Genomic DNA, 54,093 nt, shown 5'->3' with positions numbered 1-54,093 from the left:
CATGAATTATCCTTTTTTTTTTTATCTCTTCCCGACTTTATTTTGTTGACAGAACATTAGAGGTGGGTTGGAATGGGAAAATTCTTTATTTCTAACAATTTTCTTCTTTGAATTCTTTTTTAGCTGAACATTATCTTTTTCAATTTCAGTATATTATTCAAAATTTGTCTAGAATTTTCGGAAAAACCATCCAAGAATATTTTCTGACCATGAAATCCTCTGCAACTCACTCGTCAATTTCATCATTAGATACTCTTACACTTTTTCACCATTATTATCAGGTGAAAATCATCTAATAATAGCAAAATAATTGAATTGGGACTAAGTCTGACATCAAGTGTAAAAGAAACTGACATTATTCTGTGAAATCTAAGTTTCACCTAATAATATTGTAAAAGGATATTACTAATTTGCTGTCACTTTTTTCTTTTCCCATTACCTGGACCTCTTTGTATTAGCTGTTATCTGTTGTAGGTAAGTATAGTTACTTGTTTGGACCCAAAGTAGCTTTTGCAAGTTGCGACAAGTAATGTTACATTGTCTTACAATATTTTTCTATTATTCCTCACTATGCTTTATAAAAAGGTATTGGATGAAAATGTAAACGCATTTAAATTCTTGAAATAAATAGTGTTCAATAATTTTTCATAGATTTGCTACGTGTTTGGATCTTAAATAGTGATCAATGTTTACGTTTTCTTGTCAAAGTTTGCAAAGAGCAACTAATGGTTGCTTCTGCGATCCACGTCTGAGGTGTGTGGATGAGAATCTAAAACACGGCTGTTGATCTATCCTACATGTATAGTTGAAACCAGTAAATTATTGATAAGTTACTGAAAATGTTAAATAATTGATAAAATTATTCATAGCTATAGCCAAATTTCTAATACGTTCAATTTAAAATGATATTCCTTAGTCTTTTACTAGTTTTATCTTTTAATTTATATTTGGAAGTGGAAAAAAGAGATGAAGGGTTACTTTTGAGGAGAGTTCTCTATGTCACTGGAAGTTACATAGGAAGTCTCTTTTCTCTTCCTCTGGTTCCCTTTTTTCATCAATTCAAATGTATCTGAAATCAATAATTTCTAGTTTTTTTTTTCGTTGCTTCAAATATTGAACCCTCCCACGGCAAAAACGCTCACAGGAACCAGTTTTCCAATTTTGGTTCGCGTTTCCTGGTTGCTTAAGTATGTTGTGTGTAACTTCATCCTGGTGTAGTTAGGTGTTATCTTAAAGCACTAGTCACTTTCATTAGCCATAAGGAAGTTGAAAAGAATGGAAAAAGAAATAACTTTTACTTTAAAGCTTGAATTCAATTTCTTCTAAATATGGCAAAACAAACACGCAGGAAAAGAAAGGGTGCGGAAGGATTTCGGCAACCATGTACTAACATTGACAATTTGTTTTTTTCTTAGTAATATCTTAATTCCTACATTCATTTTGGTTGAACTGACTTTGGTTCCTTTCCTCATCCTTCCTTTTTTAATAAAATTTATTCATATTCTGCAACTTATGAGTAGTAGGTAGTTACGTTTCACCATGCTTTTAGTTATTTTCTTGTTCTGTGTAGTCTCATTTTGAATGAATGAGTTTGCTTGGGAAAATATTGATAATTTAGAGATGGTGGTGGAAGTAGTCAGTCGTAACTAAAATTTTTGCTATTCATTGATTAATCAAAAAAATCAAAGTTATGCGAGTTATAAACTTTGGCATGTTGGTTAATGACTCGTAGGTAGCCCATTTTTATAACGAGGGTCCAACTAGATTAGTTGTAAAGTATGAATAATTGTATTGCTATATGTTTTTTTGTAAACGTGTGTGTGTGTATATATATATATATATATATATGTATATATATGTATATGTATATATATATATATACATATATATACATGTGTATATATATATATATGTATATATATATACATGTATATATATGTATATATATATATATATACATGTATATATATGTATATATATATATATATAGAGAGAGAGAGAGAGAGATATTAAACATGAGTTGGTGTGAATAGAAGAGGTTTAGGTTCAGTAGGCATATGTACCAAAAAAAGGTTAAGTAAGCCTAAAGTTCATTTTTACAATTGAATGGTGATATGGTTGGTGTCTTTGGTGATTTATGATATTTTGAAATATCAAAATTAAGCAACTACAAAACTTCCCATTGTGCTTGTAATGAATACAATCACGCATATAGCTGGAAATCCCATTTATTTTACCAAGCATTGCTTAATTACAATTTTATATATTCACTATATTTGCTTGATTATATTTCTATTTATGAGAGTGAAATGAAATATTAAATTGAGTAGTTTCAAAGCTTTGCCACAGTAAAAAGTAAAATATAATCAAGCAAATATAGTTGGAAATGAGCATCACCAAAACAAGTATTGCTTAATTCTAATTTTGCATATTTGTTTCCTAATGCCTGGAAGTTTCTCTAGCACAAAATCGATAGGAATTTTTAATTATATAAATGTTAATTGCTTTAGTAAATATTTTTAGCAAATCAAAATAAAATTGAATACAGACATAAGAATATGATTTAAACTTAAAGGCAATTTATACCAATGATATTCGAAGGAAGATATCTTTTAGAACTTAAATATAATTAAAAGATAATAATAATAAATATAATTTTGTTTGAAATTAAAACTGATAGTAATTACTGTAATTTAAAACAACTTATTATTTTAATTTAAAATAATATGTTTATGATAATAATAATTTAAAATTTAAAACTGTTAAATGTTAATAAACTAATATTACTCGAGCTAATTATGTACCACAACAAATTAAATTTGAAAAAAAAAATATATAAAATGTTATGAAGATAGTTATACTCATAATTTGTGTATGAAGATTACTACATAAAAAAAAACATAAAAATAAGTTAATAGAGAGAAAATAAAGTAGATATCGTTTTAAAAACTGAATATTTTTTTAATGTCGGAGTAGATGATAAAAAATGTGTCTTTATAAAAAGTCTGGAAGTGTATCCACAGTATTTCATAATGCTCTTTACAAGCATTATATAAACCGATAACACTAGAGAAACAAATTGCGTAAATAAATGAAAGTGTGAACATTTATGTAAAATTTCCGATTTTGTGAAGCAAATTTCTTGGTCAAAGTAGGAAAGCCGAGTGGTGTTGTTGGATGTCAACTTGCTTTGATAATCAGATAGTGAAAAGCTGCGAAAAGTTGCTCTGTTTCCCAGTCAGGAACATGTGGGTTCCTTTGTTAATTATCACTCTCGTCGATGAATCACATTAGGTAAGCTTTTTGTTCCAGTAAATTATGAAGATTCTCTTTCACATTTCTCTTCACCATTTTAGTGATGAATGAAAGTGCAAAGTTCATTATCCTTTCCCACTTTTTTGGCGCAGACACAGTTACCCTAATCAGCCATCACAACTTCCGAAAATCTTCAAAGTGGTCACACGGGTACTGGACCAAAAATTAAAGTGCCTTGCTGAAAATTTGTTTTTCCCGTTTCTTTTTGCGTCTTTATCATTATTTCCAATTTGTTTACATTTCTCCTAAAATCAAGTTGGAATTTGTCAAATAACACATTCACTCGTTTTCCATTGTGAACGCAAGCAACGCTTTTCTGGTTGCAACGTTCAAGGTTTGTACTTGTAAATGTATTTGTTTTTCTTTTCTCCAAGGTGATTCAACATAGCCAACCATATGCAGATATTACACAACTTTCTGTTGATTTATTCTTTGTTTTTAATGATATTTGTTCATGGATATACTTTATTTTTGCGTACCATTCCTATCTCTTTTGAGAAATTTGAAATGTTAACTTAGCGTAAAAGTATAATCAGCTTGATATAACAAACAAGACACTGTATTTAATATAATATTAAATTTTTATTACTCCTTTACTTCTTGTATTATAATTGTCTTTATGTTTTAATATGTACACCTAAAAGTATTCATTTAAGTTTCTTTATATTTTCTAAAATTTGGAATTAAAACAGGTTTAAAAGCATGTATACAAAGGGAAAATTATACTAATACAAAATTAATTGGGTAATTAAAGTGTTCAATAGTTCAATTTTATTTTATTTTTTTGTTTTTGCTTTCATTACCTCCGAAGGTTATCCTTTAGTAAACAGACTCCGTAAAAGTTAAGGACGATATGATTAATCGCAATATTATTGTCAATAAATAGTTGTTAAAGGATTCATGATTTGCCGTTTTATTACTATCTTTATAGATTACCTTGTGGTGATTTTATTCAACGGTCTGAAATCTTTCATAATTACGAACCCCTGCTACAGAAGATTGAAAAAGACAAGAGCAACCAGATAATGTTACTTTTTTTTACTAATTTTTACATTTTATTAAGAGATTATTAAATAAATAAGCATGTTTCATATTTTAAAAATATAAAACTCTTGTAAAAGGAAAAAAGGGTTTGAAAAGAATTATAATTATTCTAGATGAAAACTGATTGAATAAAATTGAAAAGTATTAGTTAAGAAATTAATAAACAACTTTTTGTTTAGAATAATGTTGATGTGCGTCGAAAATTACAAATTTATTGGATGAATTGTTAGTATATACAGATTCTTAAGTTTTCAACCCAATAAAACTTATTACTTATGACTTTCGAAATAATTAATATTTTAGTTTGTGCAACTATTTATTTTATGTAGGAAAAAATTATAGCAAATAGAAAAATTACTTTATAAATTATACTATTTTAAAAATTAAAATAAATACATTTTTAAGGTATAAATTATATTATATTTAGAATTTGTAATAAGGGATGACAAGTCCAAGTCATCGTCCTCGTCTTTGACTTTTTCAACTGGGTATGAAGCATATATGTCCTGTCTTCGTCTCCATACCCACCAAAATACTTGTCTCCGTCATATTTTCGTCCCTATTTAAATTATTAAAATATTAAAATTAACTTATATATATATATATTAATACATATTTTTTATTTTTTATTTTTTTAATTATTTGGTCTATTATAAAATTCATTCATATTTCTAATATATTTTTCATATTTTATCAAAAAATTTCATAGTTTAACTAATTTTTATGTCTCACATTTGAATATTTTTATTTTTATTTTTATTTATTGTATATTTTTTTTCACATAAGAACATTTAACACTCTTAATTTAAGTGTTCAATATCATAAACATTTAATTTATTAGGTAATATAAAAAAAGTTATCTTCTTTACTCTATTATTATTAATTTTTTTCATTTAAAGAATTATTTTGTTTCGCTAAGACAATTTTTGTTATTTCTCAACCATTAATATTTGAAAAGTTTTCTTAGATCTCTAACATATTTTTTATTTTATCATATCCTTAATTATATATTTGTTTAACTTTGTGCGATTTAATTCAATGGTCTCTCCAATTGTTTCTAAGACATATATTTGATAATTTTTTAATATTTTTATTTGTTGTTTACTTTTATAATGTAAAAATACTATTGTGATATATTTTATATAATTATTTTTTTATTTTTTAACTCATTATCATACTGTAATTTTGTCATTATAATTATATAAATAAATTTTATTAACTATAATATAAATGTAATTACCATGAATTTTTTTTGTCAGCATCCAACATACATTAAAGTTTAAAAGTTATAATATCTATGTTAAAATTTTATTATTATTACTTTAATATTTATTTTGTGCATTATTTTGATGAAGTGATGTATTGTAACTTTTATTAATGTATAAAAGATAGATACATTCTAATTGTATAAATAAATTTTATTTACTATAATATAAAATTTTAATGTAATTGTCATAAATTTCCTTTTATCACCATCCAACATATATTGAAGTTTCAAAAGATATAGTATTTATGCTAAAATTTTATTATTATTACTTTAATATTTTTTCTTGCGTTATTTTGATCAAGTGATGTATTATAACTTTTATTAGTGTATAAAAAAGAAATTCATTACAATTTAAAAAATTGAAGTAAACATACATCTAAAATATATTTTAATTTAAATATTTTTTTCTTTCTATATATATATATATATATATTGTTATTTTATTTTTTAAATTAAATTTTATCAATTAGAATTCATTAATGTTTGCAAATTTAATAGATATTTTTTTGTTGTCATGAAATTTTATTTGGTATTTTAATTTAAAATGTATACAATTATAATATAATTTTTTTCTAAATATTTGATATCGAATAAACAACACTCATGTTAATCTTGAATATTTGATAACATTATGTTTTATTTGTCATAATATGACTATTTGAAGTTTTTACCCGTTAAATTTTGCCAACTTGAAATCTGAGAATAATATGTGAGATGTGAACACTCTACACTTGAATACACTGAGAGAAAATGCAACTTTTAGGCATTTAATAATGGCAGAAAACGGAGCCTTGGAACACACAACAATGACTATCACGCATACATGCTTATGTTCACTTAGAGTTGAGGGTTTCAATTTGTAGCGTAAAATGAATGAAAAAGGAGCGATCCAATTTTTTTTTTAATCAAAAATTTACATCATACGTAAAAATTAGTTTTTATCTTTGACCTTATTTTACATATGACTCATAAAGATTAGACGTAAATATTAACAATTTAATTATGAAAATGTTATTATGCATTTGTCATGTTTGATTTTTATGGATCAAATATATAAATAGAAAGACCTAATAAACCTATTTTTTTTTTTTTGTGTAAGTGAATTTAAGTACAAACCCAAGTTGCCACTTAAAACTAAAATTGGAATCTAAGAGAGTTTTTTTCCCTTGAATTATTCCTTGTGTATTAACACTAAAATTGTGAAATAATGATTGAAGCACAACATCCCAAAAAATTTCTTGTTTTCTAAAATTTAAATTTGTAACCATCAAATACCGTACATTTAAGCTAGAAACTCAATTTTTCCTAGAATCGCAAATCCTAAGTGATGCATGAGATATTTTAAGATAGAAGACGGAAATAGAAGAAAGGAAGAAGAAAAGATACTTCCTAACCCTATAGTTTGATTAAGGACAAAAACCACAAAAAACAAGCATCATCTGACAATTAACAAGTAATGCATGATTACGATGTCACTGAATCGAGATTAACAAATGAACAGAACCAAATTCATTTTCTAATCCTATAAATACATGTAGTAGAAAGACCTCAAGGTATGTTCTAAGAATTCATTGAATATATATATATATATATATATATATATATATATATATATATATATATATATATATATATATATATATATATATTATATTGACAGACACCAAGTTAAGTGTCATAATGTTCATTGTAAGTACTAACTGAAAGTCAAAAATCAAGAAATGAACAAAATGCTGAGAAAAAGTTTAGAAGTTATCTATGTAGTTTTCACTAAATTGACACGTGACATAATTATGTGTGGATAATTTTTTTTAAAATAAAAAATTTCAATTTTAAAAAGGAAAATAAAAAAATAAAAATAAAAAACAAGAAAGAAAATAAAAAGAAAATCAATAGTTTACACGGTTAAAAACGTTAATTATTTAGATATTATTGGTAAAAAGAACTAAATTAATCAAAATTTGATAAAAATATGAATCTAATTTAATACAAAACGAAAATAATAACTAAATTGAATAAAAATAATGAAAATAGAGACCAAATGTACGCTAAAAATATTATCAAACCAAAGTTATAAGTTAAATACTTTATTTGTTCACACTACAAATTTTATTCTCACCTCTCAAATAAAGCAATATCACATAAATATTTTAGCTTAATAGAAATTAAAGTATTACTCATATAAAACAAGTTCTTATATCTTAAAAGCACGAGAATTAGAGGAAAGATATATTTCTTATCTCTGTATTGTAGAAAAAAAATATAATGGTAATGCATACATAAGAGTAATTTGAAAAAGGTAAATAAATTTGTAAAACATAAATAATATTGATAGTTACACAATTAATACAGTAAAAAAATTTATTTATAAACATAAAAAATTGATATATCATGATTAAAAAAAAAGTGCAATCATTCCAATCATTCCAATCATTCCTGTCCCACCTTAAAATTTGTCTACTGTTGTGTTGTGCAAGTGAATTAAATTAACAAAAAATGGATTATTTGTTTTATCGGTGGAGAATGTAGTAGGGCATCTTGGTACCCAAAAAAGAAGCAAATACCTTCAAAGCCGAATAAAATGAAACAAAGGAAAATTACTTTTCGTACAATCTTCATTTTAGAAACTTTTTTGGCCATTCTCTTCAAATTTGGTCCATCCATGTATTTTAGATATATTTGTAGTTTTTCTTTCACCTAAACTTTTCCATTATCCAAACGAAGCTTCTCTTTCGACTTTGCCTTTTTTTGTTCTTTATTATCTTATGCAAAGTAAATTAATATAATTTAATCTATGGTAGGGTATCTTCCAAAAATTTAATCGTAATATAATATGAATATAAAGTTTTTTATTCTAGTATGATCCAATCATGACCTGACGTATAATTATAACATTTTTAACCACATTTACATTGTCTTTCAACTTTCATTTACTTATCACTTTTCTCATTTTTTTTAAGTTATTTACACTTTTTTGTATTTATCTTCAATGTCATCGCATTTATCATTTTTTATCCTTTCTTATATAATGTTATTTATACCAAGTATTCATCGTTAGAAGTAGGTTTTAAAAGCTTAACTCAACTTCACAAAAGTGATCTGTTAACAGTCCGATATCGAGTGGAACAAAATGTCCATGAAAACTTGTTAGGATAGATTCTAACCTGACTCTGATACCATGTTAGAAATGAGCTTTAAACCTAACTCAACCTCACAAAACCGGCTTGTAAGGTGAGGATTGCATCTACTTATATATTGTGAATTGACCTTATCTCCGGTTGATTTGAGACTTCCAACATTATTCATTTATATAATTGATGGTTAATCTTTGTTACTACACAAAATTTACCTTTATAAAAGTATTATAACATTTGTTTTTGTAAATTTTGCAACCTTATCTAATGGGTGCTATGTTTTACTGCGTTCCAAGGTTTCTTATATTTTTATAGTTTGAATAGTTTGATTAAAATATTATATATTGCGAATAGAGTTAAGTACTTGTTCAAGTTAACAAAGTGAAGGTTATAATTCAATTTCGTTATTATAAAGCAAACTCTATAATATATGCACTAATAAGAGCCTTGGTCATATATAAGTTGTCTTTAACTTTTCTTGAATGCCCAAATTGAAAATATAATGATGCTAAAAGAATGCATTACTCATTTCGATTATAAGTCTCATAAATAAAATATGTATTTGTTAGTTAAAGTTTTTATGGATAGTCAACAAAAAACAAAACCATAATTCTTGAAAAAAAAAATTCTACCATCAAATATAGGAAATAATAATAAATAAATGGATAAATATAGGAAATAACAATAAATAAATGGATAAGGACTCTAAGTTAGGGATCACAAATTAATTAGTTTACGTAGATATTATTTGAATTTATTTCAATTTTCATGCATAATCTTTGTTTTGTCTAATACGGATATGAGTATGACTAATATTTAATTTCTTAAAAGCTTAAAAATGAGTATAAAAATGAGATAAATATGTACATTTTTTTTTACCTCGTTATCATTGTGTACTCGTTTTACGATACTAAAATACTTTTGATTTATTAGGTAACATAGAAAAACTTATATTAATTTTGTAACTTATTTTTAGGACACAAATTAGATTATTTGTACTACTTTCTATAATTATTTGGCATTTATTTAATTGATATGTAACATTAAATTCTTTATAGATATTTAATATTGGAGAAAAAAATGGATATCTTTTTTACATTAAATCCTTAATATATAATATACTATGTTTCTTTTGTTATTATTTTTTATTTTCTTAAACTATTTAATCAATATTTAAAACAGTAAAAGAACATATATGGATATACTTAGTATAGAAGATATAAATATTAAAATGAAATTATTGAAAACTATACTAATTTATCCAAACAAAATATCCGAGAATTGTCTTATGATTAAGGATTTAATTGAGCTTTTAAAAAAATTAATATCTTACTACAAAATATAAATATAATATTTATAAAGTATGAATTCTAACTCCCTTAACTTTCAAGAATTGTTGATATTTTTTATGTCCAATATCATGGTTGGTCGATAACATTTTCAACTTCATTTATCTTTGATGTTTTTACACTATAAATTCGAAGTTGAAGTGCTGAAAAATCATAAATTAATCGATTAAAAAAGTTTAATTAATAAACAAAGTGATAAAAGTATACAGAGAATTGTAGAAGTTGTTGTTGTGAAATCTAAAACCCTAACCCTGAAAATCTGAAAAAGTGTCCCCAATAAATGTTTGAGAAAGGGCATGCATGGGACCCTCTGTTTGATTTTCTCCGTGAGCTTCACGAGAATTAGATTCTGCTGTTGACAAATTAATAAGGAACCAATTAAGTACTGTCTCAAACCCTAGAAAAATTCAATTCTATCTTCGAATCTTTTCCTTTCCATTTTTTATTTTCAAAAAGGAGACTGGACATTTTGAAATTTGAATTGTTGGAACTTGAACTTCGAGTTCATACGAAGGCCTCATTTTCTTGACCTAATTAACTACTCAATGTTTATGAATTTCATTTGCACCTTCTTTGGACTTTTCAAGGCTCTAAGATTCCTGGGAACACTCAAACCGTATTGGAACGATTTACGATATTTTATTTTATTTTACTTCTTTTTTATAATTTTGAAAATAAAGAAGTAAAAATTCCATTCCTTCTATGATGATTGTTAAAAAATAATCCGAATTTCTACTAAAAAAGAGCAAATTTTCTTTCCTAATTGTCTTCTAATTAATTATTATCTCTCTACCAATACAATATATATATATATTGATAGTGAAAAAATTTAAAAATTAATATATTTATTATTATTCTTAAGACTTAAATACTAATTTGATATCCATTTTCATCAAGTTTTTTGAATGTGGTCTTAGGTTTTGATTTTGTTAATCAAGTTTTAATTTGCGTTAGTTTTATTCAATTTAATTTTTTTCTAACACCACTTAGTTAGGTAAAGGCATGTGAAGGTGTTAGTTCATGTTTTTTTTTTTAAAATTTTAAAAAATAAAGTGTCAAGTCAGCATTGTGTTACGTGATAATAATAGTAACACGTGTCATATCAGTATCATGCCACATGGTAATATTAGTAACTATGTAATGTCAGTGTCACATGTCAAGATCAATATAGTGTTAGTGTCATATGTCAGTGTCTTATATTCATTTCAGTATCAATTTTCATTAATTTTGTTTCAAAATTTTGTTTAAATGAAACAATTTTATCTATATTCAAATTGAAGCTAAATTTAAATTTTATATAAATATTTTATACTAGTATTTTTATTAAATTCAAAATTTTATTAAATATTTCTATAATTATTTTTAAACTAATTCTAACTATATTATTATAAATATAATTGTTGGATTTATGTTTATTTTTGTTACAAGTAAAAAATAGGGCTAGCATTAGTTTAAAATAGGGTTAGACTTGGTTAAAAAAATAGGGTTAGAGTTAGTTTAAATAGATAAAGGATTATGTATAGATTAATAAATCCTAGAAATACTTAATATAAAATATTTTTTATGCTAATAATAAAATAAAATAAGATCATAATAACTATGTTAAATGTGCTTCGACCTGTATTTTTTTATGACGATCCTACATTTAAGTAAACAATCATTGTGAATACAGGTGTATACATATATATAAGCATTGAAAACAATATATAAATAAAATAAGTAGTTATCGACAGGGATACAACATTGAAATATATAGGAATTTTTGGGACACAAATAGACAAATGGATATAATAATCTTACATATACTCTGGTGGATCCCAAGTATCAATGTCAATGACGCCATGAAAGTGTTCCTATTTTTTATTACAATAACAGCTCAAACTTCACACGGATTATCCACATACACACTAAGAATAATAAAAGAAAAGGAGAAGAAGAAAATGTCAAAAATAATATATGATTCATTTTTAGGTGTAATTAGGTAAGCCAATAATTCGATAAGTTGGTATATATAATATTTAGGTATCATCCGCTCGTAGTATATAATAAACAATTTGTGTTTAATCTTTATAATACACAAAATAATTTAGTAAGAAAAAAAGTGATAATAAGATTGTAATTAATTGAGTTATTAAAAAAGTGCTTAAAAGTATAGAGTCCAGTGCATGACTTAGTTGTCTGGTTTTGTGATGCATGTGTTTGAGGTACAGTTAAACTAACCTAAAGAGACAAGTTTTGGTGAGAACATATTATGTTATTGCACAAATATTATTATAGGTCCTTTTTCCATCCATCCTCGTCAATAGTGACGTGCAGGTGGAGCTCATTTTATAGGGTATAACTTCCAACCAATAATAGTGTGTTTGTTGAAGATAATTAGTGAAGCAAATGAGCTTTCTATGTCAACTAATCAATGTTATAAATATCACATTAATTAAATACAGCAGCAATTTTTATTATCATAAGTCCACTTTATAATAAGAATTTAATATATAATTTTGTTAAATTATTTATATTAAATATATTTTTAGTCCTTAAACTTAGACACAAAATTGAATTTATCAATGTCTCAAACTTTGATGCATTTTTGTCTAAACTTTAGAAAATGAATGGATATAATTCGCCTAACCCAACATATTTTAGAATGACATTTGAGTTGTTCGCACAATTTTAATATTTTACAACTCAAATGTTTGTATGGAATACCATTTAATAAGTTCCAAAAAAATTAACTTCATTAAATTAAAACGATTATATCCGTTCATTTCTAAAATTTAAGATAAAAATATACCAAAATTTGATATATAAGTGAATTCTAATTTTGTATGAAAATTCAAAAACTAAAAATATATTTAACCCTATTATTTAATCATTATCGATCAATCGTATATATCTAATCTCACATATAAAATATCAATGTTTCAATAATATAAATACGTTGAATTAATAGTTAATATCAAAAGTTTCTACAAATTTGAAGAGGTCATTGTTATTATGTGACTACTTTGAATGCAAAGGTTTTATTTGAAATGAAAAAAGAAAAAATATTTGTTGGGTTAGTTATCGAGGATGCTATTTTCCTTCTTACCCTGCGAAACAACGACTTCGCATCTAATTTTTAACCTTGTGATTATCGAATTAAGCCACGAAATTTACCCTCTCCTCAAGTAGTTGTACAAACTTTAAACAGTAAGGTAATTATAAATATTAAATTGAAAGTAAAATTTTAGAAAAACTAGACAAGAGAGTTTTTATATTATGTATAAATTAATTTTAGTTTAAGAGTAATTAATTTTAACTTTTCTTTTATATGAATGTCAAAAATGTTAAGTTAATAATTTTGTTTAAAACTAAGAAGATAAATAGGAATGTATTTATAGGGATTCAATAGTTTATTATTAATGAACTTAATTACAACAATAACTGATGTAGGTGTATTATTAGTTATGGAGAATACTAACCAATGCTCTTAGGACACTTGTTAAGGAATAATAAATGTACTTTGTATCATCATTTTTACATTGAAAGCTGAAATAATTAAATACAGTAACTAAAATAGTATAAATGCACATAATAAGTTTTATAAAGACAAAAAAAAACCTTTTAAATTTTTAGACAATAATTTACTATTACAAAATAAGAACTTTCAAATTTTTAAGGTCTCTACTAAAAAAATTAATTAAGTCTCAAATTGACACTTTAATTGTATTTTTTTTGTAACAATTTTATATGTTTAACACTAATTTTTTGTTGTTTTTTCTATTAATTTATATTTTCTTATGTTTTTTTTTCAATTTTTAGATATTCAACACTATTTTTTGTTGTTTTTTCTGTTAATTTAAATTTTCTTATATTTAATTATATTTAATTTTTAGCAACATTAAAATATAGTTATTTTCTTATTTAATTAGTTTTTAACTTTTATTTGTGAATATTAAATAAAATATTAAATACACATGTGGGCATTTTTGTTCTTTAAAAAAAATAAAATTACATTAATGATTATTAGGTCTGATTTTAGCTTTGAGGAAAAATATTTTAAGTAAAGGAAGCTAGTACAAAATTAATTTTATTATTGATTCAAATTTGCGATGAGGATGATAAGATTATGATAAATGGAAGAAACATTTAATTTTGTTTCTAGAGTGAGTAATTAATTTATGATTGAATTGTTTGATAGAAATGGGATTAAGTAAATATTTTGATTCGAGTATCAAGTATCTAATTGGTCAATTGGTAATATATGATTGGATTTTGAATTGAATTAGACATATTTTGATACAAGAAGAAAAAGAAGAAGAGTGATTGGCCAATGGTGATCACAGAACAACGTCATTTGTGGTGGTGAGCTCGTTGATTTCCTGCTTAACCATGAATGATGGTCTGATGGTCTGAGTATGATGGTCTGAGTAGAATGAACCTAAGATCCTAGACTGAGACGATGTTCGAGAATAGAAGTATCAGATGGTTGGTTGATGTGATGCGGTACGAAAACCTAATTTTGACTCCGGGAGGATAGATAGATTTTTAATTAATATTTCTTATTTTTAACCGGTAGTAGATACCAGCGGGTAGGAATAATATACTATCCGACTCTAATTCTTAATAAATTGGTACTATTTTACTTGTTATTATTATCCATCCGTTTAAATTTTTTATTAAGTATCGATTGCAAATTTTATCTATGGATAGTCACAAATACAAGTATTTTTGTTATATCCTTATTATATGTGTTTTATTAAATTCAAACACCTTACCGAAAACACATACACAAATGTACTTCTTTAACATGGTATTATTATTATTATCATTTATGTTGTAGCTGGATGAGTTGATGTTGCCTGTATACAATCATTTATGGCAAATCTCTAGTTCAATGGGCTTGGAACATGTATGTAACAAAACCATCATCATTTCATGTTTGTTTCACCACTTGTTAAGATTTATATAAACTATGAAGGAAAAGTGCCTTATTTTATTATTTACTATTATCATCATTGTCATTAGTATGTTTATTATGTTCGTTTTCTTATCATCACAGTATTCTTTCATCTCAAGTGCTATCTTTCAATTCGAAACTATTATTGTATACAAATAATGTGTTATTTCTAAATCAAGTTTGATATGATGATTATGTCTAATTTTTTTTTAATATAAACAATGGAAAAATATACATAAGTATGTTTTTTCTTATGTTATTACAATAAAGGGTTTAACCTTAAATTTGAATTCAGATTTTTATTTCAAATTTTAATATGTTTTGATTTCAAAATTTAAAATTAAATGAATATAATTTTTTAATTCAATAATATTAACTGTTTATCTTATTAATTTGTTACTTAGTAAAATTTGAATATATCTATATATATATATATATATATATGTATATATATATATACATATATATATATATATATAAAAGAAAGTAAAATCAAAATAAAATTTATAGTGATTTTTCAATAAATTTAGATTAAAATAATCAAAACAAACCTCTGATTAAATATGAAAATTTTAGTTGTATTAAGGGTCATTCAAACCGTTAGGTTATGATATCACAATAAAATATTTCTTTCCCTTTTCTACTCGAATGTGAAAATTAAGAATGACAATAAGTAAAGTTTTACTAAGATAATATAATATTAATTATCTTTTTCATTGAACTTAATTAAGACAGAAGAAATCTTTTTCTATTCAGATCACAAACATTCATAATAAAACGGCATTTACTCTTTAACTAATCCTTTGACAAAAAAAAAATCTGAGACTTTCTTTTTCCATGCATAATTTAAAATTCAAAAATTAATCTAATTAGATTCATGAATTACACATCAAGAAGCTTCCTTTTTGTAATATTATGTCAAATAAAATATATAATCAAATCAATTTAACATAATAAGTTAATTAAAAAGTATAACACAGTATTGCATATCCAGTCCGGCAAGGAACAAAAATGCTTAAAATAAATTTAAATCCAGCAATTTTGACCAAATGTTTATTATTTTATAAAAGTGGGATTCTAATACATGTAAAAAAGTATAACTCAGTATTAGCATAAATTAACTATAATGATCACTTTGCCAAGTTAAAATAATGTAATCAATTGTAGTTATTTGTGTAACAAATAGTATTTTTGTTTTAAATTTATTAAACTAAATAAATAACTAGAGATCTATATAACAATTTAGAATATAATATCTATATATATTCTTCTAGAAATTTTACAGATAAAAATATATACTCATTTAGTGAATAATTTCTTTTAACTATGTTTCTATTTCCTATAAGAAATATTCAAATATTTTATCCCAAATAAAAGTATTACACTTCTTAGCCTTCAATGCTATGGAACTTCCAATCAATCAAAGTGGGAATGCTTTGAATTTTTGTGTGGAACCACTGATTAGGTCTTAACGTATAAGCCGTTATTAATTAAGTTATTGAAAACAAAAAATTACTTAATTTTAAAATTTGTAAAAAGTATAAAATTATGTTCTATTGTTATTTTTGTAAAATCACCATTAAATTATAATGTATAAATAATTAAATATTTTAAGAAAATACTATATTATCAAACTTACTACTTTTTACCTTTTACATATTAAGGATTAACTATTTTAAATATTAAGTACGAATTCGAATAAATGTTTTCATTAAATTTATAAGAATGGAAAAAATGAACTTTTCTTTACATTAAAATTAACTTACATATGAAGTAATTTTTAATTTTTTTAGACTTTAAAATATAATATTTTAATTTAGATATATAAGTTGATTTTAATTTGTTTTTGAAAAAATACGAATTTTATACTATATATATTATTATTTTTTTTAGCATAAGAACAAAAATTTGACTATGTAGTAATATAATTATGTTGTCATGTAATAAATATTAATAATTTATCAATTAACTATATGTTTTTCATACCATAAATATGGTTGATTTTTGTTTTGAATTAAATAGTAAGAAATTATGTCTTTCATTTAATAAGTATTTTTATTGAACATGGTAATATTATTAATTTATATAATAGTCATAATTATTTTTAAAATACATTTAAAGTTTTTTTAATTAACAATTATATTTTACCTTTTTAAAAGCAAGTTTTTGAAGTCAAAGGAGCTAACCTTATTTATCTGCAACATATTTTGATGTTTTTAAAGTAAATTACGTTAAAAGTTTGAACACAAATTGCACGGTGTATAAATAAAATATATCAATCTTCATCCAAACAGAAAATTAACTCTAAATAAGCTATAAAAAAAACCAATATATTTAATTAATTTTTTTACGAATCATATACAATTTAAAAATCTGATTCAGTGAACTCCAATTGTCAATTTATATTGTTTTAGTGAATTTTTTGAAAAATAAAAATAAAAATGCTTTTTATCTGTATTTCTGTTACAACATCTTTGTTTCTAAAGACAAAAGACACAAACCGATACATGTACTTTGCATGCATTGACAGAAAGGAAAAACATGTAAATTGTCAATCTAAAATAAATAAATTTAAAAAATAAAAAATAAGTTTGGTTGGACTTTCCTTACCTTACCAAAATAAAAGAATACAATTAAGTGTATAATCACGAGTAAAATTATAATTAGTTATATATGATAATATTTTGTTAATAAATATACTTAAATGAATTATTTAAATAGTAAATATAATGAAGTAATTTAATTTAAATTTTAAAATAATTCTTTTTAATATATTATTATTATTATTTTAAAATACAAATTTTGCTTATTAAATTTGAAAAAATAATAATTTAAAATTTACTTTACTTTAATTTATATGTTTCAAAATTATTATTTACATAAGTTGTTTTCAAACATTTGTTTTATACATTATTTTTTAATATATTAATATAAATCCTTTTATTTATTTTCTTTTTATTATTTTTTTCTTAATTTAAATAATCAATTTCTATTATCTTTATCAATCTTCCATGACTATTTTAATTTTTTTTTTCAAAATAACCCCACATTTTACCAAACTTTGTGCTCACGCGGCTGTTACAAAGTTAAGTAGTTTGTCGTTGTCTGAAAATCATTACAAGAGGATTATTAATAGAAATAAGATAGTTATTTAAATAAAAATCAATAACATTGTGTTGTAATTAAGTCAATTTAATCTCACTTTAATGAATATCACCCATGCCAGATCAAACAGTGAACTTGTTTATAAAAACAGATTGGATTTGATCCATAATATTTAATTAACAGGGGAAATATTTGTTATTTAAAGACATTTAATAGGTTTAAGGAGAAAACTTGAAATAATTACTTGTGAACCCAACTCCTAATAAAAATAAAAGTTTCAAATATTACAAAAAGAAAATATTTTAAAAGTAAATTTTTTTTACATAATTCATTGCATACCTATATTCAGAATGATATACAAATTTGAATCGCATGAATTTTTCTGCTAAATTAGATTATGATATATTAATTTTGAATTATAAAATAAAAAATTTATTTTAAAAAAATGCTATGAAAGATGTATATATTGAATAAATTGAATAACGCGGAAACATTGAAAGTGTAATCTGCAAGAAAGGGAGACCAGAGTATGACACGGAATATTGAGGTAGAATTGCATGGGTATTGAAGAAGTGTAATGTCACCAATGGTGAAAGCATCTAACAAATCCACATTAAATATTAAATTAAAATTAAGTATTAAATATGGAAATAAAGATAAATAAATATAAAGAAGCATGAGATGGTATTATGAAGAAAGGGGTCCTGTTGCCAATGGCGGGTCTCCTCTTTCTCCCTCTTCTTCTCTTCTCCCACTCTCTCAAACTTCCATAAATCTCATTCAATTTTTCTTTAAATTCAAACACAAACAACAAAAATCAGATCCCCACCATCACCAATCTCAATACAATTTCTTCTTATTATTTTATTGCATAACATCCTCCCCACCCTCTTTTCTTTTTCATGCTTCAAAATTAATAATTAAAAATCTCTCTGGAATCTTCATTCTCTGTTACTCTCCCTTCCATCAATCCCCTTGCATGCACACACACTCACTCACCCTTCACTCTTTCTCACGCGCTCACTTCTTCTTTAATGATATACACAAAGTGTATCAAGCAAACGCCATCACCATCTTCTTCGTTATGCGGCGCCGTCACCATGATGCAGTGCCGCGGTGAAGCATGTTCTCCGGCGTCGACATCGGCAACTCAGTCTACGATCTCCGGTCACTGACATGGGCTGCGGCGGCTCCAAGGTGGAGGACTTCCCCGCTGTGGCTCTGTGCAGAGAGCGGAAGAGATTTCTAAAAGCCGCATCGGAGCAACGCTATGCTCTTGCGGCGGCACACGTGGCGTATTTCCATTCGCTCAGGGAAATCGGCGATGCTCTTCGCCAATTCGCCGAACAAGACCTGACTACCACTGGTTCTTCCTCTCCGGTTCTTACATTACCATCCGAAACCAAAAGCGTCAACAATAACAAACTTTCATCCTCTTCTGCTTCAATCTCTCATGTGGATTCTCCTGAGGGTTCTCACTTGCCTCTTTCTTCTGGATCCGAATTGAGTTCTCCTTCTCCTACTCATTCTCATTTGCACTCTCATTCTTCTTCTTCCTCGCCTCACATTCATGGTTCCCCAGAACCAGACCCACCTCCTTACGGGTACTATCAAAATTTCCAATACGCCCATTACATGAAGAGGTCTGTCCCTAATGGGAAACCAATGGTATATGAAGAACCAGAGAGACACGTGGCAACAATTGGACAATGGCCTGATCCTTCTTACGGTTACGGTTTCTACGGGTATCCGGGTGGGGATTACCCTCACTACCCTCCCCCGGGACCGTCGTCATCTCCGCCGCCTCCCCCTCCCGCGCCGCCGTCTCCTCCCCGCGTCTCTACTTGGGATTTCCTCAATGTCTTCGATAGCTTCGAGAACGGGTATCCGATTTATCCCCCTCGGTTCGGGTCGAGCGCGAGCAGTCCCGATTCGAAGGAGGTGAGGGAGAGAGAGGGGATTCCCGAATTGGAAGATGAGACGGAGCACGAAGTCCAGAGAGCGGCTCCGGTGAAGGTGAAGGAGAAGGAGGGTAAAAAGGTGGCTGAGGAAAAGGGTTTCGCTGGAGCGAGGGATTTCGGGGAAGGGCCTTCGAACACTAAAACGGTGCCGTTGCAGCAGGTGAGTAGCAGCGAGGGGAGTTCCAAGACGGTGAGGTTCCATGACGGCAGCGATAACGGTTCCGTTGAGAAAGAGATAAGGAGCAGTCCCGACACTGTTGTTTCCGAAGAGCATGGTGCGAAGAAAGGGGTGAGCTTTGAGATTGATGAAGCGACGGTCGCGGCGGTGGAAGGTGACTCTTCCGTTCTGAGTAGTGTAACCACTTTGTCTGCGCACGGAACCAGGGATCTGCGTGAGGTTGTGGTGGAGATTCAGGATGAGTTTGTGACGGCATCGAATTTTGGAAAAGAGGTTGCATTGTTACTTGAGGTTTGCAAACCGCCTTATCGGTCTAGAGTTGCTGCACTTAGAGGTATAAAGCTCTTTATCCTTTTCTGCTAAATGTTAGACTTATGCCTTACCTTTATTTCATTCAGTTTTTGTTCGTGTGTGGAGCTTGTAGATGGTGATGTGTGAGTGTTACGTATTTTGCTTCTTTTTCTGAGCCTGTAGACGGTAGAGGAAGGAAAGATGACGTAGATTGGCTTATTTGCTCCTTTTGGGACTTTGGTTTTATAATTCGTTTTTGTTTTTATTTTTATTTAGGATTATCTCGTAATTAAGTTAGTGCTAGAGTAAGCTTGTTTTGTTTGTTTTATCCTTTACATTTTGTTAAATTTCATTAGATTTAGTTTCTTTTTTTTTATTACAGTTTGGCTTTGCATCCTCTTTAAAAACCTGGAGTCTGTTGTGGCTTTTGAGCAATAATTTCTATTAGAAAATAGCTAGGATGAATCCGACACCTAGGAGTGCTCCACACTCCACTGGAACACTGTTGTCTGCATGGTTGTTTTCTCATCCAAGGATGTGGGGAACGAGCGTCCGAAACTTCTCAGCCTGTATCCCAGTTGGGAGCATGTTTAGATTTCAGTCGAGAGAGTTCAAATTTACTATTATTCTCAAAACAACAAATTATTTCTTCTTCATTTTTGTGCTTCGGAATTTACAATTTTGTATTGAAGTTTGCAAAAGTATTTTCCCGAATTTAATCCAAAATTAGCTTGAGTTGTCTTCCCTTTTTTTGTTTTTTCTTTTGACTCTGGCAGCGTGCTTTGTTAGAATAAAACATGGGTTATGCAATTTGATGATCATTCCGTGTACACCGGTTTAATTATCATGATTTTTCTGTATTTATGCAGACAATATAATCTAAAACAAATTAGATAGCGTTGAGAGAGAAAAAGGCAAGAAGCTAAATACTTCATTAAATGGTATAGCACGTTTATTGTAAACCAGTTTCTGTACAACTTACTGCAACAGACTTGTGTTGATTTGGCAAGCATGAGCTCCAAGCAGAATACTTTTTATGCTGTATAATTACGTTACAAGACGTGTTTTGTTGTTTCTTTCGTTTAGTCATTTTCTTCCGTGCTATTTTCCTTGTCTCCTCTCCTAAAACAAATAATCAAGTCATGGACAGACTGCAGGCGCTACCAGATTGTGTGATCGACTGTGAACCAAGTTGAATTTATAAAGATTTTTCGTTATGAACCCTTTAGTTTTATATTTCCATACTCGAGCCTCCCAGGCTTGTGCCTCAAGAAAATGTAGATGCATTTTTATTTAAAGGTCCAAGTAAACTGAGTCATTCAGATGATTTTTCTACAGCAAGCATACATACATGTGAGCGTATTTGTGGGGCTTTATTATTAAACTGTGTTTTTTACTCTCCATACCCTCTTTGATGTTGAGTTTGAAACATCTGTCAACTAAATGTCTTCCTATGTTATGTGGTTTTATGCAGTTATCTTGTCCAGAATCTTGCAGATGGTAGCACCTTCCAGGTTACCCTCAGATCCTCCATCTATACAATTTTCTTCTAGGGAAATAAAGTTGGCACGAGCATACTGTGGGGAACCTGGGAAAGACTTCAAGACAAATCCAGAAAATCTTTCATCCACATTGGAGAAACTTTATGCGTGGGAGAAGAAATTGTATAAGGAAGTTAAGGTATGAGCATGATTATTTTCAAAATAATCCAAGTTTAATGAATCATGAAGTTAGAAATGTTTTGTGCCATTCATAGTTTGATATCCTTCATACTGATTTGCTATATGACCTACTTGTTGAGGGCAAAGGCTTCTAAATCGCTTATGATATAGTCCCTTTAATACTTTCATGTTCTTGGACAGGAGGGGATATAATTTGAAACTACAGTACTCAATAACATGTATTTTCAATGTCATGCATATTCAGCATCGTCTTCAATGATAAATTATTTGTATTAATCAATAAATTGTAGATTATACCACATACTTGTATTGATAAGTGGTTCTAGATAATATACTTTGTGTTAATTTGAAATTATGCTTATGTATTTATATTTTTGCCCTGTTCTCAGGATGAAGAGAGGTTACGGGCCATTTATGAGAAAAAGTTCAAGAGACTGAAAACATTGGATAATATAGGAGCTGAATCTAGTAAAATTGATGCTACTAGAGCATCAGTTAGGAAGTTGCAAACAAAAATCAATATTTGCATCAGAACCGCTGAAACTATAATGGGAAGAATACATAAATTGAGGGATAATGAATTGCAGCCTCAACTTGCGGCATTGATTAATGGGTATCAAATTGCTTCACTTATTCACTATGCAATTTTTATCTGTCATTTCTTGCTAATTTCTGGTCACAAACATTTAAATTTTTTACCAGAAAATACTGTCAAAAGGCTTTTTTTTGTTGTCATTTCAAGAGGCAATGTGTTTGGTCTCTCTTCTTCCCTATAAAGAGTAGGCGAAAATAAGTGAGATGAAGTATTAATGTTTTTAAACACATAAAAGCCACTTTGTGAAGTTTTACATGTTTTTTTGCCATGTTTTAATATCTCCGTGAATTATGACGATATTTAATGATCTAAGCCATATAATTGTTTCCACTTTTTTGTACAAATAAATTGAGTAGAAACCTTGCTCTCCTTAGATTCTTCAATTAACAGTTTTTGTTCACCACAGTTCAATTGGCTCAATACAACTCCCTCATTCACCTAAGGATGAGAGATCCCTTATGGAATGTTTGAGTTTGCAATTTAAAAATCTTGCTGTCATTATTAATGCCTCTGGATGCAAGAGAGGCCAATAATTGATGGTACAAGGTAATTTATGTGCCAAATCAGACATTCCATTGAGAATTGTCTCAGTCGGATAGAGATATGGCACTGAGTCAACGTATATGTTCAAGTTATTGATGAGAAATAGGCTTCTGTGATTATGTCGTCAGTGGTTAGTGGTTGAAGACATGTTTCCGTCATCATTATTAACATTATCATATTTAGTTTTGGAATGGATAGATCTTTTTTTTTGTACATGTTTGAATTGTTTTTCTTGAGTTAGAAGTTATGGAGCTATTGATTTGATGAATAGCCTATTTGTCAGCAGATTCACAAAAATGTGGAAATTCATGCTCAAATGCCACCAGAAACAGTTCCAAGCTATCATGGAGAGTAAAAGTCAGTCTCTTAAGATTAACGTTGGTCTGCCAGGAGATGAAGTTCTGAGGGCCATTGTAGAACTTGAAAAGGAGCTTTTGAATTGGTGCAGTCAGTTCAACATTTGGGTTAAGACTCAAAAAACTTATGTCAAGAATTTGAACGAGTGGCTCTTGAGATGCCTTCCTAATGAACCTGAAGAAACAGCTGACGGTATTGCCCCTTTCTCTCCAAGTCGGCTTGATGCTCCACCAGTTTTTATTATTTGTAATGATTGGCATCAAGCAATGACTAGAATTTCAGAAACGGAGGTGGCAGAGGCCATGCATGAATTTGCTCAAAAACTACATGAGTTATGGGAAAGGCAAGATGACGCTCAACGCCAGAGAATCAAAGCTGAGTATCTCAGAAAGGACTTTGAGAAACAACTTAGAACATTGCGCACAGAAATGGGAGGCATAGAACATGATAAAGTTTCAGGAAAGACTGCATTGTCGAAGCTCACTTCTGATAGCGGTGTTTCACCACTAGATGATCTAAAGGTGGATTTAGATTCTATGAAGAAGAAATTACATGAAGAGAGGGTCAGGCATAAAGAAGCCGTCAAACTTGTTCGTGATGCAGCTAATAATAGTTTACAGGCTGGTTTGATTCCCATTTTTAAGACATTAGAGAGTTTCACTTCAGAGGTGGTGAAAGCTCATGAACAAGTTAGGGTTCAAAATGCTACTGGGCATTCGTAGAGATTCCAACTATTTTGTTTCTTTTGACATCACATGATTCCGTTTACTAGAGTGAATTGATTGGGGGAGTTTGGGGGTTGTACTTGGAAGATTTAGAACTAACCCACCAGTTTTGCAGCTATAGTTAGTCTTATTATGTAGGAAAGCGTTTGCTTGGAACATGTTTCAGCACTGAAGAGTCACCCAATCTACAGTTAGAGGAAAATTGTATAGCAAAAAAATTCATTTATTGATTTATTGGTTGTAACTTGAAGGTGGACTGTATATGTTGCATATGCCTAGGAAGGAGTAGGATCTTTATGAGGAGGAAGCAGGGAAATTTTGTAGATGTTCAAGAATGATATGGTGAATTAAAACATAATCTCCTGCAGCTTTGATTCTTTCCTCTTTGATGAAAGAGTTGAATATGAAACCAATGTTCAGCAGCCCGATGGAGGAAACTAAATTTTTGTAATGATAGGAGGGAGGAGGGTTCACAGTGAAGAGAAGTGTTGTAAATAGTACCTAGTGTCATTTGCACCCAACACTGAATTGCCCTAATCCCTATATGGAAAGGGAAAAATAGAATGGGATGCAGATGAACTATGAGGCAATAAAAAGTTTAACTTACTTGGTTGTGAAAAAATCGGATAGGAAGGATATTTAAATTTTTGGACTTCATATTTAATTTTGTTACTTATTTCTCTTTTGTTTTTTTTTTATTGTTTTTATTTCCATTTTTTGTTGTCAAACTGACCGAGATTAGTTAATAGAAACAAATACCTAAATAAGCAGTTAGAATTATGCTTTTTTCAAAATAGTATAAAATGTCATAATTTATTTGTCTTGATCCTTGTACTATTATAGAGGTGCAAAGTATTTAAGTTAATATTGGAAAAAAAAAAGATTGACTAACTGTTCTGTAGTAAATTTTTCTTCTTCTTCTTCTTCTAATTATAGCAGTGTTTGAACAGGAAATTTAAGGAATTTGAACTCTGCTCCGTTTAAAAGAATGATTTGTTAATGTATTTTTCTTGATTTAAAAAAAAAAATACTAAACTTGCTGAATTTTTTGTAATAAAAGGTGGTTTGGTAAATGAACTTAACGATAATAATAAACTACAGATATATTTTTATTACGAAAATCAACGACATTAATTGTGAGTGAACTGCAACATCAAAAAGTCTGACTCTATTTTAATTAAATTATTGGTCAGTATATTGTTTGCATTTCGAAGGCTAAATCTGTATCGGTTGAGTAAAAAAATTCAAGTTAATGTGTCTTGACATTTTGCAGTTTTCTTTAATTTTAATTTGTTTTCTTATTTGATTTTAAGTTCTTCGTTTATATATTATCATTATCTCGTATAATAAAATCTCACTTTGTCTACAATAATTAGGTTTAATGAATAGAACTAGTTCACTGCGCGGCGAATCAAAATTAAATTTTCATTTTTATAAAAGATATTTAGTATCCGTCAAAATCTTAAAAAACATCTTATTAAATTTCACTATAAATAAAAAAAAAAAATCATAGCCATATTTAGCCACATTTATAGGCTTATTAAATTTGGTTATAAATTTGATCACTTTATATATTTATTAAAAGTAGGTTAGTCGTTTTTTAATGGTTTGATATGTTCAAATATCTATCTCACACTTCATTATATACACTTAAAGCTCTTTATTGTCCCTCGGTTTTTTTTTTTTTTATGAGTATATCTTCTGTTCATTTTTAGGAGCAATAAGTGTCAATGATTAAATGAATTTGTAATCATATGATTGTCCACAATATTAATAATAATATATCTACCATTCGATTTGTCATAGTCCAATTTAGTGTTTTAGGACCCATTGGTGAATATCTTGATTTCATTCTATCTTTTTCCACATTTGTTAGATATTTCTTTCATGGTAGGTGGTGCACAAATCCTTGCTTTGATTTTAGTTAGGTATTTATGACTCCATCTCAACTTTGAAAATAATTAGGTACTTTTTTTGTTTAAATTATTTAAAATATAAGTCATTTCAAATATCTTAATTTCTTTTTGCATCTTTAATTTATGGACAAAAGCTTAAGCACAACTTTTTACTTATTGTTTATAAGTTAAATTGAAGTTTCATTTCATTAATATATGTACTATATATCTCCATCAAATGCTAGCATAAAATTCGAGATGAAATATTATTTTGGATGGGAAAACGACACTAAAATCATCTAAAAAGAGCATTTGAGTTTTGTTCTAATTCATTGTAAAGTCTAGGAGATATTCACTTGTTTTCTACGTAAGTTAATGAATTCAAATTAGCCTATTAACAATGAGTAATATTGAAAAGAATAAAATATAAAATAAAATAGACCAAAATAATATATATATATATATATAATATAATATAATAACTTCTTTTATTAGATATTTTAATCCTTACTTTTTACACTTCCTTAGGGATGGCAAAATGGGCCGGGCCCGACGGGTCGGCCCGCTAGCCCGTCAGTAAATACATGGGCCGGGTCCAGAAATTCAGCCCGTCAACCCATGACAGCCCGACCCGTCAAGCCCGCTGGCCCGTCGGGCCAACCCGCGGATCAAAACGGGTCGGCCCGCGGGCTGTATCACTTAATAAAAAAAACAGCACGTGCACATTTTTTCAGTATCCCTCCCTCACACACACTCTGCGCCGAGACACCTCACACACTCTGTGATTGCGTCTCTTCTTCTCGACTCTTCTCTGCGCTCACTTCTCCTCCACCCACGACGTTCTGGTTCCATTTCAACTTCGTAGCGTTCTAGTTCCATTGCAGGGCTGTTTGTGTTGTGATAATTTTCTTGTTTAATAGATCATTGTTGTTGTATTCTTAATTGCAGGAGAATTTCTTTTGGTAATATAAAATTGGGACATTATTCAGTCAACTAAATTTGAAATAAAAAAAATTAAAATCTGATTGGGCCACAAATTATACAGATGAGAAAAAACTGGCGGGCCGGCCCGCCAGCCCGTCAGCCCGCCAGCCCGCGGGCCGGGCTCAGAAACGCAACCCGTTTTACCATGTCGGGCCAGCCCGGCCCGACCCGTTTAATACGGGCCAAAAACGGGCCGGGCCAAAACGGGCCGGGCTGGCCCGTTTTGACACCCCTACACTTCCTCGTATGTTTCTCCTTTTTGTTTATTTTCACATACTTATCCTACTACAATTAAATATAATAATGTTGATAAAAAAATTGTTTAATGCTATAATTCAAATATTAGTTTCTCCTAATTATATTCTGTGATACTGAAATATACATTTTTATCTTGTTACTAATATTGCTCCTCAAAATTTATTTTGTTTAAGATCACAGACAAAAAGGATTTTGGAAGAAGTTAGTGACGGAATCCCCAGTGTCCAAGATGCAGAATATACATGGGCGGGTAGGTGATAAAAGATATTTGGGTTTTTCTTCCTCACTTTTTCATTTTTTCTGAATCCTCAAAAATTTCTAAAATTCCAAAAATACTCTTTATTTATTTGAGCAAAGTCATGTAAATCATACTTTCCAAATTATTTTCAGACATCGACATTCGATAAAAGATATCTCCAAAAGTTGACGTCTACTTAAAATTTTAAACTTCTGGATGTAATATATATATATATATATATAAATATAAATGTATTAAGATTTTATTTTATTTTTAAAATACATATTAAAAATTATAAAATATATAATTTTTTTAAAGCAAAAAATACTTTAAAAAATACAAAATAAGTAAAAACAATTTAAGGAAAATAAAAAAACTATAAATTTAAAAAAATGAAATATATATATATATATATATATTCTTTAATTTAAAATTTTATTATTTTAATTTAAATTATTTTTCAATTATTTTTCAATTTAAATTATTTTATATGTATTTTTATAATTATTTTATTTATATAATTAATGAGTATAGCATTTTATAATTTTTTTAATTCTATTTAGAATTTAAATATTTGATTTTAGTTATGTTTTTAATTTTTTATATTTTTTAATTCAAAATTATTTTAATATAATTTGTTAAAAATTTAACAAAAATAAAAAACAAAAAATAATTAAAAAAAGACAAATTATAAATTTTTAAATATATATATATATATATATATATATATATATATATATATATATATATATATATATTCGGATATATATATTTTGTTGACATCCGAAAATTCAAATTCGTCACCGGATATCGGTAAAACTTTTACTATAAATCGACAACAGGGAATAAATTTGGAAGTGTAATATATGTATCTTTTTTAAAATTGTCAAATAATAGTTTTGAGTTTTAAAAAAAATTTGGAGGTCAGAACAAAATTTTGAGATACAGGAAGAAATTCCTAAGATATCAGCTTTTCTTATCAATTAAAATTCTTTTTTAGTAAATATTAATAATTTTTAAAAAATAATAAAATTATAATTGTACATAAAAGACAGATTAAAAGAAAGTAAATGTTAAGACCCGACGACCCGGATGGGTGCGTCGACCCGTACGGGCCCGACGACAAGGACGGATCTGACGACACGGATGAGCCTATTCGGGTCGTTGGACATGTCTAGATCATCGGGTCCGTCAGGGTTGTCAAGCACATCCGGGTCGTCGGTCTCGTCCGAGTTGTTGGGCCCGTTTGGGTTGTTGGGCCTTTCTGGATCATTGAGCCCGTCCGGGTCGTTGGGCTTGTCTGGATCATTAGACTCGTCCGGTCATTGGGCCCGTTCAGGTCGTCGGGCTCGTCTGGGTCGTTGAGCCTGTTCGGGTCATTGGGCCTGTTTGGATCATCAGGACCGTCCGCGTCGTTGGGCTTGTTCGGGTTGTCAGGCATGTCTGGGTTGTCAGGCTCGTCTGGGTCATCGGACGTGTTTGGGTCGTTTGGCCCGTTCAGGTCGTCGTACCCGTCTGGGTCATCGAGCCCGTCCAGGTTGTCAGGCCCATCCATGTCGTCTGGCCCGTTCGTGTCGTTGGCTCGTCCGTGTTTTTGGGGTGCCCTGGTCGTCGGGCTCGTCGGGCACCGTCTGGGTCGTCGGACCCGTCCGGATCGTCGGGTCCGTTCGGGTCGTTGGACCTGTTTGGATCATCGAGCTCGTTCGAGTCGTGGTTCTTATCAAGGTCGTCAAGTAGGTTTGGTTGTTCGACCTATTCGGGTCGTCATGCTTGTCTGGTTCGTTGGACCTGTCTCACAGATAATAATATATTTTAAAAAATAATATATTTTTCATGTGAAAGATAAAAGTCCATGGGTTGACGCTAACCCCACAAGGCTTTTGTAGGATTTTTGATCCTATAAACTTCTTTGACAGTGACTTTTTTCAATGTAAATTTTTTTTATCATAGCCCACATGAACCATAACCAAGCTCTATGAGTGGGCCAAATTGACACATCTGGCTGAAAGGCGTCACTAACACAATTTGGCCATGTAATTTGCATATCTTGTTGAAGTGTTTATTTTATTATATTATCATTGTACAGGATATTTTCAATAGATGCTGTTTTTTTCCTGGTTTTCAGTGTCATAATTTTTTCTCGATGGAATTTGTTTGGACTTGGACTCGAGTTTAGGGATTTTATTTGAGGGTTTTTGTCCTGGAAGTGTAATCTATTGGACTATGACAGTAAGCATTTTATACGGCACTTACATTTCTTATCTAATAAGCATTTTATACGGCACTTACATTTCTTATCTAATAAGCTTAATCAAATGCCACTGACAATCATAAAGATCTGGAACGTTTCAAATACTCATTGCATAACCGAGGATGAAAAGTGAGATTTTACGGGGGAGAAATTAAACCAAGTGGTCTATTACTATGTATACGGATAATGTTAATGTCAAGAGGGTGGAAAATAACACAATTTGGATTAGAAAAAACAAAAATTAAATAAGTGAAAATTAAATGTGATAAATTTTTATCAATTTTTATTTTAATGACAATTAGTTTTAAGACAGAAAATAAGGTGAAAAATAATACTAAATGGATAGAGAAAAAAAGTAGAAATAAGTGAAGAATTTGTAGGAAATTTGATTCATCTAATAGAAAAAAAAAATTAAATTCATTGAATACTGTAAGAATAGGTATAAATTAAAACTGAAGATGATGAATTATAAAATCTCTATCTTAGAAATAAAAATAAAATTAAAAATTATGTAATTTTTAAAATTATATATATAATTAAAATTATAATTAGGGGTGATAATTCGGGCCGGTTTTCATAATGTGGGCTAGCTTGTTGGGTCTTGCATTTTCTTGTGTTGAAAAGTATGGTCTGTCCTGCATAAGTGTGAGTCCACGGGCTTGTGGACGAATTTGGTTTTTTTTTTAATTTTTTTGAATTCTTATGATAAAATTTTTAATGTTCAAAAAATTGAAAAATTTCAAGAAGTTCACAAAATTATTAAGCAAAGACTTTGAAGAGTTGGATGATAAATTGATAATTCAACATTTTCATCATATTCATACTTTGACATACAAGATGTATTCTTCAAATTTTAGTACATAACAAAATTTTTAATAGTTGTCTTTCCCATCATACAAGAATTTAGAATGTTAATGCAAGAATATAAGAAAATAACTGATATACACAAACACAAATTTTTTTTGTGCGGGCTTGCAGACCAAGCTCATATTACCACCCTTAATTATAATTGTAATTTATGATGAAACGTTTTTTTTTTATGTTTATAACATGAAAAGGTAAAAATTTAATAAAAATAAGATAAATAAATAGTTTAATACAATAAATTAAAAAAAAACTATTTATCCATAAATATATTTTAAATTAGGGTTTAAAAAAACAGTCACACACTCGTTTATATATATATATATATATATATATATATATATATATTTGTCTGTCTTGAAAAATGAAGTAAAACCAACAATTCGACTTTTTTAACTTCAAAACTTATTGTACATAAACACATTCATCATAGTCTTAACCTATTATTATGCATTGCACATATCTTAATCTTCACAATATCAAAGGTACAAAGATCTGTGCATCAACATTCTCATCATCAACACAAATGTTTGTCTTCATCAGTTCAAGCAACATCAGTACATTCTTTACAGCATTATATATTTGATAACTAGCCAAGAAGGCAAGACTTATCTAACACAAAGAAAAAGATAAAGATGAAACATTGTTGGTGCTCTTACAAATTATTGTGCTTAACATATGCTATGTTATACAAATGCCTTTACATTGACAATTGAGGTTCTTCGTTCCTTGCAATTTCCCATTAATCATCAACTACAACAGGACCAAAACCAAGTAGTGCACCCAAGAGAATTTGCTCCCAACGTTTCACACCCCTCTGCACTAGGCTCGAGGTTATCGTGCGCAAGCGCGATGTACTGCTTGAGTCCAGCAAAGATGTTGAAGAAGACATGTGAGGATCTGTTGGAGGAGGATGGTATTTCAAGGTACACTTTCCTGATGGATGATGAACTTTAACATCAAATGCTGGTGAAAATGGTTGTCCCATAACTTGAACATGGGAGATGTTGCACCATAGTAATGCAAGACAGATAAACAAACAATTGGCAATTCATTCTTAAAATGCGAAAAAATTTGATATTACAAGGTGAATAAAAACTCGGTTTTGGAATATTTGATCAATGACCCATTTGAATAAACTTTTTTATCTTCTATAGTGACTTCTATACCAACTACTAGCATAGATTGATTTTGATCTTGAAGAGCTCGAGTAGTATATATTGTTTTGAATTAATCAAAGTCTAAAATTTGGATGTACATTTCACGTTGAGTTTTAGTTATTTTCTTGTGTTTCAGTTATTTTCTTTATTCTCTTAAATAGGTGGGTCAAGGAGAAATGTCAGAGGTGTTGAGTTGGGTATTTGAAAGGAAGAATGATAGTTTGAAAAAGTTTTTTTACAAACTCCGACAAACTATCTATTTAAGTAAAAAAGTACTACTTTATTATTTCATTTTAGTTAAAAAATAAAAAATTAATCTATTTAATTTTATTTATAGAAACTTTGTCAAGTTTGTTAAAAAATAATTTTTCATTTGAAAGTATACCTAGATTGTTTGAACAGTAAGAATAGATTGTTTGAATTTAAGGAAGAATTTGAGTAAAACTAAATATATAAATTTGAGGACATTCAAAAAATTGTGATGTTGTTCATTTTGTAAAATAAAGATGTGAAAGTGAATAGATTTGAATAGAAAATTTGTAAAAGATTTAACCCATGTAATAAATAAAAACAAAAGATAACACATTGGGTTGTTATGTTAAAAATAATAAAACATAAATATTTCATGAGTTAATAAGTATAATTAATAGCTTTTTAATAAAAAAATTAATAAGTATAATTAATTTCAAATACAAGGTCATTAATTGAAAATATCTTAATTAAATATTCTATTTCACTAAAATAAATATTAAAATTAAATATATATTAATTATCATTGTCATTATTATTTTTATTAATATTAAATATGATGTAACAAATATCAATGGGGTGGGCAACAATAACTTAACTGTACCAAACTACAATTAACTGCACCATAATATACTGAAAAAAACTGAACTATTAATAATAATAACAACTGAACTATACTATTTTTTTAGTTTAGTTTTAAGAAACTGAAACTACTTTTAAATTTACAGTTCAGTTAATTGCAAAACTCATAAAGTTGCTCTCACTTACTATCTCAATCTTTAACTTCAATTCCCAAACCATACTTCAACTCATTCAATTCCAAAACTATACCCCAACTCATCATCTAATGCATAGACTTTTACTTTCATTCATTCTGCTAATTGCTAATTCCTAATTCATTTTTCTTTCAACAAATTAAAAACTGTCATTGTTTATTTCTTCTTCTTAATTCAAATCTTGTGTACTACTGACACTTATATTTTAATTTTAGGATGTATTTTAATATTTTTTAAGGATTTTGAAAAGCAATTATGAAATTGAGATCATGATAAATATATATAAAACATTAGCTTATTTATAAATTATAATATTTCTAAAATATTTTATTATCTTCTATTTCAAACACAAAAAATATTAATTGTTTAGTGTTGAACTTCACGCTGCACGATACAGTTTTAATTTACATGATTTACTTACTTTTTTTTATGTTATAAATTAAATTTTAAGAAACAGATTTTGTTTCTTTTATCAATTTTCAAATAAGTGGCGATCATTGCCAAAATTAATCTTAGGTGTTATTTTTTTTTTTATTTAAAAAAAAAATCCAACACAATTCAAAAGTAGTTGGCAAATCGTTCGGGTCAAGAATAGTGCAGCTTGGAAACAAGTTAAGATACATAATTCAATTTATATTTTAATTGAGTGTAGTTTAGTATAGTTCAGTGTAGTTTTGTAGAACAAAAAATAGTTCAATTCAATTATTCTGAACTAAATTTTTGTTCAATATAGTGTTTATTAGTGCAGTGCAATTCACTTACTTTTGCCTACCCCTAAATATCAAAGTCAAACACCTCCATTCATATAAAAAGTTATTTAAATGATATTATGGAAGTATACCCATAAGACATACAGGTGTGACAAAAGAAAGTGAGAATAGTATTGTTTGATTAAGTTATCATCCTGAATGTTCAGAATTTTTAACATAAAAAGTTATTGAAATAATATTATGGGAGTATACCCATAAGACATACAGGTATGACAAAAGAAAGTGAGAATAGTATTGTTTGATTAAGTTATCATCATGAATATTCAGAATTTTTAAGATAAAAAGGCATGAATCTTCTGAAATTACATAAATTTGTTAATTATGAATCGAATAAAAGCGAGAGCTATTTGTAGAAGATTCTCTAATATTCAAGTAATTAAGAACATAAAATATATATATATATATATATATATATATATATATATATATATATATAAAAGGAAATCAAATGAGTATTCAATATGAGAATGCATTATATTTATAAATAGATGTAGATAAGAAATGATAGATGTAACAATTGATTGTCAAATAAATTTAGTTGACAGATATATGCGATTTTAATTATTATTTTTATTTATGCCTGGATTATCATATTTAATGGGATTTGTGCCATATTCTCATAATTATATTTTGTTATGATGTGATATTTCTTACAAGAATAATATATATATATATATATATATATATATATATATTATATTTTTTTTGTCAATAGAAGAATTAATTCTCTCAAATCATAATTAAATTAAATATTATATTATATTTGAAAAGCACATCATAATAAATAATGATAAAAAAGAGTTATATTGCAAATACATACAATTTGTTAAAAAATTGTTATAATATTGAAGAAATTCATTTAATAATAAATTATTAAGAATTCTAAGTTCTACGGTAAATTTTAAAGAAAGAATATATAAAGATAAATACTTAAATCATTAGATTCTCTAGTATCAAAATTAACCTTTAATATATCTTATTTATTTATTGTTATCATAGAAAGACATTATATTTAATTATAAATATGTGTAACTAAACGTGAATTCAGTATAATTCATATAATAGTGAAAATAAGTAGGCTTTTCTACTCATAATGACCATATGATAGATAGATAAAAGTTTTTTATTTTTATTTTTTATAATGGCTATTAACATGTTAGTTACAATTAGGTATGAATATTTTTTAAGGGTTAAATATGTTTTTAGTTTCTTAATTTAATATTGAAATTAGTTTTTCTTTACATTTTTGCACCGATCTAGTCTCTAAATTTTATAAATGCATGAATTTAGTCATTTTAAACATATTTTATTAGGTTTATTTGACGTTTCAAACATATCTCAAGATAATATTTCAATTAACATTGAAGTGAAAATATATCGTGTTAAACGACTTAAACAACTTAAATATTACCATAAACAAATATTTGAAATGTCAAAAAAATTTAATAAAATTTTAATTAAAATGACTAAACTTACACATTTTAAAAGATGAGATATTAAATTAGATCAAAATTTCAAAACAGAAATAATCAAATTTTCAGTTTTAGACAAAAACATATTTAATCCGACGAAAAAACATATTAAATCCTGTATTTAAAGTTTTGATTATGCTATAGTTTATATCCATGTAATTATAGAATAGTTTTTGACCGGTATAGTTGTATTAATAAAAGGAAAAACAAAATAATCCGGAAGAGTCAAAAGATGTTATCAAGAAAAAATTATTTCCTTAATCAATCTAACAGCAAAACGGGCACGCAAATCCATCAGATTTGTTGAGCCACAAATATTTAATATACACCCGACCTACACGGGATTATGAGCACCCTCAGAAGCATTTATCCGTTAATTAAAGCCCTATTATTCAATATTCGAGCCACCGGTTTCACTAGGGATACACTGAAGAAAAGAAAAGAAATGTTGAGTGACAAGATCAATCGAATAAGATTTCGCCACGTCATCGAGAGTGCCAACGTGGGGACATGAGATTCGTTAGCAATAGCCATGTCCAAAATATCTGAGAAACATAGCGCACGTGTCATGCGGTGTTCTTACCGGGTTTCTAACTCCTACAAAACCCCCTCTCGTGACCTTCTCTTAACCCCAATTGCTTTCGCAGCTTCCCATTCAGAGGAACAATGGCACGTAGGGTTTCGATTTGCTCCTTCTTCTTCGTCTTCGCATTTTCTCTTATCGCCTCTCAGATCTACGCTGAGGAGTCCTCTGAGACTAAGGAATTCGTGCTCACACTGGATCACTCCAACTTTCACGACACTATCAGCAAGCACAATTTCATCGTTGTCGAGTTCTACGCTCCATGGTATGTTTCGATTCTGTTGCATTTTTACGTGTTTTTATTTTCTGCTTGATTTTTACTCCTTCTGATCTGTGACATTTGCTTTGACTTTGTTCTACATCTCGCTCTTGTTAATTTCCTGTTGTGATTTTGTGTCTGTACTGATGCCCTCATTTTAATCTGATTTATTTTTGCGTTTTGGATTTAATTCTGTGGTTTCGTTTGAATTGACTGTGTTTGATTTGATTTTTGAATCTGTTGTTCTGAATCGGCTTCGCTGAGATCGATTGTTATTGATATTAGTGCATTGTGGTTTTCACGTGATATTTGTTTTTATTTTTCTTTGTAGGTGTGGCCACTGCAAGAAGCTTGCTCCCGAGGTAATTTTGGTCGCCTTTAAGTTTGGGGTTTCCTTTGATTTGTTATTGTAGGATTATGCGGTTGATGATTGTTGTCATTTTTGTTTATGCAGTATGAGAAAGCTGCTTCTATATTGAGCAGTCATGATCCTCCGATTGTTTTGGCTAAAGTTGACGCCAATGAAGAGAAGAACAAAGCTCTTGCAACCGAATATGATGTTAGGGGATACCCCACACTTAAGATTGTGAGGAATGGGGGAAAGAATGTTCAGGAGTACAAAGGTCCCCGTGAAGCCGATGGCATCGTTGACTATTTGAAAAGACAGAGTGGTCCTGCTTCAACTGAAATTAAATCTGCCGATGAAGCTTCAGCTTTTATTGGTGAAAATAAAGTTGCTATTGTAAGTGATCCATCGTTTCATTTTTCTTTATTTTAACTCATATGGGCCTGTAGTAATGATATATTCCTATGATTTCAGGTTGGAGTTTTCCCGAAATTTTCTGGCGAGGAGTTTGATAACTTTACTGCCTTAGCAGAGAAGTTGCGTGCTGATTATGACTTTGGTCACACCCTGAATGCCAAACACCTTCCAAGAGGTGAATCATCAGTCGCTGGCCCTGTAGTTAGGTTATTCAAGCCGTTCGATGAACTTTTCGTTGACTCCAAGGTAGTGTTGATTTATGTGGATTAATTTTGCAATTTTATTAGATGTTTGAATCTAATACTGGCTGTCAAAATTAACTTGTGCTTGCAGGATTTCCATGTGGATACTCTAGAGAAATTTGTTGAGGAGTCCAGTATCCCTGTTGTTACTGTCTTTAACAATGATCCTAGCAATCACCCTTTTGTTGTCAAATTCTTCAACAGCCCCAATGCAAAGGTAAATTTGCTGTTTAAGTCAATTTTGTTCTTTCAGTATTGAACTGGAGATTTCCGTATTAATAACGTTATTGCTGCTGAAATATTATTTGTTAAACACCTCCGTGGTTTCAATAATAGCTATAGCTGGGTAGCAGGGCATAGATTGAAATATAGGTTTTCAATTGCGGCCATTGGGCTACTAGCAGCTTTTTGCCTTCTGTAATCTGCACTAAATAGCATTTTCCTAAACTAGTTTTCTTTCCCTTACACTTCCTGTTCCATAATGTTTATTATTTCCTTTTGTTTTGGTTGTGTGCACATTTTATCCTGTGTTCAAGAAACTTAAATTGTTGATATTGGCAGGCAATGTTGTTCATCAACTTCACTGCTGAAGGTGCTGAATCTTTCAAATCAAAATACCGTGAAGCTGCTGAACTATATAAACACCAGGGTGTAAGCTTCCTGGTTGGAGATGTAGAGTCTAGTCAAGGAGCTTTCCAGGTTTGTATCAAAACATGTGACATTCAAAATATGGAGCATTTAATATCGATATTTGACACTGAGTATGGCTTGTCTTGATAGTACTTTGGACTGAAGGAAGAACAAGTACCTTTAGTTATCATTCAGCATAATGACGGGAAGAAATTCTTTAAGCCCAATGTGGAAGCCGAACACATTCCAACTTGGTTGAAGGCATACAAGGTTATTCTTGTTTCTCCTAGTGGCTTGTAACGTAGGCATAATTCAATCTGATTTATTACTTTTAGTGGTATATCTTGACATTTTTTTTCTGAATATTTCAGGAGGGTAACATTGCACCATATGTGAAATCTGAACCTATTCCTGAAACTAACAATGAACCAGTTAAAGTGGTAGTTGGGGAAAGTCTCCAGGACATCGTTTTCAAGTCTGGGAAGAACGGTATGCTTGTTCCTTATTTCTATTTTGGTTCTTTTCCATGGATTATCAGATTTTGGCACACACTGTAATCTTAAAAAATATCACGTTTCTAATGGTCCTTGTTTTTGATGGAGCATTACGGTCCAATTTAGATGAGGAATACATCTTCAGTTTGTATAATATCATCAACCTTTACGAAAAGCTGATAGTAGATATGATTTATATTTTTACCACATTTAATTTGCTGGATCTGTTTGTATAATCATTGCAAACTATGAAGGATATAACTTGGATTTTTGTTTTCTTTAATTCGAAGGTGTGTTAAACATTAGACGTATTTCTCTTCGTATATGAAATTAAAGAATAACAAAATTGATTAGAACTTTTATTTAAAAACTATATGCTAAGATGACGAAGTCTTCATCTTCTTCAGACAATTATTTATCTTTGATTATATATAGTAGTAATTATGCCCATGATTATATATGGTAGTAATTATGCCCGTAGTAGAATCTTTCATTCATCTGCATCATTTTTGTTAGTTGTAAACTTTTATCAGTCTATTATAACTGCTAACACAAACACCTTGCAGTTCTGCTGGAGTTTTACGCTCCCTGGTGTGGTCATTGCAAACAGTTGGCTCCTATATTGGATGAAGTTGCTGTCTCATATCAAAATGATGCTAATGTTATCATTGCCAAACTGGTAAGAACTGTATTCAGTTTTCAGCTTCGATGTTGGGAGTAACTTTGAGAATTATATTTTAATTACCGTCCTGTGCTCTTTTTGCTCGGTCACATCTACATGTTTGTCACTTTCCAGGATGCAACTGCCAACGATATCCCAAGTGATACCTTTGACGTCCAAGGTTATCCAACCCTGTACTTCAGGTCATCAAGTGGAAATCTAGTACAATACGACGGTGGTAGGACAAAGAAAGACATCATAGAATTCATTGAAAAGAACCGGGACAAACCTGCCCAGCAAGAACAAGGAACAGATAAACCTGCTCATCAGGAACAAGTAAAAGATGAGAAAGAAACAGGAAAAGATGAGCTTTGAAAGGTAAGTTTGTGTTGATCATTGGCTGTCAATTTTCATTGCAATTCCTAACTCTTGCAGACTATGATTTGCATATTTATCTAGTCTCTCTTATTTTATTTTTTATTTTTTGCAGGAAAGTTGTAGCTTTCTGGGGATATAGGCACATAGTTACATGTGGGGTGTTAACCCCTTTGTATCTCTTTTAGTGAATTTTAGGTGCAAACTATCTTTCTCCTTCGGTTTTCCTTCTCTTATGTATGTTTCGAGAAATAAAACGGATTTTCTTTGGCGGAGTAGAGTTTTAGTTTTGGAAAAGTTGTAGTTGGAATCTGAATTAATTTAATGAATGCTTTTAGAACAAGATTTCCGATTCTTAGTCTTGATGAGACTATAATTTACAAATAAGAGTTTTAATTTGGTTTAATTTTCTTAATCGAAATCCAATTTATATACATAATAAATAAACGCGATTTGCAAATCCCATTTAGATTGTTGCTCTACATTTCACCGTAATTTTAACTAGGGATATCAAATTGGGTTCAGTCCGATGGCTGACCCGTGAACCTGACCTAAAAAATTGAATCGGGTTACATATTGGGACTTTCTTCCTGCATCTCCAAGTATTTTTTTTTGCACTTCCAAAAATTTTAAAAATTTTAAAATGTCTTTTGATCACGAAGATTACATCTTTAAACTTGTTTTCGAATATCAACTGGAGAATACCTTCAACAGTAAAAATACATAATTGAAAGTTGATTTTGGAAAGTCAAAATATAATCAAAAATTGATTTTCGGAAGTCAAAATATATAATCGGAAGTCGATTTTCAAAAGGCAAAATATATAACTAGAAGTCAAAATACATTATCGAAAATCGACTTTTGAAAGTCAAAATATATTACGAAAGTCGACTTTCAGACTTCAAAATATATCACTGGAAGTCGACTTTGAAAGTTAAAATATACTATCGGAAGTTGACTTACGGTATCGGAAGTCAAAAACAAAATATATTTTTCATTTTCGTTTTTATAATTTAAAATTTAATAATATTTTTGTTTTATTTACTTTTTATATTTATATTTATTTTTTAGTACATTAAATAAAAATAAAATTATATATATATATATATATATATATATTAAGAAATATGAAAACATAAAAAATAAAAAAATATTTTAAATTTAGAAAACATAAACTTTAAATAAAATTTAAAATAGTTAAAACAGAATTAATATTTTTTTAATATAAAGTTTAAGTATTTTTAATTTATTTTATTTCTTAAGTATTTTTAATACATATTTAAAAAATAAATTTTTATATATATATATATATATATAATTTTTTTTATACAATGTTTTAAAAATAAATAAACAAAAAGATAAATTTTAAAAATAATATTTTGACCTCCGGAAGTCGACTTCCGGTAATATATTTTAATTTTCGGAAGTCAACTCCCGATAATATATTTTGATTTCCAGAAGTCGACTTCCGATAATATATTTTGACTTCCGATTATATTTTTGACCTTCGGAAGTTGAATTCCGATTATATATTTTGACTTTCGGAAGTTAATTTTTGAAAGTAATTTTGAGAGTGTAAAATCCGTAGTTTTAATTAAATGGTCAATGAGTTGTTTTGGGATTTAAAATTTTATTGGAGATGTAAAAAGATTTTTGAAAATACAGAAAAAAGACTCATATATTTGAACCTATTAATTTGAAAGAACTCGGCTGGCCTCGTGTGTAATAAGACGAGCTAACTGGACTAACCCGCTAACCCGTAACTCTCCTTTTTTATTTTTGTCCCAATCTTCCTTCGTTACGCTACATTTATTTTTCAAGCTCCACAGGTTCTTCTCCTCACGTATTCACGGAGTGTGACTCCAGTAACATCACCGGCAGTGACATTACCTGATCCAGGGCGACTTCATTCACGGTGGCATCACCTACGGCGACTTCACTCACTAGTTGCAAAATTGTACAATTTTTTTTTTCAAAAATATTTTCATATAAAGAAACTTAAATCTCATACAATTTTATAGCATATCTGAATCTCCTTCACAACATTCTTTTCAGCAACACCAAACAACATTGTATCCGTCATATTACTAAGTTTATATTTGTGATAGCATTTGATTTAATTTCTTTCCACTTTTTTATCTCTGATGTTCACAAACATTTCTTGAATTGTATTCATAATTGTCTTTTGGTTAAATTTTTTTTTTCCTAATTTTAGTAGTTTTGTCAAATTAATTATAATTTTGTTTTTTTTAAATAGGTTTCAATTTTCGTTAATTTTGTTCAATATTGTCTTTTATTGTTAATGCCATTTAAATCATTAACAACCTAATAGTGTATCATGTATCAGAGTTGATGTTTTATATTTAATTTGTTCTTTATATTCATTATTTTTGTTCTATTTAGACTTAATTAATTTTTTAAAATGAAACAATTTGTTCCCTCTCTCCAGTTGAGACCAAATTTACTTTTTATATTAAAATTAACATTTTTATTAAATATTTTTGTTTAGGGTTAGAGTTAGTTTAGAATTAGAACAAAAATTTTAAAGATAAATACTAATTTTAAAAATTTAGAAAATGATGTTAGTTTTTATCCTTACAATTTTTGTTTTAATTTTAAACTAATTTTTTTCATAAATAAATAAAAAATATATAAAAAATTAAAAAAAAATCATGTAGTGACATGTTGCAAACATGGTTCATCATTGTTAATGATTTAAATGGTGTCAGCAAAAAAAGGATAAAATTGAACAAAATTAATGAAAATTGAAACTTATTTCAACAAAAAAAAAACAAAATTAGGATTAATTTGACAAAATTTGACGAAAATTGGGATCAAAAAAATATTTTCTTAAAATTTCTGTTATTTTCAATTTCAACTGTAAAAAATTATTTTCATTACACTTCTTTATCCCATATTTTGTTGTCATAGTTTTAAATTTAATTACACAAATTACTCTTATGGTATTGTTTTTTGAAATGTGAATTGGACAATGAAAGAGAGATTTCCCATGAAAAAACGGATGGGTCTAATAGACAAAGTTAAATACAGTAGATATTCGCTTAAGTCCGCATCCTTTATAAATCTGCATTTGAAAAGGGAAAATTTTCGAATCAATAATTTTGTGACTTTATTTTCACAAAAAATTACATAAAGTTATTTGAATTTATATTTCTTATATATATATATATATATATATATATATATATATATTGAAAGAAAATATATGAATAAAATAAAATAACAAGGTTCTCCTATAACATATATTTTATATCTATCATATTTCTTATATTTTATATCTCTCATTCTTACAATCCCTACAAATACTCCACAATCTTAATATTTCATATTATAATTATATGACACTTAATAATCTATATTGTAATATGACTATTAAAATTCTAATAAGTTTGCATCCGAATTAAGTCCACATTAAAGTCTCAAGATCATAATACACTTAAATGAATGTTTACTGTATCATGTCCTCACTAGGGATGGCAATGAGGCGGAAAGGAGACGAATTTCGTTATCTCATACCTATCCCCGTTGAAAAAAATCATCTTCATCCCCATACCCAAACCTAAAGGGTATCAAACTTTTGTCCCATCCACATCCCTACCGAGTAACGGGTATAATCTCGTACTCATACCCATATCCGCTTTCTTAATACTTCAATATTAATTTTAATTAATTTTTATAAAATAATAAGAAATTATAGTAATGGAAACATAATATTATCAAATATTCAATATTAGAAGAATGAGTATTTTTTCGATATCAAATACTTTAAAATAGATTATAATTTTTTACATTTTAGATTATAATACCAAATAAAATTTCATGATAACCAAAACATTTATTAAATTTGCAAATATTAATGAAACATAGTTGATAAAATTTAAAAATATTTTTTTAAAAATATAAAAGGAAAACAAATATTCAAATTAAAATATATTTTAAATGTTTTTTTACTTCAATCTTTTAAATTTTAATAAATCTCTTTTTTATACACTAATAAAAGATATAATACATCATTTGATCAAAATGATACAAAAAATAAAGGGTTAAATATGTTTTTGGTGGTCCCTTAACTTTCAGTGAATTTTGGAATTAATTCATTTTGAAACTTTAGACCAATTTAGTCCTTCATATTTCAAAATACGTGGATTTAGTTATTTTAATCAAATTTTGTTAACTTTACTTGACATTTCAAGCGCGTTTCATAATAATATTTGACTTAACATTAAAGCAAAGATGTGTCAAACAGTATAAACAACTCAAATACAATTATGTCATCAGTGCTGATATAGGTCATTTCCTCATCTTCACTGTTATCCTCTACTGTCTCCAGAATCCAATCACATCTGATGTTCTAAATGTATCAACCTAGTGTTCAGAATTAAAATGTGTTGTACTGAATGGTGAAAAGAACAGCGTCGCAGTGAATATTTTGTGGATCCAGAACCCAATCACAAATGTAGTCTCCCAATCAAAAATGTAGTCTTGCCTAAACTGTTGCAGTTCCGCCTGCAATCATAAATTAACATTTTATATTATGTAAAATTTATTTTCATTACCATGCCACCCACCAATGGGTTGGCTTCAACAATGACTTTGCTTATCTCTTCACCAATGTAGACCACTGCAGAACGAAAAACACCAATCATGCTTCACCAATCCGCTCTTGAACAACACTGTTTAAAAAAAAATCCAAACTTTATCATATATTAACCAAAAACAGAAACAAAAATGCCTCCTTTCCACAAACATCAACAAATAAAAAAATTTGTTGAAGTGGGTAAACCCAAAACTTTTTATGCTCCACCAAAAGGGAAATAATGAACCCAGTCCGAAAATATCTTCCAAAATGGAGAAACAAGAAACTTGGAAAATGAAGGAAGAAGAAAACTACAGGCATGGAGGAAGAAGAAAATTAGAGGGGTAACGAACAATAGACTTTGGAGATGGAGGAATAAAAAACTTGGGAGAAGGAGGAAAACCAAACCTGGGGATGGAGAAACCACAAATTGCTCTCTACTTCTCTAACCACTTCCACTCCGCTCTCTGTCCTTGCTTCTCTCACTTCTGTCACTCCATCAACCTCCCTTTCTCTCTCGCACTCAAGCATCCAACGTGAAATTGTGAACAAAAACTGAAAAATAAAAAATCACTGCTACGTCAAATAGTAAGAGAAGTTGTTAAAAATCAATTGTTAATATATCATTTTTCTTTCTTTTTTTCTTTTTCTAAGTCATATCAAGTCTTTCTTTCCTCCATTGAAATAATTCCACATGTACATGGTCAAAAATTTATCTAAAAAGCTTTATTAAAAAATAATTTTCCCTCGTATAAGATCGTTTTACAGTAACTACTTTGGGTGGTAATGTACGTGACGACTTTGGGTGATAATGTACATTCAAACCTTGTTACCTTGTTGAGTAACAAAGAAAAATGATGTATGAAGTATATTTTTACGCAAAACATGCCAACACTATTTGAAATCTAGTTCGAAAAAGTAACATTATATTATTTTTGCACAAACCTTACAAAATAAAGTATGAAAAAGTATCCTATGGTAAAAGCCTATGATTTGTTTCAGCGTACAACAGCATTAAGAAAAAGTTGATGATACATGCAATGCAACTCAGAAAAGAAAAACAGTGGAAAGCACGTGGTTCATGAAATACCCCACACACACACACCATTTTGTCAGTGTAAACACTGATTTTACTACTCTTTGCCTGCAAACTACTTCAGTTTTACCGTCTATTGCGTATGTCCAAAGCAATACCCTTTAACTTGTAATCAAGAGCTTAGTTTATGCAGTAGACACAAGGATTTTCAAAGACCCCACTCAGCCACTCACATGTGTTTCATATCCTTAACCTTATAAACCAATTTTTCAAAATAGAAATAAGTCAACTATTATGTAAGTGTTGATATCCTATTTTCACTGACCATAAGACAAGTTAACAGTATATAATTAGTGAGTGCAGTATTTCAAAATTAATTTTGTAAAATTGAGTTAAATTTAAAGTTCAATTCTTAATATGATATCAGAATTGTGAGTTAAAGTCTATTCTAGTAAAATTTATTGTTTGTTCGACCTATTATGATACTCGATATAAAAAAAATTTTTATTTATTAGATTTATCTTGTGTTACATGTTATTAGACCATCATTAATTTTTAATCTCACGGTTAAGATGCATTTTATTGTGAGAGAACGTCGGAGATCCATGTCAATTACAAATAAGACAAACTTATAGTACATAAATGAATGCAAATTTCATTTTGTAAATCAGTTTTGTAAGGATGAATTAGACGTAAATTATACTTTTTAACGCTGATTTATGCTTGAATTATTCTTTCTTCCGCATGAAGATGTAAGTTAAAGATTTGACTAGTTATATAACTTATAAAGGAGTTAAAGAGCCATGCAAAATGTTCCTTCTAGTTTGTGAAAATTGTTTGACAGTGATTTAAGTTGGGAAGTGGTATTCAACATGAGGAAAGGAAAAATAATAATTGAAATGATTTAAAAGAGGAGGTAAATGATAATTAATTGTGAATAACGACATTAACACTCACTGGGAATTGATTAAGCTCTTAGATTTGAGGAGATAGCCACAATAATTAGGATCATAATCATAAACTATATAACAGGTATGCACCAAACACTTTCTTACACCACAGCCAACTCCTTCATTTTGGGTCTTGATCTCTCCTGATGAGACTCTGCAGATATGGCCTTCCTTTTGCTGTTACTGTTGTTACTGTTATTGTTATGGTTACTGTTACTGCTACTACTGATGTTAATGATCACATTCTCATTCTCCGAATCTATGCAACTGTTATGATCAGATTCTTCTTCACAAGAGTTTTCAAGGGATTTCACAAAATATGACTGAAGCTTGTCCAAATCTGATAACTGAAGAGGCTTCAGCAGAAACTCTTCTGCTCCTCCTTCCAAACACCTATCAACAATTTCTCAATTACATAAACTCTTACGACATTATAGTATCAGTCACAAAAAAAAATGAATCTGTTTCCTTAATGTTGTCACAAAGTGATGTTCTTTTAGGAGTTAACTAAAATTCTAGAAATGAAGCAAGAAAAACTCACATGCTGATTCTGGAAGGTACATTTTCTGATGACATAATCACGACGGGAACATCTTTCCAAGAAGATCCCTGCAGCGGTAAGCAATGTCAAAACAAGAAAGAAAGGAAAACAAAAAGAGCGACCAAATTAAAGAAAAGGAAAAAAAGAAAAAAAAGTGAAAGCAAACTTAGATCCTGAGATCTGTAACTTTTCCTTTTTCTTTTCTTTTATCTTTCTTTTTACTGAAAACTACACCGTTTAGAAAAAGCTATGTATCTGTGTTGAATGGTGAATAAAAAGAAGAGTGTGGATTAAAAATTATTGATTGAAGGAGAAGGGAATGTTTGGAATCTTTGAGAGAGTGTGAGTACATGCTATTGAAGCTAAAAAAGACAGAGGGAATTTCGGGAGGGTGTCGGGGAATAAGAGTTGTGTGTTGACCTTGACTCGTTTCAGTAAATCATAGCCACTCATCCCAGGCATGCAATAATCTGTCATGATCAAATTCACTTTGATTCCCTGAAATTCAAAAGATGCAACACAAAGTACACGTTACTGTTTCCTATTAATATGGAATATCTCACCACCAAAAATTTAAAACCAAAATTCAATGGTCTTTGCCCAAACCTTTTTCTACCCGTTTTTCTTTTCCAAAAGACACCCTTAACTTAAACAAAAGAAAAAAAAAAAAAAAACAACAACTGATGTAGACAACAGTAGATACGATTCTGGGAGCGTGCCATTCGTGCATCAAAACAACAATTACTCGTACGTACACGCAATGAAAAACTCTTAACTTTTTCTACAAATTGTATTATTTTTTCACGGCATGCTTATGGGATTACAATGCCGTCGGATCTTCAAGAAAACTAGCACAAACAATTATGCAGAATGGACTCAAGAACTCAATGTTATTTACATTATAATAACAACAATTTCAGAAACTTCCTCGTGATTGATCACTATATATGTGTGTACCTTTTGAAGGTAATTTTTTGAGAGAATATATTAATATATTACTTATGATAATTTATTCTGGCAATTGAATATGCTGTTACTTGAGGGCAAGAAAACATGAAAGGAATAACCAATGCTGCATTTACAACGAAAAATGGAAGCCATTTAGAAGTTCTAAAACTAGTGTAGTAAGCGAATTAAGCAAGAACTTTTACTTTCTATGAGCGGAAAGAAAAAAGTCCATGGAATATTGAAACTACAACTCAAATCAATGGACTGGCTCAAATGTAGTACACAACAAGCACACGTCTTAAAACCATTGAAGATAAACACAAAAAATAACAGAATGAGATTATTATTATTATTATTATTATTGTTATTATTATTACCTCTTGCTGCAATGGTTGAGGTGGAGGAGAAGATGGTGATTCTAAAGAGGTTGAAGAAGAAGTATCATGAAGGTCTTCAACCAACCCGAGATATTTCAAAGCCTTGTCTCCAGAGTCCACGCAGGTCACTGTTTAACAAATAATTAACACAACCATAAAGCAAATTAGCAACACAGAACCTGAGAAATAAGAGGGTATGGTAGGGAAGAATTAAAAATTGTAGGAACCTTTGCATGAAGAACCTCTCAGGAGCCTCTCCAAAAGCTTCCTATCTATGACACTGTCGTCCACTGCCAACACATGAAAATGTTGCTCCTGCGGTTGCAGATGTTGTTGTTGTTGTTGTAACTGTAGTTTTCTGGTATCCACAAACTCCATATCAGGGTTGAGAAAAAGCTTCAGAACACTATCTATATGTTTTACTTGCAATATATAGATATAGCTGGTTTAAAATGTATGAGTAATTCAGAGAGAGAGAGAGAGAGAAAGAGAGAGAAGGGGGAGAAGAGGTGGAATGTAATTATCCCACCCTGGTAGCTTTTTATTTTGATTTTTTATTTTTGATTTTTGTTTTGTTTTGTTTTGGTATTAGTGGGTGCATGAGAGAAAAAACTGTGGTGGCACAGTGGCATGGATGTGGTGTTGTTTTTGTGTGCGCTTAGCTTCTTCATGGTGAGATCTTCTCCCTAGATTCTCTCTACCACTTTGGTACAACCACCACACATACATAACCTTTCTCTCTCTTTCCCCTTTCAATTAGATTTTATTTGATTGCTAAGGAAAAACCCAAGATCTTTGTTCCCATTCGGTCATCATGATGATGGAAACAAGGTTGAAATTTTTTATGCCTTTCAAAATTAAACCAACCCTTCTTTCCTAACTAATTAAACCGCTTTTACTTTCATATTAATTTTCCAAGACCAATGAGTAGAGTTTATTTTTAGAAACACATTCCTATAATTTTATTTTTTTATTTTCATGACATAATTTAATGTGAATTCTTAATTCTTTAAAGAAAATAAGGATATATTAATTAATGATTTATATTAAATCACATCAAATAATAAATTATGGGAGTAAAAAAATAGCAGTTATATTTGTTTTTTCCTTTCACCTTATTTTAATATTCTTGCTTCTCCACCCACTTTTGTTTACTTTTTCATCTAAAATACAGTGTTCTATGTTACTTCTAAAGTGCATGATGCATTGGGTAAGATAATTTCGGAGACTTTTCTCCAACTAATGGATAATCTTACATCACCCTATTTTACTTTAGCCTAACATTTCGCTAAGGAATGTAGGATGTGACCCCTAATTAAATAGGATCATTTTGCTATCATCATTTTGTTGTAAAAAAAAGAAGTTCATAGAAATTAAGTTAATAAAAATTTTCCACTTCAAAAATTTCTGTGCGTCTTATAAAATGTGGAGAAATTGCAATTTTGATGCTAAATATCCTCACACATGCGTAAACCCATCAACTCCTTCTACATGACAAACTCATTCTGTCGGGCACGAAAAAATGGAATAACATGAAATTAAGTGGGTCAATTAAGATTGTTTGAAGTCCTAGGTGATTATTGTGATATTTCATCTTTTTAAAGTGATTTATGGCTTGTTTGTATGATAGTCTAATCTTAATTAATATGGTTAGCTGCTAAGTACCCAAATTTACGCAAACAACAAGAACAAGATCTTTATGAAATCCCACCGAATATAAGAAAATAAATGTGTTGCTTACCTGAAATTAGACGCAATGTTGACATCGCCCCAAGACCTGATGGGAAAAAGTTTGTTTGTACCCAATTTCCAATTCAAACCGGGAAGAGTAAAAATTGTGGAGTTTGGGTAACCAAGTTACGTAAAATAACATAATTTATTTTATACCATGAAGTAATATTTTTTTAAGTAGTTTTAAAATATAAAAAAAAATAAAAGTTTATTTAAAAGATGTTGTATCCGTTTCAATTAAGATTGAGAATGTCAACAAATTATTTAAGATTTTACATTAATTAATTTATAAATCTACAATAATAATTAATTAAGTAATAATCATTAGATAATCGATAATTAGATAACCGATAATGAATGAAAAAAAAATAATGGAATCAATTTTTTTTTTATTGTTATTTTTATATTTTTTTTTTCCAACTTTATCTCTTTATTTCTTATTTTATTTGACTAATTCTATTTTATAGTTTTTAGAAGAACGAATTCACTAGAAATAAATTTTATGTTTATTGGAAGACGATTTGTGATTATTTTATCCTTTCTATTTTTGTTGACTATTTTCTTAATAATATTGAAGTTGTTATAAATAATATTATTTGTTTGATCGTGTTAACATCAATATTATTAACTTTTATCATATTGTAAGAAAAAGTTAAAAAAATTTAATTATTAAAAGATTGTTTTTCTTTACAAAATTATTTTGTAAAATAAAATTTATGATCATCGATATGGGATAAATTAATCTTATTTTTAATTTATTTTTAATTTATATATGATATCCAAGAATTAAAAAGACAATTGTGAAATGAAAAATAAAAGAGGGACCACCGAACATAGAGGAATGTGATAGAATGCGTAAAACATTTACACAGAGGTTACCATTAATGTTTGCAGAGTAAATGGCAAAGGGGAGAAGAGATAAGTATAAAGGGTGGGGAGTTGGGACCAAAGCGGGGTCCACATAGCAAAATTTGAAATCTTGGGTGGGTCCAAGCAAATATAATCTTTTGTGGATCCCAAACCCATTCCTCTCTTGTGATATAGATTTCCCAATATTTGGAATCTGTTCCCATCGAGGGTGTCCAAAGCAGAAAGTTTTTCCTTTAGGGCTCAGTCAGTTTGTTCAAAACCCCTTTTTCACACTCGAGTGTGGGACCCAATTCTTGTCTGCCACGTGTTCCTTCCTTTCATGTGTAGACCTAATTATCGTCTGACATTGGGACACACTTGTAACGTGGTGCCTCCTCAACCGTCAGATCACATCACTATCATCCTCAATCATTTTACCCTCTTCTACTTCTTCTCCTATTTTTTTCTTCTCTTTTTTATTGCTTTTATATTTTAGACAATCCCATTGGCGTGTTTCTCAAGGACTCTCTCTGTTTTGGTAACACACGCCACACAAAATACTCAATTTACAATTACTCTCTCAACAAAATGCTTTAATATTTTACACAATCCCAATTTCATTACCATCTGTAAAATTAAATACGAATCACATGCTTATAATGTTTTCATCACTCAATAAAGGGGACAAAATGATTTATGTATCCATCACTCAATCAGTACATATCCATGCTTAACTTTAATGTAATATTTTCTTTTTTTTACGATCATAAAATTAAAAGAATTGGGAATAATTTTGATCCACTAATAGTCAACCCATATTTTCCTATATTCGTTGGATTACTAAACTATGAAAAATCTATTAGTAGTTTCATTCTGAATATATAAGTTATGATTGTAATAAATTGTGATTATATATATATATATATGGTATTGGTTTTATATATATATATATAATATTTTGATTTCACTTAAACTTAAAATTTCCGATATGAAATTTTTGATTCACTAACAAATTCTTTTTAAAACATTCAATACCTCTTTGTGAATTTTTTTATTAATGTATTTTTTATGACGATTAAAAGATATATAATTGTTGGATTATGTTTTATATATTATAGTTAGCATTAGTTTTACATATATAAACCATTTGATACTATTTTTATCTTAAAATTTTAAGATAATGTAATTATGAGTCTTCTATTTTATATAGTATTTAATTTTATTTTTTTTATATAATATAAGATTTTTTTATTCACACTTAAATTATTTTTAATAATAATCACTGAATCAGTAATTAAGTTCTTAGATTTCAATTTACTGAATAGTGTACAATTATAAGAAAAGTTGGAAGCAGCAGCTATATAGTAATCCATTTTGGTGAAAACAATTGTAATTAAATTGTTAGGTGAATATGGCACAATGCAATTCAAATGTTTAAATCGCTTAAGCGTAAATGATAATTAAGAAGTTAGTTGATTCAGCAACGGAGGCAAACTATTAATGCGGTTCAATCCTTAACGCACAATCTAGTTTTTGGTGCAAACAACATTTCCTTCCAAATTTGGAGTTAATTGTAGATTAAATAATCACTTCTACAACAAATAAACTTTCTTAGATAACATTCACTGTTTAATTTAGATTTATTTTCTGAAAATTAAAATTGTTAGTTCGTATTTGTTTTAAATATTGACATAGTTTTGTAGGATGAATTCTTAAAGGATTTTTTTTTTTTGGAGAATAAATTATTTTACATTTGAGTTATGTGTGTGTACACGCGTGTGTACGCACATAAATATATTGTGCTTGTCTTATATTTCTTCTGAGACTTAGATTTATTTTCAATAGAGGTTTTTCTTATTAAATGCTCAAATTAATTTCATTCTTTTAAGGAGTCTTAATTTATTTGCTTCAATTTCTTTAATTGTTTAGTTTATTAACTTTGTTTTACAATTTTCTAGTAATAATTTAAATGCATTGTTTAGACTGTTTTTCTAATTTTAAGTGTTTTTTTTCTTTATTGTATTTTTAGTTTTGTTATAGTTTATTCTCTTTCGTTTAACTTATTTTTAAACTTAAATTTGTTCATCACAAGAAGATGTAATATTAATGACGAGTGGAATTCGTCAGTAAAAAAGTTCGTTAATAAAATAATGTACATAATTTCGTCATTAATTATTAATTAATTTAATTGTCAGTAATATTCATGTAGGAAACTTTTTTTTTCTATTGACGATTAATTTCATCGATATCAAAGAATATTTCTTTTTGTAATTATTTTTGAATTAATTTATTAATAAATTTGTAGATGATATTATTTATTTGTGTTTTTAATCCGAAATTTGAAGTGAGGGTTTAGCCGGTTAAAACTTCTTGATATTAAATGTGGTGATTCCAGATAAGGAATTTATCTGTAGGAGACTCTCCGATGTTCAAGTGAATAAGAATAGTGAATATTTGATGATTATGATGTCTATAGGTCAGGATAGGCTATGTGAATAGATAGACGTATATGATTAAGTAATACTGATATAAATAGGATTATCTGGGGTTTTGTGATTAAGGCGTTATAATGATTAATTACCTATAGTTAAGGCGTATAAAAACTGTCGAAATACTCGTAGTTAATATGTGATCTTTCTTTTAGGAGAAAGATTTTTAATGGATATTATGTCCATCGAGCTCTATCGTAGATAATTGGGCCTCATTTATCAATAATTACTGATGAATTAGTTCATTAGTTCATTATTTTCATACTAAATTTTTGTTGGTAATGTTGTAGTTAACAAAAAGTCAAATTTGGTCGTTATCGATTTTATTACATCACATATCACAAACTAAATTTATCAAAGGAAAATATTAAATACATATTAATTAAAAACAAAAATTGAAAACGAAAGTCTAAATGCAATAAAGACATATTGTTCTATTTCAAATGTGGAATTGTTGAGCTTCTTCCTTAATAAGCTTGTACAAATTCTCAGAGCAACAAAATTGGTTACGTAAGTGTTGGAGGTACGATGTTACTATTGACTTTAAGGCAAAAAGATAGAATATTATGGCACATTCTCTTTCTAAATCATTTTAAATGGTTTGTTCTCGAGCAAAATCTCAATAAATAACTACATTGAAGGCTATTCATGTAATAATTGTTATAATAACTACCTTGTAAAACAGAATTCAGTAATTCTGTTGTTGAGTTAATTCTGGTTTTGTTGAATTAAAATTATAAATAGGCCTTGTATATGCTTTTAAAGGGCAATGAGAGTTTTCTAATTTGGTGTAAAATCTCTATAATCTTCCTTTGAAGTTGTGAGTGAGTATTACTAGAGTGATCTTGGAGTTACTTGAGAGTGGTGTGAGTTCTCCTTACTGTGAAGGGTGCATGAGTGAGAGTAATATCAGTGTAATATCACTTTAGAGATATTACAATTCAAGATGTAGATTTATAGTTGAAATCTATTATGGAAGCATGTTATATGGATGATCTTTTGAAACCTAATCACACAATACATGACATTAAGGAAAAATTGGTAATTCCTTCCAATTCATAAATTATTCAACAACTCTCGTCGGGTTTCCGTTTTCATAGTTCTCTTATTGGTGATAATGTAGATTATTCCAAGATCGTAACCTGAATTATCGCTCAATTTTTTTA

General features: G+C 28.8%; 3 protein-coding genes and 1 long non-coding RNA gene across 5 annotated transcripts; 3 read left to right on the top strand and 1 right to left on the bottom strand.

Annotated features, from left to right (window-relative positions):
- The first annotated feature begins 3,153 nt into the window (after positions 1-3,153).
- On the top strand, positions 3,154-3,589 carry LOC146883952 (uncharacterized). Its single transcript, XR_014984611.1, has 2 exons — positions 3,154-3,294; positions 3,408-3,589. It is a non-coding gene; the product is annotated as an uncharacterized LOC146883952 (long non-coding RNA).
- Positions 3,590-18,797: 15,208 nt separating this feature from the next.
- On the top strand, positions 18,798-25,161 carry LOC114163871 (protein ALTERED PHOSPHATE STARVATION RESPONSE 1-like). The gene is made up of 4 exons (XM_028048244.2): positions 18,798-20,626; positions 22,058-22,263; positions 22,655-22,878; positions 23,690-25,161. Exons 1-4 carry the CDS (start codon positions 19,330-19,332, stop codon positions 24,480-24,482), a joined length of 2,520 nt encoding a protein of 839 aa, XP_027904045.1. The 5' UTR covers positions 18,798-19,329; the 3' UTR covers positions 24,483-25,161.
- A 10,831-nt stretch (positions 25,162-35,992) lies between these two features.
- On the top strand, positions 35,993-39,752 carry LOC114163780 (protein disulfide-isomerase). The gene is made up of 11 exons (XM_028048094.2): positions 35,993-36,250; positions 36,576-36,606; positions 36,699-36,986; positions 37,065-37,253; positions 37,341-37,466; positions 37,811-37,948; positions 38,030-38,149; positions 38,251-38,368; positions 38,940-39,052; positions 39,170-39,412; positions 39,525-39,752. The coding sequence occupies exons 1-10, from the start codon at positions 36,069-36,071 to the stop codon at positions 39,407-39,409; spliced, it is 1,545 nt and encodes a 514-aa protein (XP_027903895.1). The 5' UTR covers positions 35,993-36,068; the 3' UTR covers positions 39,410-39,412; positions 39,525-39,752.
- A 6,163-nt stretch (positions 39,753-45,915) lies between these two features.
- LOC114162524 (two-component response regulator ARR17-like) lies at positions 45,916-48,378 on the bottom strand. Of its 2 annotated transcripts, XM_028046445.2 has the most exons (5): positions 48,086-48,378; positions 47,859-47,986; positions 46,954-47,031; positions 46,534-46,601; positions 45,916-46,385 (listed from the first exon to the last, which is right to left on the bottom strand). In XM_028046445.2, the coding sequence occupies exons 1-5, from the start codon at positions 48,234-48,236 to the stop codon at positions 46,094-46,096; spliced, it is 717 nt and encodes a 238-aa protein (XP_027902246.1). In that variant the 5' UTR covers positions 48,237-48,378; the 3' UTR covers positions 45,916-46,093. The 2 variants fall into 2 exon arrangements, with proteins under 2 accessions (XP_027902246.1, XP_085522249.1); XM_085666123.1 differs by lacking the exon at positions 46,954-47,031.
- Positions 48,379-54,093: the final 5,715 nt, after the last annotated feature.

Source organism: Vigna unguiculata, chromosome 9 (assembly GCF_037176805.1).
Source record: "Vigna unguiculata cultivar grain cowpea cultivar isolate G323 ecotype 2 chromosome 9, ASM3717680v1, whole genome shotgun sequence".
Taxonomy (NCBI): domain Eukaryota; kingdom Viridiplantae; phylum Streptophyta; class Magnoliopsida; order Fabales; family Fabaceae; genus Vigna; species Vigna unguiculata.
The sequence above is the reverse complement of the archived record's forward strand: the minus strand, read 5'-3'. Positions and strand labels throughout refer to the sequence as shown.

Bases quoted from the DNA above. Each gene is read 5' to 3' on its own strand.
- LOC114163871 (XM_028048244.2), top strand. From the start codon at position 19,330: ATGGGCTGCGGCGGCTCCAAGGTGGAGGACTTCCCCGCTGTGGCTCTG. The intron at 22,264-22,654 runs GTATGAGCATGA...CCCTGTTCTCAG, and splicing joins AATTGTATAAGGAAGTTAAG to GATGAAGAGAGGTTACGGGC. The intron at 22,879-23,689 runs GTATCAAATTGC...ATTTGTCAGCAG, and splicing joins CTTGCGGCATTGATTAATGG to ATTCACAAAAATGTGGAAAT.
- LOC114163780 (XM_028048094.2), top strand. From the start codon at position 36,069: ATGGCACGTAGGGTTTCGATTTGCTCCTTCTTCTTCGTCTTCGCATTT. The intron at 37,467-37,810 runs GTAAATTTGCTG...TGATATTGGCAG, and splicing joins TCAACAGCCCCAATGCAAAG to GCAATGTTGTTCATCAACTT. The intron at 38,150-38,250 runs GTTATTCTTGTT...TGAATATTTCAG, and splicing joins CTTGGTTGAAGGCATACAAG to GAGGGTAACATTGCACCATA.
- LOC114162524 (XM_028046445.2), bottom strand. From the start codon at position 48,236: ATGGAGTTTGTGGATACCAGAAAACTACAGTTACAACAACAACAACAA. The intron at 46,602-46,953 runs GTCAACACACAA...TTACCGCTGCAG, and splicing joins ATTTACTGAAACGAGTCAAG to GGATCTTCTTGGAAAGATGT. The intron at 46,386-46,533 runs GTGAGTTTTTCT...AATTGTTGATAG, and splicing joins GTACCTTCCAGAATCAGCAT to GTGTTTGGAAGGAGGAGCAG.